The sequence below is a fragment of the Micromys minutus genome (genome assembly GCF_963924665.1).
Source record: "Micromys minutus genome assembly, chromosome: 13".
Taxonomy (NCBI): domain Eukaryota; kingdom Metazoa; phylum Chordata; class Mammalia; order Rodentia; family Muridae; genus Micromys; species Micromys minutus.
The window spans coordinates 46,469,507-46,541,595 of record NC_137982.1 but is presented as its reverse complement, the minus strand read 5'-3'; the positions used below and the strand labels follow the sequence as shown (position 1 = coordinate 46,541,595).

Genomic DNA, 72,089 nt, shown 5'->3' with positions numbered 1-72,089 from the left:
CAAGCTACGCGGAATGAGCCAATCCTTGAGATTTGAGGCCATAGTCCTCTAGACTGCCAACCCCAACCCAAACGTCGGAATCTACATTCACGTCAGGGTCCCCCCCCCCAAATCAGGCTTTGCTTTATAATTCACTGGAAGAATGAACAGAAATCATGCTGGAAGAAGTAGTTATGGTTGATTGTGGGGCCAAGAGACAAATTATAACCATTTGTACAAAGAACGTGCACAGAGCCAAGTCTGGGGGAGTTCTAAATGAAGCTTTCATTATGTTCTTAGGGTTTTTTTTTTTTTTTTTTTAGGTTCTTATCTTTTGCCTGTCAGCGTGGGACAATTTCCGATAAGTGTGGAAATCTGCAAAGCTCCCTGGAGCTTTGGTGTCTAGACGTTCAACTATCATTCTTTTGAGGGCTTTATTTGTGTGTGTGTGTGTGTGTGTGAGAGAGAGAGAGAGAGAGAGAGATTATGCACATATATGTGCCTGAGTTTGAGGTCTAAAATATGCATATGCATGTATGTATGGCTCGTGTTTGGAGTTCAGTTTTCTCTTTCCATGGTGATAGCTAAGAATCAAACCCGGGTTGTTAGGTTTATGCTGTGTCTTAGTTGGGGGTTTCTATTTCTGTGATAAACACCATGACCAGTAGGAATCCGGGGAGAAAAGGGTATATTCCAGCTTACACTCGGGAGAGTTAGGGCAGGAACTGATAATGAGGCTATAGAGAAATGCTGCTTCCTGGCTTGCTCCTCATCATCTGCTCAGTCTGCTCTTTTATACATCCCAGGTCACCGGCCCAGGCTTGGCACCACCCACATCAGTCACTAATTAAGACAATGCCCCACAAGTTTGCTTACAGACCAGTCTTTTCTCAACTGGGTAGCCTCTCCTCAGACAACTCTAACTTGGGTCAAGTCATAAACCCTTTTACTTTTACTCTTAAAAATAGAGGACTTTTGCAGTTCTTGGGTTATAACTTAGCTTTTTCTACTTTCGTATTCTCTTCTCTCCAGTAGGTAAGCATGAACAAGTAAAACCTAAAACTTCCAGACACAGAGATATGAAGAGAAACAAGGGCCAGAAACAAGGCCTAAAAGCAGCTGTCAAAATGCAGTGTGGCTTGCACATTTAATCCCAGCACTTTGGAGTCAGAGGGCAGATCTTTGAGTTCAAGGCCAGCCTGACCTACACTGTGAGTTCCAGGACAGCCAGGGCTGCACAGAGAAACCCTGTCTTGAAAAACAAAACAAAAAACTATGTCCATTTCGGTAGTGGTCATCTCTGGTTATTTTCTGATAATCCTTTTTTTAAAAATTTATGTGTATGGGTGTTTTGCCTGCATATATGTGTCCGTGCATTAAACGTGTGCCAGGTTCCTTTTGAAGCCAGGATGGGCCATAGGATCACCTGGACCTGGAGTTACAGTGATAAGCTGTCAGTTGAGTGCTGAAAACTTAACTTTGGCTCTCTCCAGGAACAATTGTTCCTAACCTCTGACCTTTGAGCTTCCTCTCCTTTTTTTCTCCTTCCTCTTCCTCTTTTTCTTTTTCTTTTTTTCCTTTCTTTTTTCTTTTCTTTCTTTCTTTTTTTTTTTTTTAAGACAGGATCTTCATAGCTCAGGCTGACTCAGAGCACTCTGCAGCCTACATTTATTGGTCTTGAATTTGTGGAAGTTTGCCGTCTCAGCCTTTCTAGTGCTGAGATTTATAGGTGTGAACTGCCACATCTAGCTTCAGCACCAGTACCATCACTGTCACCACCACTGTCATTAGCAGCAGCAACAATAGCGTTGTTTTGCAGCATTCAGTATCAAATTCAAGACTTCTGCATGGTAAGTACTCTATCGTTTCTAGATCCATCTCCAGCTAAAGCACACGCACACACACACACACACACACACACTCATACATACACACACACAGAGACACAGAGAGATACAGAGACAGTGTATATATGCACATTATTATATAGTATATATGTTTGTTAGTAAGCAAAGTAATGTGTTTTATTGTAGTATTTACACACACACACACACACACACACACACACACACATATATTTCTTCAAGACAAGGCTTCTCCGTGTATTCCTGGCCATTCTGGCTGGCCTCAAACTCAGAGATCGCTTTCCTCTGCCTTCTGATTGTTGAGATTAATGGTATTCACCACCACTGCCCAGTGAATTAACTTGTTCTTATTTATCTTTCCCACTGCCTTCCCAGTTCTGTGCCATCTTTCTACAAGTAGGCCCTCCTTTGCTTTGCATTACAAGTATTTGATTACCTTCTCTTGCTTGGTGTCCAGGGAGGACAGAGGGTATCTGATCCCTTGGAACTGGAGTTACAGGTGCTTGTTTGCTGCTATGTAGGTGCTGAGAATTGAACCTGCTTCTCTGGAAGAGCAGCCGATGCTCTTAACCACTGAGCCATCTCTCCAGCCTCTTGTACATTAGATTCTGAATGCTTCTTGTGGTTGCATGCATGTGCATTTATTTCTCTAGACTTGGACATTTTTCTGCTATAATTTCATAACTAAATTGCTCATGCTTTTAATGTTTACCTCAGTTCCTTTTCCCATCTTGCAGATTCCTTAGGTGTGGTCTCTGGATGTATCCATGTTCTCCGAAGGTTTGATCATGCTTAATCATTCTGGTTTTTATGTATGTGGTATTGCCTCAGTCCGGTCCTCCATCTCCAACAGCCATTCTTGAAGTGGAAATTTCTGGTTTCTTTGGAGACTCGGTTGTGCCATTTCATGTTTTTCTGAAGCAGACATGTAGGAGGATGCTTTGCTAAGGGCAGACACACGGTGTTTTTTCTGGAGACAGCCTGGAAAGAGGACATGTGATGTCTTGCTAGAGCAGATGGTTAGGAGAGCATGTGATAATTGGGAAGGATGTAAATAGTACCCGACAGACAGTGGACCGTGCTGGATGGCTTTGGTTAACCTTGCGTTGTGTACGAGCCGTTCACCTCTGCGCTTTGCCGACACTGGTCTTCACTGCCGACGATGGCAGATGGTATTGGTGTGCTTTACCATTCCTTGTTGGTCATCATTTGTTGTGACGTCATAGAGAGGAAAGCACCAAAAACCTTCTGGCGGTCTGGCGGCTTCTTGCAGCTTCCACAGACTTGGGCCAAGTGGCAGAGCTTTGCAGTTTCTTCTGGCTCTACCTGGACCTGCTGTTGCTGGTTTATGAATGATGTTTGAGAGTGGGTTGAGCTATGGCTGCTGATTCGTGTGAACTGAACTGCTGATATCCTGACAAGGCAGATTGGATTCGCTCCAAAGAACTATTTCTAAACTGGTCCATGTCCTCCTTTGCTCTCTTAATCTTTCCTTCCCATTGCCTCTGGTTGGGAGTGAACTGGAAGGGATGTTGAAGCATCCAAGAACCCTTATTGAATGTAGGCTTTGAAAATCTAAACCCACACATCCTTTTTCGCCACCTCGTCTATTGTGACACTATTAACTGTGCAATTATTTTATTGGCTCTTGCATTTACATCACGTCTGTCTGGTTCTTTTACAGAGTCTGTTTCCTTACTGACAATTTCCTCCGTGATTTTGAACTTCACCTCCAATTTATTCATTCAACCTGCTTAAGTTTTCTGGCTAGGCCGAGTTCTCTATGTGGTCACCGATCCTTTTAAAAAGTAGGACTTGAAAACTTTTTCTGCTATGGAACTTCAGTCGTTGGCTCTAGTGTCCAGTGCTGAAGAGCTGCACTGTAGAGGTGTGGCAGCAGCTTGTTTTCCGATGTGTTTCTCTGCTGTCTTTTGCCACTGTGCTGGGATGAAGGCATCCTCCAGGTTTCACTTTCCCTTCTGCTCACTCATTGGTTTTGCAGTATGGAATTCTTCCTGGTGAGTTGTCAACGGAATTTATGACCCTTGCTGCTTTAGGGAGGAAGCTTAGCACAGTACCGCATACAATGATTTGGTCAAAAGGAGGCATTTACTTCACTCCAGAGAAGTTTCAGAGACAGCAGCCCTGAACCGAATAAGTGAAATTTAGTTCAGTGTTTTGAAAACTATGGGAATTGATAGTCAAGAAGTAAAAATGGGCAGGAGGGTGGGAAGTGAGGGAGCAAGGAATGAATGACACAAACTGGGTGGTTAGAGGTAAGAGAACTAACTATGCAGGAAAATGGTTTAGGCACAAAGAAAGGGCCATAAAACAGTACAGAAAGTGAGTCGGAAGCAAGAGAGCTACAGGGGGAAATACTGTATAAACAGGGAAGGGGGTCGTGAAAAGCCTTTTTGGATGAGCTACAAACTAAAACAAAGCAAAGTCATATGTTAGCGTGTATATTTAGGTATGGGATCAGTGAGGGTAGTGGGCCGGAAACTAGAAAGTGGGATGGAAAATGAGGCTTTTAAGCTCATAAGTGTGTGCGCCTGGGGGATAACAAAACACATGTGATATTGAAGTGGAAGAGGGATCCTGGAGGGAGGTTATAGCAGAGATGGTGGTGGGATGGGCGGGAAGGTGTGTATGGAAGTGTGTGTATGTGGGAGAGGAGAATCAGATAAAAACATGTAAGAAAATCCCATGTTGTAAAGAAACCTGTTACTAGATAGAATAAAGGTGAATTTAGAAAATGAAGTTGAGAGGAGATTTCAGTGCCAGTGATTTTTGTAGCTAGGGTGAATGTGGCTTCTCCTATCTCTTTTGTAGAAGGCTCTCCCAGAAGGAAGAGGGCCATTAACCTCAGTTGCTCAAGTCAGCATGCTTTTCCTGCCCACAAAGAACTCCACAGACTCTTGCCTGCCACTTACAATGTTGTCTCTGGTATGACGCTGGGAACCATACTCTGAACCCTGGCTTTCTGTGGCTCAGGCCATGAGGGTGTGGCAGCCTTGTCCACACTTGTTTATCTTGGTGACTGGGTGTTCACTGCACGCTGGACCTTGGCTTCTCCCTACACAAGTCCAGCACACTGATGTTCCTGTTCTGTTGCTTCCTCTGGCAGGACTGGGAGCGGTGGCTTCTCTGGGCTGCGTGGGGAACCTCAGCTTCAGGTTCCTGACACACTTCTGCTGCAGTCTCTGTCTCTCTGCCTGTAGTGTATCCTGTCCCAAACACATCTCCACAGTCCACGTTGACATTTATAGATTACACTCAGCGTTAGTGAACAGGCTTTTTCCCAAAGGTGCATGGAACACTCATTGAGACTCACTGTATTTACTTAGTGGAGTGTGATAGATACATCCACACTGGCAACGAGCAAACAAAGTATACACAGTGTTACCTTGCAGATGCCATTCTATGTAAAAACCTATCCATGAACTACCAAAGATACTTTTTAAAGTTTTGTTTATTTTATGTGAGTACACTGTAGCTGTTTTCAGACACACCAGAAAACAGAGTCTGATCCCATTACAGATGGTTGTGAGCTACCATATGGTTGCTGGGAGTTGAACTCAGGACCTTTGCAAGAGTAGTCAGTGTTCTTAACTGATGAGCCAACTCTCCAGTCTTAATATTTTTGCTTTAAAAAAGATTTTTTTCTGTAATTAACACTTCACCAGGCTAAAGTTATAAAAAACGTTATAAAAATATAGTGTGTGTATGTGTGTGTGTGTGTGTGTGTGTGTGTGTGCATATGCACTTCTATGTCATTTCTGTGTCACGGCACATGTGTGGTTGGTTCTCTCCCTCCAGGTATCTAGGCTTGGTATCAGCTGACTTTACTTACTGAGCCATCTAGCTAGCCCCAACCATAAGTAACTAGAAGTAACATCTATTATTATGACATTGTCCTTTAGGTCAGAAACCCAGACAGATTGTGCTTAGCTGGGTCTCTGTTTTAGGTTATTGGTATTTAACTATTGGCAGGGTGTACTCTTTTCTGTTGACTGACAAGAATGTGTTTCCAGGTTTACTCAGGGAGTTTGTTGAGTTTGAGTCCACACGCGGGGCTGTGTTTCCATTTGCCAGCTTTTGTTAGCCAGGTGATCTTCTAAAGGCTAACTGCATTCCTTGCCTTTCCCCTCTGGTTCCAAAGTCTAGGAGAATTTTCCCCTTTAAAAGGTCTATAGTTTCAGTTTCTTCTGCAGATTTCCTTGATAGCAGTGCTTGATTGTTTTATTAAACAACCAGAGGTGAGAATCTTACAAGAATGCTGGGAAACACACACACACCATTTTTTCTCATCAAGGTATTATTAGGAGAGTAAAGAGATGAGCCACTAAAATGGAAAAACCACTGATAACGTATAAGCCTCAGTGTGAAATGCACTAATACAAATCATTAAGAAAAATACCAACAACACACTATACAAATACTGAATAATGAGGTAACCTTCGTATGTCGTTGATGGCCTTTTCAGCAAGGCAGAACACTTGCTGCAATATGCTATTAGATGGGTGAAGATAGAAATATCTGAAGCTATCAGTGTTGCTGAGGGCAGGCCACTGTGCTATGAGTTGTAATTTTAATCAACACCTAGCATTTTCTGGTCTTTGGGAAGCAAACTTATTTTGATTCCATTTGCATGAAATAAAAAACCAGAGAGTACGTCATATTTTAACTACACAAAGCAATGGTTTATAATATGCCCATACCATCATTGCTCAGCTTGTAGCACATTGGTGTTGCCTTTACACTGCATCATGTTATAATGCTAGCTTTTCAAAGTTAGTGCTTAAATTGCTGGCTTAAGCCTCATAAAAACCACTGTATAAATTTTGTCTTGGAACTAGGACAACATTTCAAACGATATTGGGAAGAGCCTAAAAATACTTTTGTCACTTTGTACTAAGTATTTATTATAGAGCTGATTATAATTATAAAACTTCTAATAAACTCTGAAAAATGTTGAGGATATCCTACATCACATAGTATAAAAATCCTTAGCCAAGATTAAGAAAAATTAACACAACATATTTATCTCATTTAGTCTGTAAATTTTATCTTTTAGTAATTGCTTAGCACGTATTTTTAAATGAAATTTGTTCATAGATTACTATCAGTGATTTGAATACCTATTCTACATAGCTATATATTCAATGTTGCATTAAAGTACAGAGAGACCACAAGTGGAAAAAGTTTAAGAGGCTCCATTTTAGGGTATGCTATGTGTATGAACACAAAAAAATCCTTTACAACATAATGACTGATAATAGCCTAAGTCTAGAAATAGCTTCTATGTTCACTAACAGTGTATGCTATGGGACATTTACACATTATGGTAATCAGCAATGGAAGTTAACAGCCATTTCAGCTCAGGTTCAGCAAGCCTTCCAAGACATGCCAAACAAACTTACTTTGCTTACATTCACATAAAACTAAACACCAGAGATTAAGCTATATCATTTAAGGCCCAGTTAAACTACATCAAGGCAGTGAAACTACAAAGAAAATAATGTCTAGGTGGGCTGGAGAGACGGCTCAATGGTTTAGAACACTGGCTGCTCTTCTAGAGGACTCAGGTTTAGTTCCCAGCACCACACAATGTGGCTCACAACTGAAACAAGGACATTTCTGGTTTCTTTAATGGCTCGGTTGTGTCAAGTGGTGTTTCTCTGGGAGCTGCCTTGTGAGAGGGCATGTGATGCTGTTTTTCTAAAAACAGACACTTGAGAGGGCTTTGCTGGTCTTTACTGGTCTTCCTTGGTATCGCTTATTGAGAGAAATTTGCCAAAGAGCTCCTCGTGATAATCCAGCTGATTCTGGTCGTTTTGCTGACTTGTTCTGATTTGGCAAAGCCCTGCTGTTCCTGCTGAATCCTGCCGCTGCTACTGATTCATGTTTGGTGTTTGCTATTGAACTGGACTGCTGGTATTCGGACAACAAAGAGTGGACTCACCCCAAGAAACTACTTTTCCTATTAACCTTCTTCTCTCTCTACCTCTGGATAGTGGGTTAGAAGGGAGATTGAAGCATTTAAGAACCATAAAGTAGGTTTTGAAAAAAAAAATCTAAGTGTACACACAGCTGTGGGTAATTCCAGTCCTAGGGGCTCTGACTCCTTCACACAGATATGCATGTAGAGAAAACGCCATCTTCCTGTCTCATTTCCCCCCCCCTTGCTTTTCTAACTCCTAGTGGTTCTTGCCTGTAGGGTCCAAGAATCTGTATTTTAATTAATTAATTCTAATTATAAATTATATATATATGTTATTCCACGGCACAAACACTACCCATGAGGTAAACATTATACCAATTATTTATAGTATGTAATATATAATATATAAGCAGAGATGTTTGGTATTTCTATGATGTCAAGAATACTTAGCAGTCTAGTGCTCAGGCCAGAAGAAGGCATTATTATTACAAAGGAGAGGTAAAGATCAACATTCTTTATGAATTTAAATTTGTAAATTCCAAACAGATTATTACCAAATCGTATCAACTATGTATGTATAAAAAAGCACATAGCTAAGCCAGTGAGATTTATTCTCACAGTGCAAGTCTGTTTCATGTCTAAAAAAAAAATCTAAGTAATCCATTACATGAATAGTAATGAGGAAATCATGTAATCAGGTAAAAACACATAGAAAATATGGACAACCAACGTATAATAAGGACACATGCTCCACTATATTCATAGAAGCCTTATTTATAATAGCCAAAAGCTGGAAAGAACCCAGATGTCCTTCAGTAGATGAATGGATACAGAAATTGTGGTATATTTACACAGTGGAGTACTACTCAGCTATCAGAAACAATGACTTTATGAAATTCCTAGGCAAATGGTTGGATCTAGAGAATATCATCCTGAGTGAGGTAACCCAGTCATTAAAGAACAGACATAATATGCAGTCACTGATAATCGGATACTAGCCCCAGAAAATACCCCAGAAACAAATCACAGACCTTATGAAGCTCAAAAAAAAAAAAAAAAAAAAAAAAAAAAAAAAAAAAGAAAGACCAAAAAGTGGAAGCCTCTCAGAGTAGAGCACACCTAGACCTTAAACCATCAATAATTCAAAAGCTAAGAATATAGCCTTGTGGCAATTCTTGGTATTTAAAAATCATTATGTTTAATCTTTACACACCAAAAAAACTTTGACTATTTCCATGCTACTTTTAGTTTTACATGTACTTTATGCTCATTGTAATTAGTAAGATTTCAATGCATACTATCGACCTTTAAAAAAATCAAGTACTGACAATATTACATTTATATAGTTTTATGCAAAAATGCCTTTAAAAATCTGTACATGTATCTGTTTTTTTTTTAAATAAAGTTGAAAAAAAAGAAAATATGGACAAAACAGAACAGCCATTAAAAAACAATAACAAAAACAGAAAAAAGGTTCTTTAATTTTATGGAATTAGTAATATAACTCAGAGATAGATTGCATATTATCATGTTTGAGGCTTAGGACCTTCAACAATGCAGAACAAACTAAGAAACAAACAAAAACAAAAGAACTCAAAAAAAAAAAATAGAGAGAAATGACCGTAATTTCTTAATTATATTTTATCTGTCTATTTATTTACCTATTTTAACATACAAAGAATGTACCCTAGATCCTAGAACACACTAGGCAAGTGATTGCTTGACCAATGAACTACATTCTCAGTATCTCAATGACTATTTCTCTTTAATTGAAAAAGAAAATTTCTATACCTTTTATATATTAATTACGATTTCCCCTTCCTCCCAGAATCTTCCTACTTCTTGTCCCATCTGGATCCACCTCACTCCCTTTGTCTCTCAATGTCTCCACAAATGGTGGGGCCTGAAGAAATGGCTCAGTGATTAAAAGCATTGGCTACTCCTCCTGGGGACTCAGGTTCAATTCCCAGCATCTACTTGGCAGCTTACAACTTTCTGTAACTAAAGTTCCAAGGGATCTGACTCAACAAAACACACATTAAATAAAAAACAAATCATTGAAAACAAGCATCTATGGGGTAATAAAATAATATATAAGATAAAACAAAAACAAATACATTGGAGTAGGACAAAAACAAAATAAAACAAAAAACAGAAACCAGCAGGAAAAAGACCCCAAGAAAAGGCCCAAGAAGCAGATATAGACACAGAGACCTGCTCATTGGCATAATCAGGAATCTCATCAAAACACTTACCAAGAACCCATAATCCAAGTTTCAGGCTTCGTATCAGACAAACATCTCAAAGGGAAGACTGAAAATTTGGATTTTTAGCAAGGGCCCATGGTGGTTCTCAGGGAAATCTGGACACTGCTACAGTGCCTTCCACCTTTAAGTTTCTGTTCTAAATGTAAAGACAAAGTATCTCACTTAGAGTAAGAGTGGCTTCATTTGAAAGTGCTTCCCTGTAGAAAAGGGCAGATTATAGAGTAACACATTTTTGTTTAGCTTGGACTTTTCAGTGCTTCTGACCCATAAATCCAAGTGTTTATACTTCTTTTTAAAGTCATAAAAACATCCCAAACTCTTTCTTCAAGTCAGAATCATTTCCTTTTAGCCCTGGCTTTTTTCCAGTGTTCCTTATCTCTCAATGACTGCATTAGTATCGGGCCCACCAGAAATCTCTAGTTTTTTAAAACCTTTCTTTCCTTAAACCTTAGATCTGAATCTGTCACCAAGGCCTCTCATTTTACTTCCTAATTTGTCCCATTTGCCCTACTTACTTTCATCCCTTGCTCTCATTTCAATTAAACCAAGTCTTACGTCACACACTTGTCCGTCCTGATTGGTCCAGTGTTGGCCAAGCCTGTGCTCCCACACTGTAGCTGGACCCAGTTTTTCTCTCATCAAACCCAAGGAAAGGATTAAGTTTTTGGTTTTTTACAAAACAAGGCCCAAACTGACCTTTTAGCGTGGTGCTCAGTTTCATGTTGGATCGCTGTCTCTCTGTCCTGTCACAATGGCCTCCTTTTAGTTTCTTAGGCTTGCAATACCTGCTTCTAACAAAAGGCCTTTACACGGGGCATTCCCTGTGCTTTCCCCCAGTTGTGTTTCTTATCTTTTGGATATGATTTGAGTGTGACTTCCTTAAGAAAGCTTACTCTAACACCTCTGGCCAGATTGACCAATTCCCCTCCTGTAAGTTTTCATAACACCTAAGAAAATTGAACCCTCCCTCCCTAAATTAGACCACTTAAGATTCCATCAGCTTGAATGGTTTGTTTCCTCTCTCAAAGCATTGTTCTCTAGAAGCAGTCCTGTTACAGGCCTAGTAGGGAAGTAGGGATCTGTTCTTGAGATCTGGTGTTGTTAGAACAGCTGCTTCACTGGCTTTCCCATCATTCCTGGCTGCTGTGATGCTTTCGAACACTGTGAACATGTAACACTTATCTAACTTGTAGTTTTTCTCCCACTCCTGTTGGATGCTTTATCATAATTACTGTGTTTCCTTAGTACTTAACAAAGGACCCTGTCCATAAATGTTCAATGTCACCTTAAGTCTGTATTTAGCAATATATCCCATGTTTACTTGTTTGACTTTCCTGCATTGCCCCTTGACCAACTCCTCCTTTTCACTTTCTTCTCCATTTCTTTCTTGGTACTGAGGACTGAACCCTGGGCCTGGTATACACTAGATAAACATCCTATCACTGAGCCATATCCTTGGTGCAGGCTTTATCTTTCTACTTTACCTTTCCTCATTTGAAAAATGATAATTTGAAAGATTTGGGAGATGATTTAGACTTTATGTTTCCCTTTGAAACCTGGCTAGACTAATTTTTTTTTTCTAATGTAATTTCCCTAGAAAATTTCCTCAGGATTAGATTTTTGAGAATCTCTTGCCTCCAGATAGTTCTTTACCATCTTGCTGTCCTGCTTTATTTTTAAATTCCCTTTCTGACAGACCTTGATAGCTCAATGAAAAGCCCTAGGGCAAAGTGTTAACAAGAGTGAAAAATGATCTTTCCTCTTCCCTTTAGGAAAGAGCGGAGACAAGAGGCAGATACAGAGCAGCACAAATTTTATGTTCTTAGAAACTACCAAGGCTGGGAAAGAAAGTGGTTATTTTTCCAAATAAAAACGGGTGGGATGTCTGTTTTATTTTCTCCCACATTGGTGAGGCGATACGCAGCACACTAAAGTTTGGCTCTCTCCTATCTTACACACTAGATTCTATGTCTGTGTCTATGTCTTCTCTGCCAATGTCGTCAGTGTAAACATAGCACATTATACCTATTGCGCTTTGAAAATGAGAAACATTTTCTTCAGTAACTAAAGTAGAAAAACCCATAAAAATGACTGAACATAGAACATAAACGCCTTTGTTGAAGTTTCCCTTTTTGTTATGCCAATGGAGCTTTAATTTCACTCCCCCCCAACCCCCATTCAAGTGTTGTTACTGATGCTTGCAGTTGACTAGAAAGCAACATTCTTTAGGTCGGTTTCAAATCTTAGGGAAACACAGCACTATGGTTTTGCGCAGGCCCAGTTATTTAGAGCTTTTGGAGATCGTTCTTGAGGTTGAGTGTAAAGGTGGGAAGCTCAGCTTTCCGCTAACCATAACTTGGAAAGACCCTTTGTAACGTTTAAGTTCTTCTTACGCTGGTGAGGTAAGCGCTCAGTCATGAAAGGACCCTTTTTGACGTCCAAGAGCAACAGAAAAAAGCCTAAAGCCCTCATGGGGCACGGCCAGGTGATGTATGTATGGTCTCCACTGGCTTGGCTGGGATTGGCCTCTCCCGAGCTATGCAATGTAAACCTTTTGGCTGCCTGCTGGATGACAGCTGATCTGGGATCTCAGGTACCTGCTCTTTTCCAGACACACGGGTTTCGACCTTCAACACCCCTCCCCTTTGTCCCTCCCTCCCCCCTTCTCTCTCTCAGAAGGTCTGGGACAATCAGGATCAGTTTCTTTTCTTGGCGAGATGGGGCGTGGGAGTTGTTCATGAGATGAGGAGGCAGAGGAAGAATAACAATCAACTACTAGTAAGAGGCGGTCGGAACGGCCCTACCCTGTTGGGGATGGACAGCCTACACTAGCGGCAGAGGGTACACAGCCTAAATCCTCGGGCCACACCCGCCGCTCTGAGCCACCAACGGCTGGCCCGGCCGGGTCACGTGACGGGGGAGCGGCGCGCGCCGGCTGCTGCGCCCATTGGCTGGCGGCCGGAGCGCGGGGTTTGATGGGAAGGCATTGGCCGGGCCCAGTGCTCTATCAGTAGGTGCTGCTGCCTGCTCCAGAGGCTCTACACTGTGGCGACCCAGGCTTCCCCGAGTGGACGCCCGGGCCAAGCGGCTTCCGCTTTCCTCAGGTAGGACGGTGAAGGGAGGGCCGCGTAGACGGAGGCGCTCCGGACTGCTGGAACCAGTCGCCGGGTTCCTCCGCGCGCCGGCCCGGGTGCCCCCGCCCGTGCCAAGTGGCCTAGAGCTTGGTGGCGGCTGGGGACACGCCGCGGGGCTGCCCTCCGTACGCTGTGGCCGCCTTCTCTCGTGGATCGCCCTGCACAGCGGCCCGAGCGGCTCCGGGGTGCACGAGACCCGGCTCTGCCTCTCCCCTCCAAGGCCGGTGTTCTCCCTCGGTGTGTTCTCGGGGGATTCCGCGCAGTGGTTGTTTAGAGCCGCAGCCCTCGGGCCCACCTGTGCTGAGAAGTGTCAGAAGGTCCCGGAAAGCACACCCTTGGCTGAAATACCCGCCCTGAGTGCTCCGATCACCTCCGCGTCCACCTGAGCTGGCACGACGGGCAGGTCTGAAAACTGTCAGTGTCATGCTGCTCAGTCCGCGTGTGGGCGTGGATTGTGAGCGACTTGGAGGAGCAGCTCCATAACCATTGTCCTTACTTATTGGAGGGGCAGCGGCCGGTCTCTGGGGTGGAGGGCTAGGACGAAGGTGCTGGGTGTCAGGAGCGAACCGGGACAAGCAACTCCAGGGGACATCAGTAGGTTAATTCTTTGATGATGTGTTTGCGGACGGAGAGTTCGGATTGGTGAATTTATTTTTGCGTGCAGTTTTAAGCAACACCTGTGAGTCACTGAGTTTTCCGTGTTCTGTTCTTCCCTTTTGGCTTTTGGTTTGTGGTGCCTGGAGCCCATTGTTTTCTGTCTCTGTGGCCTCGGTCTTAGAGTTGACAACATTGTCTAGAAGTGTGATGGGTGTGAGTAGATTTAGTTTCTTTTAGGCATATGTTCAAACTGTCAGGCAGGACTAATACCTACCCCCCAAAGGTCTCCATAGTGCCTTCTTAGGGGAACAAAGTTGATTTCGAATACATTTTCTTAAATAAAAGTGGTTCATTTAAAAGTAGAGTTTTAAAAAGTTCCTTGACATCTATTGGGGTCACCATAGTAATGAAGTTAATAAATGTTTATGGTGTTTATATATTGGAAGAATGCAAGGACAGGTGACTCTCCAGATAGAAATTACCTGTCAGTCTTTTTTATATTTTTATATTTATTTATTTTGTAGTGGTCATCTCATTAAAAGTGCTTTAGAAGTGTGCTTATCATGGGGAGGGGGGAGTAATAAACCTGGTGTAAGATGTTTCAGAGTTGCCTATTTTGACATTTGAAAGCGATTTCAAACAAAACGCATTTAAACCCAAATTCTATGGTATAATGTGTTAAAAATGTCTACTTTATATTTAGGTTTGGAAATCTAAGGTAAAAAACACAAAACTATTTGTTTTTTAGGAAGGCTTACAAGTTTATTATAATGGGAAGTGCTTGAAAAATAGTCTGCTTTATTTCCATGCTAGGGTAAAGAAGAAAAATATTTTCAGTAAAAACACAAACTTATTTTTAAACATTTTAAATCATGAAATAATTAAAATATGTTCTCATTTAATGAAGAGTTAGGCTCATGTTTCATTTAGATATACATATTTTTTGGTAATAGCAATAGTAATAGTTAAAATTAACTACTGTGTGCTAAACACTGTGCCAAGTGATAAATAATCTCACTTAATTTATACAATTCCAAGGAATGTAAATATTTTAACTGCTTTATTAGCCAAGGCTTAGAGAGTTTAAGAACTCTCTAAGTTTAAGATTATATAGTTAGTAGATAAGTTTAAGATTATATAGTTAGTAGATGACTGAGCCATATTTTGAATCCTTATCACATTGTTTTAATGTGATTTGAAATGAGTTGAGAATTCAAGAAAAACACCTAAATCTGAGTGTGAATAACAATAGAAACCGTCCTGCCAGAGGGCTGGAGAGTTTGAGAGCACTCAGATGACCCACATGGTAGATCACAACCATCTGTAACTGTAGTTCCCTGGTACCTAACACCCACTTCTGACTTCCCTGGGCACAAGGCTTCACACGGTGCACATAGACATGCAAGCAGAATACTCATAACTACACATAAAAATAAATAAGTTTTAAAAAAAGAAATACATAGGTGTACTCAGCCCTAAGGTCATACATGCTAAGTCATTGTGATATCAGAGTTGGAAAGAGACTGTACATGCTGGGGACAAACTGCTGGAGGTCCGTTTAAAGGGAAGTGAGTGATTTATGCTTCAGGAAGAAGCTAGAGTTACTGGGCAAGAAAATAGAGTTGGATTAGAAAATGGCAGTAACTACAGCAAGAAAAACAATTTATTATGAGCAATGACTATGTTATCAGGCACAAGGGTTGTCGTTTAACATAGTTAAGCCTTTCAACATCCAAGAGGATTCTAACTATCCGCCTTTTGCAAATGAGGAAGTTGAGAAATAGGGATGTTTAATCTTTTTTTGCTTATTGTTTTACAGTAAGAGATGGCTGTCCGAACTGGAGTTAGGATGGAATAGGCAGAGCAGTGGCTGTGGGAGAGAATGAGCTTAAACTGTAGACAATATCTAATCTTTCCGTGTTCACATGCAAAAAACTGTGCATTATAGTAAATCAGCTTTAATAATACTAGAATTTGATAGAAAAATTTCTGAAGCCATAATTGATTGTTGCTGTGCTTATGAATATGAAAACATGGATTTAATGACTATTACTGATATCTCAGAGGGTAAATTTAAAAGCATAACTTTTTGCTTCAGGGAGCCTGGAGGCTAAATCATAGTTTTGTTTGTTTGTTTGTTTGTTTGTTTTAACAGCAAAACATTCTCCAAACAAATTACATAAAATAGGTATTTATTATGAATTATGAGTATTTCCTATACTCATTTAAAAATAATATGTAGTAAAGACTGTTTTAGACTAGTTGATATAAAAGTTCTAACCTGAACCCTAGGGATTTAGCAAGCCATTTAGCTTCTCTCTAATGCAAATTTAAGCACTCAGATTTAATCAGATAAAAAAGGATTGGGCTACCTGATACATTGCCATAAACCCCATCTCTTGTTTATAATTCATTTTCCATTTTAGTAGCTTCGCTTCCCAACTATTTGAGAAGGTTCAAGGCACTTTCATATATTTTATTTAACTTTGTTTTTCTTTTTCTGTTTTATGGTGCTGAGGATTGAGCTCAGGGATCCACATGTACTAGGCAAGTGCTCTACTTCTGACCAGTATCCCCAGCAATGTTTATCTTAGACATAGACATTTTAGCCTATGGAGAGATATTCCAGCCTGTGCTATATAAGTATCCTCCATTTCTGACTTTATGCAGTTGGGAATGATTGGTTGCATTAGGAAAAAAAAAAATCAAAACTAAAATGATCTGTTTGGCTTTGCTACTTAGTATCTTTGGGGCTTAGCATATTACTTCTCTAGCTTCAGGGTCTTGTGAAGTGGAGGGAGACAGTATCTAAATGATAAAATTTTGGGGAATCATTTGTTTTAGGGCCTCTCAGAGATCTCCTGCCAAGTGTGTAACTGATGTGTTTTTATTAATTTCAAACAGTAAAAAGTTAGTCTAGGGCTGATGTTTGTAATGCTAGTCAGTACTCAAGAGGCTGAGGCAGGAAGGTAGTGAAGCGTAGGCTAGACTATAAGAAAACCCTGTCTCAAAAAAGTCCAACCAAAACAGAGAGTTTGACCTCAAGGTGTGATGGCTACAAGGGCATATGTAATCTAGTTGTACCGGAGACACTCAGATATCACAAGCCATTTTCAAAATAGAGAGATGATTACGGATAAAAATTAAGTGACAATCTGAATTTCTTAACTTCTGTAACTCTTGGTGATTATTTTTAGAGTCTTAAGATTTTAAGATTTGTTTAATTTTGACTCAGAATTTATACTTTTGCTCATTAGAGTTCCAGAATCCCTCATAATCACATTTTAGACTTTCAAATACTGAGCAGGAGTACATATATTATATATTAGCGGATTAATATTTAGTTTGCAACTTAATTGTAGCTTATAAAATTGAGTTAGTATGCTTCAGAATGTTTTAGAACAGATAATATTTTGTCCATAAGAATCTCTTTGTAAATGCAAGTACTTTATAATTAGGCATTCATTACTTTTCTAAAAAAAGAAACTCTTAAAATAGGTATGCCTTGAGATAATTCTGACATATAAATAGTATTGCAGTTCTTACTGGGTGCTAATAATTATTTTGTGATTATATTTATGGTTAAGACATGGGAGATATACCTATGAAAATAAATGTGTGTGCATATGTATATAAGTGTAGCGTCACACACTGATAATCATATACTTATACCCGGTAATGTGTCAATCGGAGGGTATAATTTTACCATTTCAACCTAAAACAATAAGAAATTATAAAATGGTTATCTGTTAAATTGATTTATGACATTACTATTTCTGAATCTTTATATAACATTTATATAAACATTTGTTTATCACAGATAAACAAAGAGAATACACAGCTAGTTGGACTTAAACTCGCCTAACTTGAGGGTCTTAGAAGTTTAGTAACCCATGCTTAATTGGGTGCTGAACAGCAGTATTTAGAAACAGAAGTCTGAAGATAGAGGGACTTTAGGACTTACTTTTTATGTGCTATGGGGCAAATCACTAGCTGTCTTGTTCTTTCTTTATTTTTTATCTCCAAGGTGTTTACACTAAAAGGCTGTCCTGTGACAGACTGTTGACATTATTCTCTTTAATTTGCAAAATAATTAAGGCTAAGATTATTGAAGGACTTTTTTTTTAACAAAAACAACATAGAGAAACTATTTAAAAACTACTTAGAAATTATTTAAAAAACAGGAAATTTGTAGGTATGTGTATACTTTCTAAAGTCATTTGTCATTAAAAATTATTCCCACCTCTGTTTTTACTTTTGAATATGTCTTCACTTTAAATATACTAATGGCTATTTGAATTCAAGTTTTATATAAGTGAAGGTCAATAAATAATTTATGGAATTTTAATGTAGTATTGCAACATAAAATATTTTAGAGAGAATGTATTGTTTATTTAACTTAAAAATTTTTAATATTTTACTTTGTTTTTAGCTGTGACTTCTTTTGGACAACTAATGATATTTGTTATTGTGCCAAGTTTCTACAAATAAAAGATGGGTGGAGTATTTTCTCGATGGAGGGTAAGAAAACATTTTCTGTATTGCTAGTTTTTTTAAATCTAACATAAAAGTATTATAAAGATTTCACAAAGTTATCCTTTGGAGTATGCTTTTTAGTGAGTTTGATATTATATATTTAATTTCATTTAACTCCATTAGAATTACTTCTTTGGACGTTAGTTTGGTAGTTATTTATTTTATGGGTATCTAACATGTCTAGTAATTTATTTTTATTTATGTGTTTTATGTAAGTCGTTTTCTTCTCATACTGTCCAAGTTCTAGGTTTATTCTAAAAGTAGTTGAAATTAAACATTTTATACCATATTTATGTTCTTTGTGTACTATACCATCTATCTAATCTGTCTGTCTGTCTATTTTGGAGACAGGGTTTCACTGTGCAACCTTGAGCTCACAGAAATTTGTCCTGCCTCTGCTGGTATTAAAGGAATTTTTGTTTTGTTTTGCTTTTTTTAATTAACATGTCACATAGATTTATTGATACCACACTAAATATACCTTCAAGAGTTAAAGGTTGGACAAAATTAAAAATGCAGATTATATTAGACAAGCCTTTAGAGAAGTATCTCAAATTTAGATATAAAATATAAAATATATTGATAAATACTCTTGTAGTGTAAGAAGAGATAATGTAGTCTAAGACAAACTAATTTCCTTATTCCTTAACATAATAGAGTCTAGTAATACTTGGTATATGATTTAGCTTTTGACTTGTTAGATTAAATCCATGTTTTAGATTTGTATTATATTGACTTTCTCTTTTTTAAAAAAGTCCACAGGTAAAATAACATATTTATTATATGCAACATGGTGTTTTAAAGTGTATATATTACATTGTTTAGCTATACCTAATTAACATTCATTAGCTCACATAATTATATTTTTTGTGTTGAGAAACCTTAACATTCCCTCTGTTAGTATTTTTCAAGAATATAGTATATCAGGGCTAGAGAGCTGTGGGTTAAGAGCACCTGAACTGTTGTTCTTGCAAAGGCTTGGAGTTCAGTTCCCAGTGCCTATATCAGGGTATTCACAACTGCCTGGAACTTCAGATTCATGGATCTAGCACCTCTAGCTTCCCATGATACCTGAACTCATGTGACTACACACAGGAACACATGTATATGCATACTTTGAAATGAATAAACTCATAAAAGATAGTTATTAAAGCTGTAGTCACAGTGTTGTACCGTCTGTAGAACTTACTCTGTGTTTTCTATCCATCGCTCCGAAAGCTTCCAGCTCAGCTCTCTACCTCCAGGTTCCGTAGATTTTTTACTTTCTACTTCTCTGGGATCGCTCTTCATTCCACAGATGAATGGAACGACTCCTCTTTAAAGATCTTTGACAGAGCTAGGTGTGGGGACTCACGCCTTTAGTTCCAGCACTTGAGAAACAGAGGCAGGCGAATCTCTTGAGTTTGAGGTCAGCCTGGTCTACAGAGTGAGTTCCAGAGCAGTCAGGGCTGTTACACAGAGAAACCCTGTCTCAAAGAACAAAATAAAACAAAAACAACAACAAAATTATGACAGACTGAGAATTATATATCATTTTAGGACAGACTGAGAATCAAATTATTATTTTTGTGTTTTTTTTTAATTTGGTCGAATTATATGAAGTTGCTAATCTGCTTTGACATACAAAAGACGGCAATTTTGCATGATTCAATCTTTTCAACTCTTCTAGTGATATAATACTGGTATTTGTTACTGTCTTGGTAACTATTTTCTCAATTGCCATTTAAACCAGTCTGGCTTATATAGAAATACCTTTGGCAAATAATCTCAGCTATTATAAAATTGCTGTATACTCATTAAAAACTTTATTTTTCAAAAGCTGTGTACTTAAGGCTGGAGAGATCACTCAGAGGACAGAGCACGATTGTTCTTCCTTGCTCCATTTCCAGCACCTAGTTGGTGGCTCACAACTGTCTATAACTCCAATTTCAGGAGATCAGTGCCTTCTTCTGGCCTCGTTGACACCAGGGATGCACATGGTATACAGATATATGCAGGCACACATCTATAATCATTTAAAACAACCAATCAAGCAAGCAGACAAAATCCCTTTAGAAACTTTAGAAATCACAGTGAAGGCAGTCTTTTTTTTTTTTTTTTGTATTTTGTTTTTTTTAAAACCTCCAGGCCCTGTGTAGGGCTTCAGTGCTGGGATCAGTTGGTGTGCTTCTAGTACAGAGTGTGAGCTTTATTGGATTAGACTGTCTTTAGTCTGTGAATCTTTTAGTATGTGAATCCCTTTGGGTAAAAATATGTTTCTCTCTATAAAAATCTATTCTGTTGAGGTTAAGAATAGTAAAGATAGAGCTATCAAAGTTAAAGTATCAGAAAAAGTTATTTTAAGAATCTTATATAGTTTGGTAATTATAGTTTTTTAATTATAGTTATGAGCGGGTAGGCATATAACTTAGGAACATTGAGAAACCTAGTTGTGAATTAAAATGTTCTTTAATGACTATATAAATCTGTGTTTTTAACAAAATGTTTGTAGTGACAACTTTCAATGCCATGTCTTCTTTCTGTTTCTAAAACAGGCAAAACCGTCAACAGTAGAAGTTCTAGAAAATATAGATAAGGTATGTTCTTTGGCTCTAAAGTATTTTAACTTATTTTTGATGTTAATTAAATATTACTTTAGTAATTTTATATTGGAGAAGAGACATGGGAACTTAAAGATGATATAGAGCAGAGGTTCTCAGCCTTCCTAATGCTGTGACCCTTTAATACAGTTCCTCACGTTGTACTGACCCCAAGCATAACAGTTTTGGGATAACCCACACATACTGTATCAACTGGCTGTGCCTTCGGTGCCCGGCTAGCAGAATAAGTAGATGTTTGTTGCTCTCTTACCTGCCCAAAAAGAAATGCAAGTCCTCAGTGCCAAAAGGCAACACAGAGTGATGGATTGGGTGACGTCCTGCTGCTGATTGGCTCAGACTGGATGAGTAAAGAGTGTGTTTTTGCATTATAAAGAACTGGAGGCTGGAGTTGGAGCTGGACAGACCAGGAGGAGAGAACAGGCAGAAGCTGAACAGGGGGGAGAGCCCCGTGGAAAGAAGCCAGGTTAAGTCTGGTGGACCAGCTGAGGGACGTCCCCAGCAAATAGCCTTATACTTGCAGATGTCTCTGAGTCTTTATTGTTAAAACTCAAGTGGGACCCCAAGAGCCAGGCAATATCATTTTGTTGCTACTTCATAACTGCAACTTTGCTACTGTTACGAATTATAGTATATATAACATATATCTGATATGTAGCATGTCTGATACATGACCAAGGGCTTGTGACCCACGGGTTGAGAACCACAGCTACAGAGAAGTCCTGAGAACTTTAGTGTCTCTTAGTGACTTAATCACTATATTCTGTCTTCTGGCCAGAACTGTTTGTTTATACCAGGCTGGCCTGAAACTTGGAGAAACCTGCCTGCTTCTGCTTCCATGTGCCAGGGTTAGAGGTGTATGTCACCGTGCTCTGCCCTACTATTTTTATTCTCTCTTTTTGCCAGATTTTTTAAAGGCCACTTGTGGGGAATGATTATTTTCCTGACTCTATAAGTATTTGCTGATGCCTATTTAATTTCTCCAGTCTTTGCCAATTTGATAGATTAAAAATAGTATTTAGTATTTCAGTTTAAAAAGTAATTGTTGGGACAGACTTATTTAGTTTTAAACTTCATTTTATGTTTACTATTCCATGTTTGTTTTAAGATATTAGAGCATTGTATTTCATTGAATTTTAGGAATCTTATACAATCTTTCTGTCATATTAATTCTATTTTAATTTTTAAATAATTTATGAGATTTTGTAATATGGGACACTTTTGTCTTAACAGGAAATTCAAGCATTGGAAGAATTTAGAGAAAAAAATCAGAGATTGCAAAAATTATGGGTTGGAAGATTAATTATCTATTCTTCAATTCTTTATCTGTTTACATGTTTAATTGTGTACTTGTGGTATCTTCCTGATGAATTTACAGCAAGACTTGTCATGACACTTCCATTTTTTGCTTTTCCTTTAATGTAAGTATTCGTTTTATTGATCTTTTTCTTTTGACCAGATAATTTTAATTTTTTATTATAAAATATTAATGTTTCAGGTTGAATAAATTTGAATTATTTTTTGCAGTTGGATAATTATTATTTTTTTAAATTGTAGGATAATTTCTACTTTATAACCCAATGGTATATCTGAAGGAAATCATCGCTGTTATTAGTAATGTATAGTTTTCTGATAGATAACCATGATTTCTGTAGGGATCAGGCCTGGAGTAGGGGAAAGGTTTATAAAACTGAAATAGTAAGTGTCCAAATGACTCTAAATATATATCTTTTACATCTCTTTTTTTCTCTTTTTTTATTAAATACTCTATATTTACATTTGAGATGTTATCCCTTTACCCTGCCCCACTCCCATCCCTTTATATCTCTTTTTAATTATTGCTATAAGCAGTAATTTATTAAGTATTTCATAACCTAGTACTCTATGGGAGGTATATCTCAACTGAAAATTTTGGGAAATGGTTTTTCATTTAATTAGCAAACATTTATGTGGATGACAGTCATGTAGACATTGGGTTATAATTGTATATGGTAAAGAAATTGAAAAATCATTGGCTATAGATTTTAGGCTACATATAAAGTAATAAATATTATTAATGTTATGACAGAAATGCAAAATGCTGTGAGAACAGGGGCCCCAACTCAGGCTTAGTGTGGGGGTCTAGAAAGACCTTGATTGTAAGTTTCAATTGGTCTTAAGTTAAGCAGCTTAAAGCAACACCCATTCATTATCTTAGAGCTCTAATGTTCAAAATCCAGGCAGCTTAACTGGGTCTTTGCTTAGAACCTTATAGGCCGGAGATGAGACATTGGTCTGCTTAGAATCTGCGGAGGGAGGAACTGTAGACCTAGGTTGTTGGTCAATTTAGGATTCTTTGATTTCCCTTGGTAATCCATGATAATCTCCCACCTTAAAACCAGTAACTTTTATAGCTGCACAGTCCTTCACAGCAGTTGTTTAGTCTACTGTGTGATTGATTATATAACCAAAGGCTGCATTGAGAAGGATATCAATGGGATTGCTTACTACAGACTTCTGAAGAATTGATGTCTGAATGTGAGACTTGCAGAATGGGTTATGTGTACAGTGGAATGACATGGCAGCCAGAGCAGTGGTAGCTGTGGCTGTAGGAGCGTGGTCACATTGCATTGCAGTTGGACACAGAGTAAAGTGCGTGCTATTGCTGCACGTGTGTTTGTCTTTTAATGAAGTCTGGGACCCAGCGCAGAGTACGGGTCTGTCTACATTTAGTTAAGCCTCTTTACATGTCTAGATGTCTGTCTCCTAAGAGATTCTAAACCTAGCCAAATTGACAAGATCAACCATCATGTTATTATAACCACTGAGAGTGTAGCTTTTAATAAATTAGAAGGAAGTAAGAGTGGATCTGGAGTAGGAAGCTAGAAGGATATTATAGTTGATAAGGGAAATGATGAATGATTTGTATTTGGTGGGTGGGAGAAGAGCAGATGGATTGAATGAAATTGATGGATTGGAGATTTAGGAAGTAAAATTGAAAGACTTGGTAATTGGATATGGGGTGAAGAGGATGAATGACTTCAAGGGTAAAATTTAGGTTTACAGTTTGGGATATTTGGTTGAAGGTATTATCATTCATCAAAATAGTGAGGAACATGAGTAGGAGGAGACTTGGGGAACCACTGTATTTTGCTATTGGAGCTGTCAATGGATGGCTAAGTATGAGTATGAAACTTAGAGAAAATTCAATAGAAGATAGAAATTTAGGATTTTGTAGTTTATAAAAGTTAACTAAAGTCAGGCCTATAATCCCAGCTACTTGGAAAACTGAGGCAGAAGGATCACAAGATTAAGGCATTCCTGGACTATCGGGGAGTTGATTCAGACTATGCAACCTACTGAGATCCTGCCTCAAAAACAAACACAAAAGGTATAGGGGTTATAGCTTATTAATAGAACATTTGCTAGTATATGTGAGGCTCTGGTTTTGACTCCTAGTACCACACACACACACACAGGTTACCAAAACCATCATCTCTTTATTTACTAAGTATTAGGCATCTGCAATGTGTTAAGCAGTGGTCCAGACTGATAGTGATATGAAAAGTAGTGGTGAGATTCTGTTCCATGTGACTTGAATTCCTCTGTGATTGGGCAGATAAAAGATAGAGATAAGTGAACAAAGACGTACTGTTAATCTGGAGAGAAATATGTGCAATGAAGGAAGTCAAGTGGTGTTTCTTTCCAAGGGTCCTGGAAGGCCTCTCTAGGAAGTGGTGTTTGAAGTGAGCATTAAGTGTGAAGAACAACTGTGGGGAAAGCTGAAAACTTTATTATGTGTTTAAGTGTACTTAAGTATCAACTTTGACATAGCCTAGAATCATCTGAGAAGTTTCACTTGAAGGGTTGTCTAGATCAGTTGGCCTGTGGACATGTCTCTGGGTGATTATCTTGATTGCTAATTGATTAAAAGGGCCCAGCCCACTGTTGGGGTGTCTTCTTTAGGCAGGTTGTTCTGTGCTGTATAAGAAGGCTGTTGTTAGGCTAACTGTTAAGCCAGTAAACAGTTCTCCCATGGTTTCCACCTTGTTTGAGTTCTTGTTTGAGTTTCTGCCCTGACTTCCCTCAATGATGGATTCTGATATGTTAAGTATAAATTAAATAAAGCAGTCCTGTCTTCACTTGCTTTGGGTTAAAGCCGTACAAAGGAAGCTAGAGCAGTCACATTTGTGTGTGTGTGTGTGCACACATGTTTTAGGTCAGATGACTTATTATGGGTGGTTGTCCTTTTCTTCTGCTGTGTGGGTCCTGGGGATCGAATCTGTGCTATCCTGATCTATGGTAAGAGCCTTGGCCCAGTGAGTCTTCTTCCCTGCCTGTGAAGCATGAGAGTGTGTGGTGTTAGCCTAGTGCTCCGTGGGTGCTCCACAAGCACTCTTCTACTCAGTCACACCTCCAGCCTGTGGTATCATTTAGAAGCGGTCTTATGTATTTATTTCTTTGTCTCTTTCTCACCTACCCCCTTCTTGCCTTTTTCCATCTTCCACTTATTTTTGTCCTTTCCTTCTTTTCCTTTCCTTCCTTCCCTTCCTCTCTTCCCTCCTCCTCTTCCTTCTTCTTCAGATTTTTGAGACAAGGTTTCTCTGTGTAACCCAGTGAATTCTAGAATTCACTGAGGTAAGGGTGGCCAGGACTCACAGATATCCTTCTGCCTCTGTCTTTCGAGCATTGAGATCAAAGGTTTATGTCACCACCACCTGGCAAGTGTTTCCTTTCTTAATAAAGCTTCATAGATATTATCTTTAATTTCAGACATTAATTACTATAAGAAGTTGATCTTTGAGGAGTTAACCATGGGCTTCCTCCATGGTGGTTTTTGTTTTAATTAAATAAAACTTTTTTTGTTGTTTTCTCTTATAATGCGTCCTGGACTGTGTGTCAGTGTAGTTAGTGCTTTGTGACTGGATATGTTGCAGAATCACCTCTCCCTTTGTCTCATTCTCGTTTGTCACCCATTCTCTATTGCTGCAGCTCCTGTTTCAGTGAGCTCTTCACTGGGAGGCACAGTCCAAGTTACTTAACAGAGAATAGATGTGTTTTTACTTAGTGACTGTCAACATGAAACAAAAATACAGGTGTGAAAGTGATACTGTGGCAAGTGAGATGCCATCACCCATGGCATTTTATTTGGAGTGAGCTGTTGCTTAAGCTTAGTTGTGCTTCTTTTCTTGGGAATATTTCTGAGGTCTAGACTAGGATTTACTTCCAAGTATTGAAAGCAAAAGAAACAATACGTTATTACTTTATTCTTCACATTTTTATATTTATTAGACCACTTAGAAATTTTTTTGATATGTTCAAAATGTCCAAATTGTGACAACTATCTTTATTTACATTATTGGAGATGCCTGTACTAAAGAGGTTAAAGATCAAGGCAGCGGACTCATAATCTAGTCTTAGCTATTTTAAAATTACCCTTTGTGATAGAATATCATTGCCTTATGTAAGAGGCCTTGAGAATTTAGTTCATATGCACATTGTGATACAGTATGGATGAACTTTGGATCCCATTATTGTTTTCTAGAACATAGAGGTTCAGTAGATAGTCATTCTTCTCAATTCTTTTTGAATTTTAGAACTGCTTTTTTAGTACTGAGGATGAATGCCAAGCCTTACACATACTAAACAAATGCTCTACTGCTGGGGTATATCCTAGCAGAAGGCTGATTTTTATCCCAACCCCTAGTACTAAAATTCAACCCCTAGGGCTTCACATGTGCTAGGCAAGTACTCTATAATCCTCTAGCTCCTCTAAATTATAATAAATAAAGAAAAGTTTCAAAGTTGGTTTATACTAAGGATTGGATTTTATCTTATGATCCAATATAGCAATCTCCTTTTGAATTTCTAATTTTAAGTTTAGTGAATTTTCCTGATAAGAGTTAGTTTTAGTTTTGAAATATAATATACTTTAAAAATGTTTTATAATAAGAAAGACTTACATCTTTTTTTTGTACCAGTTATTTGTGGGAAATTTATTTGGAATTAATGGAATGTCGTCATCTGTGTTCTAAACTGACTGGAATTTTCCTCATTATCTAGATTTTTGTATGAAATTTTATCGTTTCCTGGCCAGTGAAATTAGGCAACTGCATTTTCTCATGGGGCAGAATCTCTCTTCTCCTTCCTGGTCTTTATAAATAAATCATTTCTGAATAATTTTTTAATCTCTTTTCTTTAGTTATGTTTCTTATCATTTTTGCTGACATGATTTATAGACTTTACACTTGGAAAGGGTTATCTTGCTGGCCTCTTTCCGACTATTCTGAAGTTTGGGTTTTATAGCTACAACCTAATTTTTACTAGAAAAGGAGATTACATTTTTATTTTTATCTTGTTTGAATGATTTCTAAGGCTGGAATTGGGTGAATGAAGAATGTGTTATTGTTCACAACCCAGAAGGGTGTGTGTGTGTGTGTGTGTGTGTGTGTGTGTGTGTGTGTGTGTCTGTGTGTGTCTGTGTGTGTCTGTGTGTGTTTCATAAATTTCATAAATAATTCCACTTAATTATTAGGAGAGGAAAGCCTTAGCTGGGCTAAGTGGAGCACAGATCCTGGAATTACTGCAATTATGTTTCTAAATTCTATCAAAAATACAAAATGACTCCATTTACTTTAGCCCTAAAGGGTAAGAATTTGTGTGTGAATAAAGAATGGCAACAAAACAATTTTAAGAGCAAGGCCTTTTTAAACCTTGGAAAGTTGACACAGGAAGTATTGTTTGCTAGCTGATTTTTCTCAGTAGTTCTGATAAAAACTGAAAGGATTTACTGTCCAGAAATGGGGCAGTTTTGATTTGAGGAGAATATATCTCAATTTTTATATACTCATTTAAGAAAAATAGCTGGTTTCCCATACTGACCATCTCTGCAGTGCCTTTCCTGTTTCATTTCCTCTCTGTACTTTTTTTTCTTCTAAATCTTTATCAGAGCACAATTGCTACTCTTATCTGTGATTTTGCTTTCTGTGGTTTCAGTTGTCTGTGGTCAACTATGATCTGAAAATTACTGACTGAAGTATTCTAGAAGTAAAAGAGCCACAACTTAAATCTGCTGGTCTGAGTGATGTGATGGCACTTACACCACACTGCCCTCCCTGTCCAGAACATCAGTCATCCCTTTGTTTAGTGTAACTGTGCTACAATATGTGACCTGCCGGTCACTTAGTGGGACTCTTGGTTATCAGATTGATTGTCCAAGCTGCCATAGTCTTTTCGTTAACTCTACTTTTACTCTAATAATGAGCCCAAAATACAAGAGTAGTAAAGCAAAGAAAGCACCAGGGCTTAACACTCGGAAGGCCCACCTAACTCTGGTCGGTGTAAGCAATGCTATATAGCCTATAAGAAAAACCTTATGCACAGCAGTTGTTCTCAGTCTGTGGGTCACAGTCCCTTTGCTTGTTGCATATCAGATATTTACATTATAATTTATAATAGTAGCAAAATTATGTTTTTGAAGTAGGAACAAAGTGGTTTTGTGATTGGAGGTCGCCACCCTGTATTAAAGTGTCACAACATTAGGAAGATAAGGATGTAAAGGACACAGTCCATCTGTGTCTCAGTATTCCCTGAGGGGGGGGAGGGGTTGAATTTTGGGAGGCATATTCCTTGTAAATAGGGGACAATTTTGTGGGGATTTGCTACTAGTATGTTATGTTTAACTTTTCTCCTTATCTTCTTTCCCTTGATAAAGACAATGCTCAATAGCTTTTTACTGCTTAGGTAACTGCTGTAAGAACCATGTAGGTAGGAATCTAGTGGTAGTTATTTGGTGTTTTCCTATCATCAGACTGGGTATGAATTATCTATAGCTATATAGCAAACTGTCCCAGAATTTAGTAGTTTAATAAGTCCCTTACAGTTCCTGAAGGACAAGAAGTGTTGGGAGCAGCTTAGTTGTTTCAGATCCTCGTTCTTATATAATACAGTTAAGCTGTTGGCTTGGGCCAGTCATCTAAAGGCCTAACTCAGTCTATAGCCACAGCAGACACAGTCACTGCAGAGCTTACACCTGCTGCTTTCCAGCTTCTGCCTTACTTCATTTATTTTTGCCTTTGCCTGACTTGATTCTGTTTTTTTATTTGTTTGCTTGTATCCTGGAGATCTTTGTCTTTTTATTAGGCCATGTCTTGTAAATCTATGCTTATGTGTAGATTTATTCTCCTTGCTGCAGTCATAAATCATGCCAGACTAGTTGTTTTGCCACTTTCAAAGTAGATTCTGACCCTAAATGCAGCAAGGTCTATACTCCTGGTATAGTTTTAGGCATTGTTGGGTGATTCTTTCAAATCTGCTTTGAAGCTTGCACATAGTTTAGCAAGTTCCAGCCCTTTGTTAGTTGTTTACCATAGGCTCATTGACTTTCAGAGTCAGTAATCCAGGAGAGAAGACAAAGCTGAGCTCTGTCTGTCTATCTTTACTGTCACCTCTGTCACATTCAGTCAGTTGTGGTTGTGAAGGTCTGAGTGTGAGGAGGCAAGACTGCTCATAGCTACCTTGCAGATTAAGTTTCTAAATTGCAGTACTGTATTTTGGAGTAAAGAACTAAGTTTCTTTCTTACGTTGTAAATTTATATTCAGACACAATGTATTTTTTGTGTTTTAATTTTTGGGAGTATATATTTGTTGTATAGGGTGCTGTTAGTTTATGTTTATAAAATTACTGAAATAGGGTGTTTGTCTTTTTGAGACCAACACCCTTGATTCCCTTGATTTGATTATCTCCAGTTACATTCTTTTTCCTGAACGCTCCATATACTTTGTTCTTTATGACTGAAAACCTTCATTATGTACATATGCCACACTTTATTAATTTCTCTGTTGATGGGCACTTAGGTATTGATTCTACAACTTAGTTGTTATGAATAGTTTTACAATAAATACAGATAGGCAAGTGTCTCTGTGATGTGTTGGGCCTGGATTAATAGACCTGGGCCTTAAGATACATCTATTTTCAGGGTTTTTTTTTGTTTTTTTGTTTTTTTTGTTTTAGTAACTTGTGCTGATTTACATGCCTGGATTAGCTCACATTTTCACCACCAGCATGTGTCAGAGCTCCCTTTTATTCGTATTCTTGTCAGAGAATTTGTTGTTGCTTTTTTAATGACTACCAGTTTGACCAGGATGAGAAATGGAATCATGTAGTTTTAATTTGCATTTTTCAGATAGCTAGTAAGGTTGAACATTTTGTATATGTTTATTGACCTGACCATTTTATACTTCACCTTTTGAGAATTGTGTATTCATTTTATTCTAGCCCATTTGTCGATTTGATGGTTTGATTTTTTTTTTATTGTTTTAATTTTTGAGTTCTTTTTATATTGTAAATGCTAATCTTCTGTCAGATATAGCTAGCAAAGATTTTCCTCCTGTTTTTTAAGTTCTCTTTTCATTTAGTTGTTTTTCTTTGCTGTATGGAAACTTTAGTTTCCTGAGATTCCATTAGTCAATTGTTAGCATTATTTCTTATACCGGAATCCTATTCAGAAAGTGTTTGCCCTATGCCCAATGTTGAAGTGTTTTCTTTCTTTCTTTCTTTTTTTTTCCTTAATAGTTGCAGAGCTTTAGGTCTTATAAAGGTCTTTGGCCCACTTGGAATTGATTTTTACAAAGAATTGTGTATGTGTACGCATGTGCATGCGTGCATGCATATTTGAGTGTGCACGTGCCTACAGACACCAGAGAGAGTTTGGATTCCTGGGACCTGGAGTTACAGGTGCTTGTGAGCTGCTGAGTCCGTGCTGGGACTGGCACTCCTTTCCTCCTGACAGAGCAGCCAGTGCTGTTAGCTACCAACCGCCTCTCCAGCTTGTGTTGTTGTTTTCTTTTTCTTTTCTTTTCTTTCTTTTTTTAAAAAACAATATGAGAAATACTAATGTAGTTTTCATTCTACTTGAGGATGTTCAGTTTTTCCAGTGTCATTTGCTGGAAAGGCTGTCTTTTCTCCAATGTCATTTTGTCTGTAGTTTTCACTGTATGGGTTTACATCTGGGTCTTCTCTATTATTATGTTGATTTCTGTGCTTTTGTTGTGCCTGTTTAATGGCATTTTTATTACTTTGCTTCTGTAGTATAACTTGGAATTAGGTACAATGATATCTCTAGTGCCTTGTGCATGCACGATTGTACAGAGAATGCACAAGTTACGTACATAGGCTTGCAAACACACACATACATTTTTTGTGAAGAATGATGTTGGAATTTTGGTAGGGATTGCATTGAATGAGTCTTGTGAATTGCTTCTGGGGGATAGTATCATGTTTTTTAGTGTCTTAAATTTCCTCATTTTTACAGTGTTTTTATTGTAGAGGTCTTTACATTTCTGTGCCTAAGCTTATTCCAAGTATTTAAGTTTTTTTCTTGAAACAATTGTAAATAGGATTGTTTTCCCAATTTTTTATCAGCTTGGTTCCTATTTGTACCTGGGAAGGCTGATATTTAAATGTTAATTTTGTATCTGCTTCTTTGAAAATGTTTAACAGTTTATTGGGGGAGTTTTTAGTGTCTCTTTTGTATAGAGTTCTAGCAAATACAAATAAGGATACTTTGGCCTTTTCCCTTCCTCTTTGTACCCTTCCTTTCCTTAGGTGTCTTCACGCAGTATCTGACTTTAAGCAGCACTTGGTTATATCAGAGTAGAGGTAGTAGACAACTTATTTTGCTCTTGATTTTAGTTTTGAGTTTTTCCTACTTAGAATAGTGTTGGCTATAGGTTTGTTTTATATAGCTTTATTATGTCTTTTATTACTACTTTCCTCAGAGCTTTTAAAAATCTTTCCATAAAAGGGTATTAGATTTTGTTAAAAGCTTTTCTTGTGTTTATAGAAATAATTACATGATTTCTGTCTTGGCATCCATTAATGTGGTGCGTTGTATGTATTTATTGATTGAATATGTTCTTGCACCATCCCTATATTTGTGGAAAAAAAATCAGCTGGCATGGCAGGTCTGATGCTTTCTTGAATTGTATTTTAAGTATTTCATTAAATTTTTATATTTCTGTGGTCATTAGGGAGACTGGCCTATAATTTTCTCATTTTCTGCTTTTTTGTATCAAGGTAATACTGCTTTCATAAAAAGTTTGGTAGTTTTATTTCTCATTCTATTTTATGGAGTAGTTTAAAAAGCATTGGTGTTTGTTCTTTAAAAGTTAAGTAGAATTTAGTAGTAAATCATCTGGGACTCTCTGATTTGGGGGATATTATTATTATTATTATTATTATTATTATTATTGTTATCATCATCATCATCATCATTATTATTGACTCAATTTCATTGCTTATTATGATCCATTACATTTTTTCATCTTTTTGTGTGTGTGTGTGTGTGTGTGTGTGTGTGTCTGTGCATGTGTTAGCAGACGTGCCATGACATACTTATGGAGGACGGAGGGCAGAATTGTGGGGTTGATTTTGTGGTTCTGCTGGGTGGTCTCAGGTTGTCAGGTTTCACAGCATGTAGATCACAAAGCTGTCTGGATGGATGACTTAGGGTCTCCTGCATTTATATGAGAGATGACTGACAACCTTGGGATAGAAATATTTTTTGAGTTTCTCGTGTTTTTTTAATATTCTTGGATATATTAGTAGTGCAAAGCCTAAAGAGTCACTACCATAAAAATCATAAAAATTTTAAAAGGAGTTAAAAGGCAAATTTTATTATTAAGTATTTATTTGAAAATTAGTTTTTTTTCCCCACTGAATTTCTTTCACCATATAGCCTATTCTATTGAATAAAGAAGATTTCATCAGTGTTAAATGGTAGAGATCATGTAATAATACTCTTGTTTGAAAAGTAAAATGTATTTCCCTGCTAACACGAGGGAATAGATAGGAAATGTTTTTGGAATGGATATTTACTTAGAAAACATTCTTGAGGTTGGAGAGATGGCTGCTCAGTGGTTAAGAGCTTGTGCTGCTCTTTCAGAGAGCTGGAGTTCAGTTCCTAGCGTCTGTTATCTGTGTTAGTAAGTTGACAGCTCTAACTTCCGATGCAGGTGACCGAGTGCACACCTTTTCGCCTCTTTGGCCATCTTCACGCATATGTACATACACACACACACACACACACACACACACACACACACACAGATACATATATAAAAATAGAATAGAATTAATAAAAGAAAGCATTCTACAATACTGTTCTTTATGCGTTAGGGGATTTATAGACACTTTAGAAATTGACAAAGCAATGGCTTCTCTAGAGAAATGCATTCATACATAGAAAGGAGGGTTTTTTAAAAATAATTCCAGGAGGAACTCTAAGAAGGCCCTTGGAATTTAGGTTGAGAACTCATCTATTGAAATATCAAGTGAGCCTCTGGTATTTCTTAACAAAACATAGTGATATTTGATTTTCATTATGTAGAAATTAATGTCTAACTCTAATTGGAACTGTTTATTTTTGCCTGTAGATTCTGATTCACCTCTTGTAATGATGGATTTTTTTTAAAATTTTGCTTTCTTTCTAGCATCTGGACATTAAGAACCGTGCTTATTTTCTTCTTTTCCAAGAGAACAGAGAGAAATAGTAAGTTTAAATACTTTTTATAGACTTATATTAAATAAACAAACTCATCTTATTGTGTGCTATTTTATAAGCTAGTTATGAAGTGGTTTGAGATGGTAGTGTGGTGAGTGTGTCAGATTGTTTGCTGTTTGCTGTCCTACATAACAAAGGACATGAGTATAAGAAGGTTCTGCCTTTAATATGTTTCAATTCTTATTTTAGGATTTTTTCATGCAAAGCATTTTAAAAATAAAAGCAAATTGTATTTGTTAAATTAATTAATTTTGTGGGCAACATTGGTAAAATATAGTACATACATACTTTTTTAAAATTCATTTTGTTTTATGGACATGTGGGTTCTACTTGCTTGTGTGTTCCTGGTACTTGTGGAGTCTAGGCGAGGTCATGGATCCCGTAGGACCAGACTTACAAATGGCCATGAGTGGCCTTGTGGGTGCTGGGAATTAAATAAAACTTGGTCCTCTGGAAGAGTAGGGAGTGCTTTTAACCCCTGAGTCTTCTCTCCAGTTTTTCCTTTAAGCTGTATTACTCTCAATGTCACAGCCCTTCAGCTTTGTTTTAAATGAAATATATAAATAAAAAAAATCTGCTTCTATATGTTTTATATATGTGCAAGTTTTAAAGATTTTTCAAGTCTTAAAAAGTATCTTGCTGGGCAGTGGCACATTTAGTCCCAGCACTTGGGAGGCAGAGGCAGGTGGATCTCTATGAGTTTGAGGCCAGTTTGGTATACAGAGTGAATTCCAGGACAGCCAGGGCTATGCAGAGAAACCTTGTTTTTGTTTTTGTTTTTTTTTAAAGTATAGATTCTTATTTATTAAAGATTATTTCAGAAATATAGTCTGACCACGTTTTCCCTCCCAGATCCTTTCTACCCAGCTCCATACTTTCTTTCTCTCTCTTTAGAAAAAAAAAAAAAAACACAAAGAAAAATCACAAGAAAACTCACACACACCAATATACATAGAAAACAAAACCTAATACCCTCACAAATCATAATGTACAAGAAAAAGACCAGTAAGACAAAAGAGAAAAAGTTCAACCATAGCAAACGGGAGACAAGAAGTCTGTAAGAATACTCTAAGTTCATTTCTCATTGGCTATCTCCTACAGGGTGTGGGTCCTGCTCTTAAGAGTGGTTAGTATGCCTAGTGACTCTCTACTGGAGAAAACTATTTTTGCTTTTCCTTTGCAAGAAGATGTCATTTGGAGATAGTTTTTTGGTTAGGGGCAGGGACCAGGTGTTCACATCTGCCTTTCAGCATGGGGGTCATGTCCAGCTTGGATCTGTGTAATTCTGGTCCGTTTTCCACAAGCCTCGGAGCTGATATGCGAACTGCCCTATTCTGTTTGGAAGCCATTGTTTCCTTCGTGTCTCCTGTTCACTCTAGTTCTTATAGTCTCCCCACGGTCTCTACTGCGTTTCTCCCTGAGTACTGAGGGAAGAGGTCTGAGGAAGATGTCCGAGTAGGACATGTTCTACATTGTCCAGTTGTGCACCTGTTAGTTCCCATCTATTATAAGAGAAAGTTTCTCTGAGGACGGTTGAGTGCGGTATTGATCTAAGGGTCTAGCAGAATGTCATTAGGAATCATTTTATTGCACTGTTTCTTTGCTCAGTGGTTCCCAATCTTCCTTATTATATGTGACTCCTTAATACAGTTTCTCATGTTGTGCTGACCCCCAACCAAAAAATGGTTTTGTTGCTACTTCATAACTGTCATTTTGCTACTATAAAAATTGGCTAGTAATACAAATACTTGTTATCTAGATGGTCTTGAGCAACACCTTGAAAGCGTTGTCTGACCCCTCAGAGGGGTCATGACAGGTTGCATACTGTTGCTTTAGCAGATAGTAGTAGTTTTCTCCTAGGTCCATGACCTGTCTCTTTTCAGGTTTTTGGCTGCTTGGGCAGTGTCAGGCATGAGTTCCATCTTGTGGAATGGGCCTTAAATCCAATCACAGTGATTGGTTACTTCCACAACTTTTGTGGCATTATTGTACTAGCATGTCATGCTAAGAAGTCGTCATTGTAATCCATAGGGTTTGTAGCTGGGTTGGTGTTTGCCTTTCTCTGTAATGTGAAGAGTACCTTCCAGGACCATGAACACTAGCCTTCACTAGAGTTGAAGGCTCTATATAGCTGTGCACCAGCTCAACTTCTCTGTGTTTAATTATATATATATATATATATAATATTTATATAGTTTATCTTAAATGAACTTTCTATTTGGTATATTTCTTTTTCTTTTCTTTTTCCCACTATATAAAAGTGTAGTCTACTGAACTCTGTACCTATGATTGACTTAAATAATTATCAATTCATGTTTTTTTGAAATTTTGTTTTGCCTTTAACTGCTTCACTGCTTATTATTTTGAAGTATATTTTATAGAAATAAAAATGTAAACATAATACTTTATCATACTTAGATATATGAATAAAATATTAACATAAAATATCAAATTTCTAGTTTTATGAGCACTTACTTGGTTTAAAGATGTCTTGCTTCAATATATAAATAAGGTTGTATGAATAGATGGCCTTTAATGATGCTCCTTGCATATAACCTCAGTCTGTCTGGTTCAGGATGCCTGCTCCAGCCCACTTCACCACTTATTTTCCAACACCTTTAGTCCTTCCACGTTTTCTTTTCTCTACTTAGTTGGTGGAGCCTATCTTGTTTAACTGTAATTACATGTTTAATTTCTAACAAAAACTACTTGAATACACTGTTTGTTTTCACTTAAAGCAGCTTTATTTAGTATACATGTATTTAGTATACATGTATGTGTGTGTCTGCATGTGTTTATACATCACATGTATGTGTAGGTGCCTTGGAGGCCTGAAGAGGGCACTGGATCACTGGAACATGAGTTCCAGGTAGTTGGGATGTGCCCCGTGTAGGTGCTAGGAACCGAACTCTGGGTCTGTGCACATGTGGAGGCGAGATAACAACTTGCAGTAGTTACTTCTTAGTTTTGCTAATTAAGTATTTCTACAGAAAAAATAGAAATGCTATATTTGCAAAGGGATCTTTTTTTTTTGTTAAGGAATTATTTAATGTTTTGCCATCATGTATGTATTATGTACCATGAGTATCTGGTGCCTGTGGAGTTCAGAAGAGGGTATCAGATCCCCTGGAACTGGGGTAAAGGATGATGATGAGCCCTCATGTGGGTGCTGGGATTGAAGCTGAGTATTGTGCAAGAGCAAAAAGTGCCCTTAATCTCTGAGCCATCTCTCTAACTCTGTCTCCAAAATTATTTTTATTTAAAAAATATTTTTGGGGACAGGTTTTTGGTTTGCAGCCCCGACATCTAGTGAACATTATAGACCAGACTGGACATGAAATCACAGCAATCTCTCTGCCTGTAGCTCTCCCGGGATTAAATGTGCAGCACCACACCCAGTTTAAGGGATCTTCTGAAGTGATTGCTCATGCTCCATTATGCTAACGTAAATAAGACTGTACATTTTAGAAATCGTTAATCTTGAAAAGCTACTGATACTACTTTGGAAGTACTCCTCAGGCATAATAAAGATTTTCAAAAGTCTATCGAAATAAGCAATTTGCTTCTTATAAACAAGAATTTTTATTATCAGTATATAAAAGGAGATTTATTATTTGTAAATTAGTGAGAATGAAATGTTCAAAGAGAAGTGAAAGTATCATTTCTGAAAAAAATTAAGAATTTTTGTCTATATGAAGTCCATTTAAAATTTTCTGAATCTTGAAATATATAATACAGGAAGAATATGAAACATATGGGTAAACATTAAGATAATTTTTATCTCTACATATGGGATAAATTTAGAGAAACCATGAACTTTTTTTTGGTGTTTGCCTCACATATAGTATTTATGATGATTCTCATATCTAAGCATTTTGATATTTGATTCAAATTTTGTTTTCTAGATGAAGCATTGGATGACTTAAAATCTCAGAAGAAAAAGATAGTAAGTTAAATTTTATTTAAAGTTAATTTATATAAATAAGGTTAAGAATTGGGTAATTAATGCTTATATATTATACCTTAGTGATTCTCCAAGGAACACTTTTTGACAGTATTTTGATTTTTTTTAAAGTTAATATATAGCAAAAAGTAGTCTAGGTATGTGGATTTTTGAGATTCTGAGAATTTATGTTAATTGGAAACCAAGAAGTAAGCAAATCATTCACATGGGAGAACTCACGTAGGCATAGAGGGTGTAGAGGTTAGAACCTAGACTGTGTTAGAGCCCTGAACAGCAGAACCATGGACTCGTGTTAATTCTTAGGTTTCCAAGTACCATGATGCAGAGAGGGAGAGAGAGGGAGGGAGGGAGAGAGTGTAAGGTTCGCATCTAAAGTCGGTAATAAGTGTGTTGATCTTGGTGTTTGTCTTAGTGGTTTTACGTTTTTTAGTATTAAGTTTGGAAATAGTAGTAGTTGCTGACAGTATGATATTAAGTAGAAACTCATAAAATAAAATTTAATTATATATGGTCAGTTTCATGTACTTTTTTGTCTAGAGTGGAGTAAATTATATATTGTTTTCTGTTGATGTGACAAATAGCAGAGGTAATCAACTTAAACAGATGACAATTTCCTTTGGCTTCTGGCTTTTGAGATTTTAGCCCTTGGTCATTAGGCTGCAGTGGCACTCTATCTCATGACGGGTGCATATTGTATGAAAATAATTTTAGATAAAATTGAAAAACATATGGGAGAACGAAACTGGATTTATTAGTGTTGAAAATTTAATCATACTGATCTATTAGAAATAGAGTTGTTGATATAGCAATTTGAATTTGAGTTCTCTGTTCAAGATTTATTGTATCTAATCTTTTTAAAATTTTAAGCTCTTTATCTTTTAAAAAACCTTCCCCTACATATATTCATTGCATTTATTATGCTACATAGGATCACTTCATACAAGTCTGTACTGTGCATTGAACACATGCCATCTCACTCCCTATGTTCTTGCTTCCATTTCTTCCCTTCCTTCCTGTAGACAGTTCTACTTCCTCTTTGTCATGTATGTATGTATGTGTGCCTGTATATGTATATGTGTATGTATGTATGTATGTTTGTATGTATGTATACATACATGGTTTTGTGTGGGTGTCAAATTTAGGAATCACATATAGGAGAAAGTATACCATGTTTTTCAGAGACTGACTTAATTTTTTTATGCTAATCATAAACCTAGCAATAGATTTTATCTTTTGACCGAATGAGTAGCTACTTGCCACATTTGACTATTTACATTTTCATTATTTATAGTGAAATAAAACTGTAAACCTAATTTCTAGGTCACATAGCATTTTAAGTGTTTATTTACCACATTCATCTTAGTAACTGTATTGTGCCAATGCATAAGCCTTTCTGTCATTTCTGAGAGTTCTATTGGGTAGTGCAGGTCTAAACATCTAATGAGAAAGTCAATCCTTTAATATTTCATGATGATGTTGATTTGGGAATATATTTCATGATATTCTTTTCTTTACCTCCATCCCTAATTTTCCACTAGTCTAAAATGAATTTTACATAAGAAAATTGAAATTGCTTATCTTGAGAATTTATTATAATTTTGAAATAACTAGTAAAATATTTGTTTTACTAAATTAAGAGTTTATAAATCATTCCTCTAAGGACTTAGAGTCTTAAATTTTAACATCTAATTAAAATTATTATTAAATTAACTATAATTTTGGAAGGCATTTCTTTTAAAACTATGCTTTAACTAAGTAAATGCGGTGTGGACTGCTTTTTAAGGTAAGTGTCTGTGGAATGAACAGAACATATAAGGAATATAAGTGGTTATTGGTCACCAAGAAGGAAAGGGTCATGTTCCAATTTTTCTAAAAGCATTTTATATTGCATACTAATTATTTGTAATAACTCCCTTCTACTAAAATTTAGCTTTTTCTGATATGGGCCATAACTGTTGAAATGATATTTACTAGTGATTACTTACTTTTAAAATTGGACCCCTGTATTAGGTTTATAAAGTGACTTGAGAGCATTGTAAATAAAGTGCTATAACAATGACACTTGTAATTACAGCTCCTAGTGTGAGCAGAGAACTCAGTAGAAACTTAAATTCTGTGATTGATTTCTTTCTTCTAAAGACGTTTGAATCTAACTAACAAAAGAGGATGGGAAGGTTTGCTTTAAGTCACTTGAGCAAATTCCATGGCTTTTCTCCCAGTTACTGAGCTTCACCACGTTTGCAGCAAGCTAATTGCTTCTGCTAATAAATAATCTAAAATCGATGCTGACAGCAGTTAATTGGCACAGAGATTTTATTTTGTAAAGCTCTTGGCTAACGACCTTCTTAAATTAATAGCATTAAGTGCTGTGAGGAAATAAATCTGAGGAATTGCCTGTCATTTGCTTGTCATGTCTAATAACTTCCAATAATGATGGCTGATAGATTTTTGCACATTCCATTATTGAAGTTGGTGCATGTAATTATTCTCCTCATTATATGTAAACAATTAGCGATATTTGGTATTTCCTTGCAGTAAAGCTGTAACATTAGAGGTTAGACACTAAAAGCTTGGATTTTTATTATTTGATTGTAGGAAAATCTTTTGATACATTGGCTAGATTTAAGTACAAAAGGGAGGGGGTGACTTTATCTTCCTTAATTCTAAGATTGATACTTTAATGCCTTTTGAATAAGACTTATAAAAATAAATAATATGTCTCAAAATATAACAATTAATGGAAATTTTTGTTTGTAGCTTGAAGAAGTCATGGAAAAAGAAACTTATAAGACAGCTAAGTTAATTCTTGAAAGGTTTGATCCAGACTCAAAGAAAGCAAAGGTAAAATTGATTACAGTATTTTTTCATCACAACTCAATACATTGTAATAGGGTAGTATATAATTTAAACATTATTGTAATTGACAGGAGTTTGAGCCGCCATCTGCTGGAGCAGCTGTAACTGCAAAGCCAGGACAAGGTAAATAACTTTGTAGAAACTGCTGCTGCTGTTGGAAAGATCCATATTTATCCAAGTGAGTTTACAAGTGTGTGTTGGTGGTGTGTAAAACGTTAAATACTTTTATGTTCATTTAGACTTGGTAATCTGACATAATATATAGGGTAGATAACACTAATTATATTTTGTTTTGTGGAAATGTGTTAATAAGTTAGAATATTGAGATTGAAGTATTTAATTGGTTTCAATCTGAAAATTTAACTATTTCACCTATATTTTACATTTTACCTTGTAAATAATAATCTTTGAAATATTAGTAATATCTTTCATTTTTATGATTTTCTTCTGGAGAGTGAAGATTTTTGCCAAGGCTGAAATTTGTTCTAAAAGAACACAATTACCTAATAAAAAAGTAAAATAATTTAAAAATAAGAAAAAAAGAGAATTGAATTTCATATAACAACAAGATATTGATGTTGTATTACCTACTATACAACTACCATTACATTACGTATTGTGTAGATTTTCAAGTCACTTTATTTAAATTTAATTTATTATTGTGCGTATCATGCACCAAGGCTTACATGTAGAGGTCAGAGGGCAACTCTGTGAAGGAGTTTACTTAGTCCTTCTGCTTTTATGTGGTTGCAGGGATTGAACTCAGGTTCTCAGACTTGTGAAGTAAGTGCCTCTTCCTACTGAGCTGCTTCATCAGCCTCCAGAAGTTATTTTAAGTGCTTACATTACAACGTCTCCTAAAGTAGAATGTGAAAGATATTTTGAGTTTGCATTAACTTTTAATTTTTGTATTTTTGTTTTTGCAAGAATCTGGTAAGTTTTTAAGGGGTTGTGGCCTTGAAGAATAACAAATAAATAGAAAACTGCAGTTTTCATCCTTGCAGAATTGAAGGCTGCTTTTAAAGTTACAATAGCATTTATAACTTTGAGAAGGTAGTCTTTTATAAATATCCACAAGGACCATGTAGATCAAATGAGTCAGATTTTAGGCTTTTTAATTGATATTGCTGAGTGGGAAGAATTTATTCTCTTGGACTTTATAACTAGGATTTTGGATTAGAGAACTATTACCTTGTTGTTTCTTTTCTTTTTTTGCCTGCTCTTTTGGTAAAAGTAAAAGTTCATATCGCCATTAAAGTAAACCACATATATGTGTTTTCAGTGAAATTCTCATTTCATAATTACTATAGTTTATTCATCTGTTAAGTAATCATGTGTTATATGTGAAGCATTTTTAAAAAGATTTATTTATTTTATGTATATGAGTGTTCTACCTTCATGTATACCTGCATGCCAGCAGAGGGCATCAGACCCCATTACAGATGGTTGTGAACTACCATGTGGTTGCTGGGAACCTCTGAAGAGCAGACAGTGCTCTTAACCCCTGATCCATATCTCCAGCCCCCAGCAATTCTGTGTAGGTAGTACTATTTCTTAAAGGTATTGAGTTCGAAGAAGCGGAGTGTAAAGTTATTTCCCAAGATACAGAGCTGACGAGAGCAATGGGGAAATATTGGTCAAAGAACACAGGATTTTAGTTATATAGGGGATATAATGCCTGGACAGCTAGTGTACAGTATAGTGACTATAGTTATGGTATATTGTTTACTTGAAACTTAGAAAGACTGGATTTTATGTGTTCTCTCCACATACGGAAAAACTTGTATGATGGATATGGCTAATTAGCTTGACTGTAGGACTAATTTAATAGTATGTAAGAAATCCTTTGAAAAAGTAATACTGCGGGCAAATATATTTTTTAATATGGTACTTTATAGGAAGCTGTGGTTGTTACTTTAAAAAACTTTCTTAGGTATTTTATCATTTAGTTAAAGTAACCTATTTTGAGAACTTAAGTGTTACTTAGAAACTTTCAAGAACCAAATAAAATTTTTCTTGTGACACCAAATCATAATTATAGAAAAGCTGCTGCTGTTTTCTTTGACTTTGGATATGTGTACTGCTTTGGATAGTCTTAAAGAGTTTCCATATTTAGCTATGTTATGATCAATCATTTAAGAACATACATAAAGGAGCAAGCAAGATGGGTCAGTGGGTAAAAGCACTTGCTGCCAAGCATGGTGATCTGAGTTCTATCCCTAGGACCTGCATGTTGGAAACAGAGCTGACTCCTGCAAGTTGTCCTCTCACTGCCACACATGCACCAGGACATACATGTACAAATTCCATAGCCTCAAATTAACGAAGACATTAGAAATTACTGAATATTTAATAGGCAGATACCTTAGCGAATAAAGAGATCAGTGTATCGTTTTTTAACCTTAAGGATTAATAACTGTGTATGTGTAGGGGATGTGTGTTGTGTATGCACATGCATGTGGAAGCCAGAAGACTCTCACGGTGTCACATTCTTCAGGTGCCGTTTACCATGGGTCCTGAGGCAGGGTCTCTCAGCTTCTCCTAGTGGGCTAGCTTGGTGGCTAACAAGCTCCAGAGATGCTGTGTCGCCTTCCTAGCACTTAAGCTCCCTGCTCATGTTTTCGGTTTGTGGGTCTGGGGATTGAACTCAGTTACTGCTATGTGAGCAGCACACATTGTACTACTGAACTATTTTCTCAGTCCCATCCCTTTCAAAGGATTTAGAACTTTAAATAAAAAATAGTATTTCTTTTGAATATATTTAGGATATCTTATTCTTAGCACATAATTAATGTTTTGGATTTTTTCGTACATTTAAAAAGTTCTAAGCTATGCTGTAATTTTACTCTACTTTTTTTTGAGAATTATACTTGTTATGCTGTTTAATCCTATTTAATATCTTTTAGTCTCCTATCTTTTTCTTTATTTGAGACAGGGTTTAGTTCTGTAGCCCAGACCAGTCTGGAACTAGTCAGTTCTCCTGCCTCACACTCACAGGCGTGTGTGTACCACCTTTCCTAGCTTCCTATGGTCACGTAGTTGTTGATTTTATGTTTATGTTAGATTTGTGTTTCTGTTTGTTTGAAGGCTTTAGTTTTTGCTGCACTGCATGCTAGCCTTTCCTTTCTCTCCCCTTCCTTTCTCTCTCTCTCTCTCTCTCTCTCTCTCTCTCTCTCTCTCTCTCTCTCTCTCTCTCTCTCTTTTAGTTTGATTTATGGTTAACAGAAAGTGAGAACAAGCACTGAATGCATATACAGCATTCACCTTTGGCCCTTGAAAAGATCTACTCTCCAAAAAGATCCTATGTTTAATTGTCTTTATTTCACAAGCTCTCTTGCAGTTGCTGAGCTGTAACTGATGTGTGCATAATAGATATCTTAATTTTGTATGACTGGGTTAATGATATTTACTGTGCTTAGACTGATTACAAATTTTCAGGATAGTATTGTTTGATTTGCCTTATGTTAAAAAATATTATACTTACTGGATTATTAACCCATCTTCTCTGAGATTCTCTTTCAATCTCAAGTATAGTCTTTTTTTTTTTTTTTTTAAAGAACAGTGTTGATTTATAGATGAATGGCAAAGACAGTGTAAAGTTCTTGTGCCAAGTTTCTCCTGTTACCATAACAAGAAAGTTTGCTTATAGCCATATGGTACATTGTTGAGAAGTAAATTTATACTTTACCCTTTCTGTTCTATGATACCACTTGAATTTTATGCTATGTTTAGTTGTCTTTTCTCCTTAGACTTCTTTTAATTGGAATGGTTTCTGGATATTTCTTTATTTTTTGTTACCTTAAAAGATTTTCTCCTAATATTTTTTGGCAAGGAATTTTTATTGAGTGCTTTATCTTAAAAAAAAAGGTTATTATTTGATATGAAGGAATAAGCATAAAAAGTAAAAATAGGGATCTGTATATGCACATTAAATAGAACTAATTATCTGCTGCTTAGATACTGTATTATCATGGACTAGAAGATGAAAATATTTTTGTCTCATTAAAAAGCAATAAAGATTGATAGGAAAAACGAAATCTGTTACCATTCAAATTCCTGAAAACTCTCTATATCATAAAAAAATATGTGTTTAAGAGTGATGAAAAATGAAATTTCTTTCAAGATCTTGATTATACAGAACTAAGTTTTTTTTTTTTTTTTTTTTTTTTTTTTTTTTCATTTTCAAGATCTTGAAATCCAGGACTGTAGTTAATTCTAATGTACTGTCTTAGTGGGGTTACTATGATAAAACACCACAACCAAAAGCAAGCTGAGAAGGAAAGTGATTGTTTTTATTTGGCTTACACTCCTATATCACTGTTCATCAAAGTCAGAATAGTAACTCAAACAGGGCCAGAGCCTGGAGGCAGAAACTGATGCAGCGGCCATGGAGGGTGCTGTTTTATTGTTTTGCCCATTATGGCTTGCTCACACTGCTTTCTTATAGAACTCAGGACCACCAGGGCTACCAGCCCAGGGGTACCACCTACAATGGGCTGGTACTCCTTCATCAGTAACCAATTAGGGAAAAGAAGTGCCCTAAAGGGTCACCCACAGCTCCATCTTATGGAGGCACTTTTCTCAGTTGAGGTTCCCTTTAAATTGACTTCTGTTTGAATCAAGTAGACATAAAACTGTCCAGCGTATGTGCTAATATCTGTTTCTCTTTTAATAAATCTGAATGTCTGTCTGCTGATGGGGTTACAATAGTAAACAAAAAGTTTTAAAGAGGTAGACAATAAATTAATAAAGGTTGATAAATAGGAAATGCCTACAGGGAGGGCAGATTGTTATTATTAGGTAGAATTGCTAGGGAAGATCTCATGGAGAGTTTATTAACACCAGGAAAGAAGTGAGGGTATGTGTTATGTAGACGCAGAGAAGAGAACATGCCTAGAATACTTGAGAAAGAGCAAGCCCAGTAGGTGTGGGTTAGACTGAGTGAGGTGGGAAATAGTAGGAGACAGCAAAAGAAATAACAAGGAACCATCTCAAATAGAGCCTTCTAGAATGTGGATTATTATGACACTTCAGTTTTCAATTTGTTTTTTATTTTAAATTTTGGTTGTTTTAAGGCAAAAGATTCATGTCACCTGACTTGTTCCAGTAAGACTGTTTAATACCTGAGAAGTTAAAAAAGAAACAAAGGTAGAAAGAGGGAAAGGAGTCAGAAAGCTTTTATAGTAACTCGGGGTAGTATTGAAGGTGGTTTGGATCTTGAGGAGTAGCATTAGAGATGTTTTTAAAAAATTAAAAATTTAATATAACCTTGTTGTACTTTCTGTGTGTTTTGAACATAGAACTTGAAAGATTTTGTGGTTGATTAGATACAGGGTCAGTGAAGAGGAAAGGATGACATTAAAAATATTGAGCTGAATAACTGGAAAGATGGATCTGTGTTTCAGTGAGATTGTGAAAACTGCAAGTGGGGCCAGATGAGAGGTGAAAACAAGGTTTGATTTTGGGTATGCTATTTTGTTAGTCATCTGACTAAAACTTTTAACAAAACAGTTGACTGAGGCATGGTGGTGCATAACACCAGCATTTGGGAGGTAGAGGTAGGAGGATCAGAGTTTTAAGGTCATTCATTCTTGGCTATATAGGAAGTTCAAGGCCATTTTGGGTTACATGAGACCCTGTTTGAGCTATCCAGAGATTGAGTGGGTGGTGGGTGATGGAGAAAACAATTTGATTTGAATCTGACAAATAGGAATTTTGGATGCTAGAGATACAAGATTTTGATGTAAGATTTAGATGGTATTAACTATGAGGGTGAAACTTGGTAAAGTACTTGTCTAGCATATTTTAGGTCTCAAGTGTGATATTTACCAACACACACACACACACACACACACACACACACACACACACACACACACATCTGGTAACACCACCAAAAAATAACCTCAAGACCCCATGAGCTTGCCATAGAAGTATAATGAAAAATATAAGAGGACTAGACTAAGGGCTACGAGCTTAAGGTACTCAAGACATAGGGTAGTGTTGAAGCACAAAACCCCACAGAATTTAGAGCCCCTTCCCCCAATTAGGATAGGTTATGCTTTTAAGGCAGTGATCATTTGTGAAAAATATCCTCACAAATAAGTTTAGTGATGAAAGCTGACTACTTATTTTAGAGGTTGTTGTTGAGGTTCTTGGTAACCTTGAAAAGAACATTTTGAGAGAGGGATAGGGCAAAAGGCCTCGTCATAAAGGGTGGGAGAAGAGAAATTACAGACAATGGAAAGAGATAAGTCCTTTGAGTAAAATCTATAGAAATGTATGGCTGAGAGATTAGTGGACGACCAGGCATACTGTATCAAATAAGCAGCAGCATGCTCAAGCACCAACAGAAATCCTGAGGAGATGCTGCAGTAGAGAAAGAAGGCAGTGGAGTACTGGGCATCAACAGGTGAGGGGGTGTGGTCTATCTTATAAGTGGAAAGGTTTGCGACAGTTTCTTTCTAGAAACAGAGTGATAGAGATGGGGAGTGGGAATTGTCTTTTGATTGTGTCTGATATTTACTTATTTTGAGGTAAGGTCTCACACTGTAGCCTAGGTTGGTTTTGAACTTAGGGTAATCCCCTGACTCATCCTTTGGAAATAGAGGCTTACACCACCATGGCCTAGCTTCTATGTATTATTTTTTACACCTAGGGGAGATGTGGTTGGCACTTGAAGAACAGATACGAAATAATTATTTAGGTGAGAGAGAATATAGATTTGAGAAGTGTAGGAATGCCAGGGTACTGTCAAGGATTTATAAAATTAAAATAATCATAAGTTTCAGACTGTCCAGTGTATGGATGAAAACATGAATACAGACAGTTGTTTTTAATCAGGGTCAAGGTTTTGACTAATGAATTAGGTGAGCTAGTAAAAGGCTAAGGAGGTGAATTTGTAAGGGAATGCTTTTTTATTTATTTTTATGTGTATGATTGTTTCATCTTGTATGTCTGTGAACCATGTGAGTTCTTGGTATTTGTGGAGGCCAGAAAAGGGCATTGGGTCCCTTAGGATTAGAATTAACAAATGATTGTGACCTGCCACATGGTTCTGGAAATTAAACTTGGTTCTCTGGAAGAGCAGCCAGTGGTCTTAACTGCTGAACCAGGCCCCAACTTTTTTTTTTTTTCTTTTTTTTGAGGGACGAGTATTTGGACTGAGAGTCATGAGAGAAAATAAGGACATAAGGTGACAGATAGTGAAAAGACAGTGAGCCTGGAAGCTCTGCTTGTAAAACAGCTTATATTTTTGTTGCTTTTGTGTTCTACAGTTCTTCTCCTTAGAATGGGTTTTACACTTTTAGACAATCTTAAACATCGCAAAAAAGAATATGCTATGGAGATCTTGCTTGATTGTCTGCAGAGTCTAAAATGCTTAGTACCATTTGGCTTTCAAATGGAGCTTGCTGGCCTTGAATGACTAATGAATTGTAGACTGCCTTGTGATTGGAGGAAGTAAGTGGGAAGGTAAATGTGGCTTACTTACCTTTATCTTACTGACATGATTTGAAGCTGGATTGTAACCGCAGGACTAAATGTATTAGGGAGAAGATCAAATTATCAGGAGGTGCCTTTTATATCACAGTTAGCAAAAAGTTTCCACTGTATCCTACCATGCTAGATACTAAGAAAAAAATTATTTTAGTGGATAGATTATAACTTCTTGAATAAGTAGGTTTTTAGAGCATTTGTGTTCTATGGCATTAGAATTCAAGTAGTCATAAATCACTGTTACTCTATAGCAAGTGGAAAGACAGTTCATATATTGCTGGGTGGAGGGGTGTGTGTTTAAGAAAAGAGTTTGGAAAAACTTCATGAAAAAAAAATTTTACATTTTAGTTGTTTTTCATTATTAATTTTGTATCATTATAACTATCAATAATAAAAAATGACATTTTAGCTCTTAATTGTTAATTTTATACTATTATAACTATCAATAATGAACAACTGGTTCTAAAACTTAGTTTTTAACATTTATGTATTTTACTGAGACTTTCAATTTGCCCTGGGTTTCATAGAGGTACTCAGGTTGGTCCCCATCCTGAGTTTTGGCTATTTTGTTGGGGCTGTATGGTCTACTTCCATGGTGGCAAATTGGTGCTGTCTGTTGGTTCTCCCCACATAGATAATATATGTCCTCAGGTAATGGCTAGGATCTCAAGCTAAGAGTCCCAGGGACAGGGAGTTCTTGGGATTTGCATACTTGTATTCTCTTGGGCAAACAGTCACACAATACAGATTCAAGAGAAAAGCACATAGATAGCCTCCACTCATTTTTAGGCAGATTTAGGGTCTTTTTTTTCCCTTAATTTTATCTATAAGGCTTTTTTTTTAAAACTGCCACATATATCTTAAAATAGATGGCAAAAACATTTCTATCTCCATGTGTTTTCAGTATTCATCTCAAACCCCCTCAGTACCAGGAATCCTGTCTGTATTGCATCGCTGAGTTTAACCCCAGTTGTCTTAGACTCTGTAGCGTACTGTTAGCTCTGTGTTTATGACATTATGTGTAGTTATTTATTGTGCTTTTGCTTCTCATTGTGTGCAATCCAGAATCTCCTTCATAGAGCTAGTCACAATATCTTAGTCTTAGAGATTACTTTTAGTATGTTGATTGACAAAAGTAAATGGCAACTTTTTTTTCTTTAGAATTTCCAAATTTTGTTTAAATTTTCCAAGATAATTATCAAGTGGGACATTGATCAATTACAAGGTATAAGTTGTTCAGAGTTGACTTAAAAAATAAATCAGAATAGAATTAAGATATCAACATGAGAAAAAAGTAATGTTATGATAAAGAAATACCATGCTAAACACATGCTTAATTTGAAGTGCCAGACAACAGCAAATGAGGCAAGACAGTCTCCTAAAGCTAGTCTGAGATCTTCAGTGTAGTGAGCAAACAAAAGCTGAGCTGATTTGTAAGTTTAGTTACAACTTTATGAGGTTTGGGAATGCTGTTATAGGTGTGGGGGGCATCGTTCTATTTATCGTGCCTGTGAGTCAAGTAATGGGGAGTTGGAAATTCTAAATGGAAATGTAGGAAGAAAATAGATCATTTTCACTGAGATTTATTAAGCTTATACTCTTTGCCAGTTAACCTTATCATATCTTGAGGAAATAAGGCTCTAGTTCCTCCTTAAGTGCTCTTTACTGAAAGGGGCATACTACACACATATAAATAGTTGGTGTACTTTAGGAGCACAGTAGACAGTAGAAACAAATCTCCATAATTTTCTCTGAGAACAAGTTTGAGAAAGTGCTCCTCAGGTCAAGGGGTCACCCCATGGACAGTGACAGAATGTAAACACTTGGTGCCTTGAAGGACTGCAGATTTGCTTCTCTCTGTGCGTGTGAATGTGATTTGAAGGCCTTGTTTGCTTGGTGTCCTCTATACGCTCTGCCTCTGCAACCTTCTCTTCTGTGGGGTTCCCTGATACCTAAGGGGAGGGATTTGATAGACAGAGCCTGGTTAAGGCTCAATGTTTCAAGTCTCGTCTCTGCATATTGTCTGGCTGTAGGTTTCTATATTTGTTCCCATTTGCTATAGGAGGAAGCTTCTCTGATGGCTGATCAAGGTACTGGTGTAGCAGAATGTCACTAGAAGTCATTTTATTGTTTTGTTCTTTTAGTAGAACAGTAGTATTTGGTTTCTTCTTAGGTCCTTGGGCTATCTAATCTTAGGTTCTTGGCTACCCAAGCAGTGTTGGTTATGGGTTTTATCTTGTGGAATGGGCTGTAAGTCAAATCAGATATAGGTTACTCTCTTAAGCTTTGCCCCACCATTGTACTGACATCTTGCAGGCAGGACACCATTATGAATCAAAGGGTTTGAAGCTGGGTTGGTGTTTACATTTTCCTTTGGTAGCATGTGTAGTACCTTCCTGTACCAAAGGTGATCTAATGTAGGGGTGAAGGCTCTATGTAGACACTAGCTGGGACTTTTCCATGTTCATTGAGTTATGAAGGAACTGTCTTCAGCAATAGGACTTTGCCATTAGTTTGTAGAGAATCACTTATAATGTTGACAACAGCCTGCATTGTTTGGGGGTTTCCATAGGACCCATTTGGCCAAGAAGCTTCCAGTACTGGACATATCATTTAGTGTCCAGTTGTGGCTTTGTTCCTTCATTACTTGGCAATTCATTAGATTGCCTTCATATATTTGTATATTTTAGGAGGCTACTATATTAAGTTTCCATACTATGCCTCAAATGGCCCTTAATTTTAGCTGTCTCTCCTCATAGTCCCTCCCTTGCCTATCCTTCTTTTTCCTTCCCTACCACACTTGATCCTCCTGTTCCAGTTCTTCCATTCATCTATAACTATTCTATTTCTTTATTCTAAGAGGAATCTATCTGCCCCTATGTTCCTTACGCTGTACCTAAGCTCTGTGATTCTGCAGATTATCATTGGTTATCATTGACTCAACAGCTTCCTGGGTCACCTCACTCAGGATATTTTTTTTTCTAGTCTTACCCATTTACCTGGGAATTTCATCATTTTATTTTTAAAACAGCTGAGTAACATTCCATATTGTAAATGCACCACACTTTCTTTATTCATCTGTTGAGGGGCATCTAGGTTGTTCCAACTTCTGGCTGTTATGAACAGAGGAGCAGTGAACATGGCTGACCGAGTCTCTGGAAGGATGAGTCTTTTGTGTATACCGCAGAGTGGCATACCTGGATCTTGAGGAAGATCGATTCCCATCTTCTTGAGGAACTTTGCCACACTGATTTTCATAGTGGCTGTACAAGTTTGCAGTCTCACCAGGAATGGACAAGTGTTCCTCCTACTTCATATCCTGGCTTGCGTGAGCTGTAATTTGTCTTACTGCTCTTAGCCATTGTGATGGGTATAAGATGAAATCTAAATCAAGAAAACTGTTTTAACCTTGGAGATTGGATAGAACAGAGAACAAAGCTGAGACATATAAACCAATTATGTCATCTCTTACAAATACAAGAGGAGGGCATGCACCAAACAGAGCAATGTAAGGATAAAGAAGAGACTAGAGTAGTGGTTCTCAACCTATGGGCTTCAACCCCTTTTTGGGGGTAAAATGACACTTTTACAGGAGTCATATATTAGATATCTTACATATCAGATACTTACATCACAGTTCATCGCAGTAGTAAGATTACAGTTATAGAGTAGCAAAATGAAATTAATTTTATGGTTGGGGTTTATCGCAACGTGAAGAAATGTGTTACAGAGTTACAGCATTAGGTAGTCAGAACCACTGGGGAGAGATGGGGGAGGGGGAGGAGGAGAGGCAGAGAGAGAGAGAGAGAGAGAGAGAGAGAGAGAGAGAGAGAGAGAGAGAGAGGAGAGGAGAGAATATTCAAGGGTAGATTGATGTAGTTTGATAATGATTAAATTTGGAAAGTAGAGGGCAGGAAGAGTCATCAGTAAATCACCCAGATTATCTACCAAGACTCTTGAGAGGCATTATAAAAATAATGCCTGGCAGTATAGTGCTTTAGATACGCTACCCTTTCCATGTGAGAGTCTGCAGGCAACGGTGTGCTTGCACAGTCTCATCTCCTGTTGTTAAGGAGATAGATAGTTCTGTGGGTAGTCTGTAGCTTCCATGAGCTGGGAGTTGATATTTAAATCACTATTGAAAATGCCTAGGTCAATTTTGAAAAATAAAATTAGGTTAGTTATTTTTATTATAGAATATCTCAAAAATTATTAACAGAAAGCTACAGATGCAGATCTTATTTTTTGCAGTTAGATTTTCACTAAAGAAACTCAGAAATAACTTGTAAAATATTTAATTTGTAAATTAATATTTGTATTTTATTTAATTTTGCCTGCATGTTTATCTGTGTACCACATGCATGCCTGGTGCTGGAAGAAGTTAGAAGAGAGCATCAGATTCCCTGGAACGGGAGTTACAGACCATTGTAAGTGAGCATGTCCTGTGGCAAAACCACTAAACTCTTCTGGGAGAACCATCCCTCCAATCACCTTAATATCTGTACTTAAAAAAAAAAAAAAAAAAAAAAAAAAAAGAAATGTTTAAGGTCTGAAGACATGGCTCAGTAGTAAGAAGCATTTGTTCTTACAGAGGACCTGGGCTCCATTCCAAGCACCTATATGGCGGCTCAAAACCATTTGTAACTCCAGTTCCAGGGGATCTGATGAGGATACTAAGCATGCAGAAAGTGGACCTATATTCGTGAAGGCAAAACACTTAAATGTAAAATAAGTCATTTAAAAATATTTTTATTCTGTGTATGTACACACACACACACACACACACACACACACACACCCCATTTGTGTAACATGACTTCTTGGTGCCTATGGAGTTGAGGCTACAAACAGTTGTAAGCTACCTTATGGGTGCTGGGAACTGAACTTAAGTACTCTGCAAGGCCTGCAGATGTGTTAATTGCTAAGCCATCTTTTCATTCCCTGGAAAAAAGTAATCACCGTGGAAGCTAGATTGCTTAAGACTGCTTGCATTATTTTTTTAGTTCATTTTTCTAGTGTTAGGGATTGAATTCAGGACTTTGCATGTTCTTGGTAGATGTTTCATTACTTAACTATAACCTCAGTCCTTTATTATTATTATTTTTATTATTTTTACCCTGGTCTCCCCATGTAGCCTAGGCTACATAATGAGGAAGTGAAATTAAGAGACCTCATTGATTTAGAAAAGGCAGCATGCATATGAACTAAACAGTAGAGCTAAAAGTTTGTCATAAAAGTCTTGTCATAAAATGTTTTATAATTACTTTTAAACTTTCCTTTCTTTTGTTTAATCTAACATAGTGGTTTGATTCTGTTGGTTTAAGTTTTGAATCTATAACCAGTGTAGATATGTATATACTCACACTTGGTGACTGAATTTTGTTGACTGGTTATTAATGAAAATATTAAGCCATACTTCTGTCAAGAATTTACCCTAAGGCTAAGGATGTAGCTCAGTTGGTTGAATGTTTGCCTAGTATACAGGAGGTCCTAGCCCTGATGCTGCCTCTAAGTCCAGTACCTAGGAGGAGGGCAGGAAGACCAGCTCAGGTCATTCTCAGTTACTTAGGGAGCTTGAGGCCAGCCTGTGACACATGCACCCTGGCTAAACAAACACAAATTTAAAAACCGTCAGGTAGAATCCACATCCAAAGTGTTTTATGCACCTTTACTGTTTAGGCCAATAAACATATGTAATTTCTTTAGTTTCAGCTCAGTCATTTAGGCCCGTGACAGTTTAATATGACATGCAGAATTCAAAAGTTACGAAGGATTTCTTTATATAATATCTAACACTAGGTGTAAAAGGGAATGTTAGAATTTCATTTATGTCATCTAGTAGGGAGCAGGAAATATTCCATGTAGCCAGTTAGTAATGGCTCTGAGAGCCATATGGGCCTCTTTGCAACTTTGCAACTTTTGAAAACTGATATAGACAATATGGGGGAGGGGGAGTGGCAGGCTGTTATCCAATACAACTACAAACCAGGAAACAACTTCAATGTAGCACACTTGACCAGTCTACCACAGAGAATGTTGTAATTTTTAAAACTGAAAGCTAAGGTTTGAGTATAAGAAAACACTATATATTCAGAGTGGAAGTTTCCTTCTCTGAGTGTGTGGTACAAATAGGTGTGGCAAAAGATAACGTGGTATGAAGAGCTAGGCAGTCAGACAGTGCAGGGAGCTTTTATGAGTGCTTGGGTTATTTTATTATTTTGGAATATATTACTATTAGATAATAATAGTAATATATATATAATAATAGTAATATATATTACTATTATTAATTACTATTTTTAGTCTTTAAAGCAAATCTGCTGTTTGAAGTTTCACTAATTCTGATGTTTCCTTTTTTGTATCATAGGAAGGCTTATAAAAAGATGTGACACATAACTGGGTAGCAATTTTATTTTTAAAATGTCAGTAGATAGACAAATCAAAATTTGTTGTATAAACATACAGTTGACTTAGGCGTTCATAAACGGAGTCCTCTACTTTTGGTGTTATGTAGAGTTCACATTATAAGTGGTCAAATGCAGTGTCTTTAGCCCAAATCATTTATGATAATGGCTAATGCGGTATACTGGACATTAAGTCTAAATGTGCTTATTGTTCTCAGAGATTCGTCAGCGAACTGCAGCTCAGAGAAACCTTTCCCCAGCACCAGCAAACTCTAATCAGGGTCCTCCACAAGTTCCAGTATCTCCTGGGCCATCAAAGGACGCTTCAGCTCCTGGGGGACCACCAGAAAGAACTGTTGCTCCAGCCTTATCCAGGCGCCTTGGATCCCCTGCTACTTCAGTTCCTGGAATGGGTAAACAGAGCACTTAATGTTATTTACAGTTTATATTGTTTTCTCTGGTTACCAATAAAATGGGCCATTTTCAGACAGTATGGAAATGACATTTCATTTGGAAGTAGCAGAGCAGTTATCTGATTAAGCAGGAGTTCCATATTCAATTAGCTATAACTCTTTACAGCTGGCACCTTGTGATACCAAAACCTATTTCTTGAGCTCATTTAACTGTTATGGCTTCTTTGTTTAAATGGCAATAAAACTTTGTAGCATTCTGTAGTCTACAGTGTAGCATTATCTTTTTATATTCAATTCTTAGATTGGCTCCAGATTTATATATGGTAGAGATAGAGGGGAATGCTTTAGAAAGTACTTATATTCCTTGCTAATTTCTCATATAGACAGTAAAACATGACAATTACCGTATTTCAGGAAAAATATTCAAGCATTGTGGTGCCTGATATTACTTTTGTAAATAGGAGCTAGTAGATTCTTTTCCTTCTAGGGTATGGAACTGTAGTATTCTCTGATAGGTTCCTTTTAAGTTCTGTTAGGAGTGTGATAGATCTGTTGATTTTATTCAGGAGTATAACACACTCTTTTTTATTATTATGTGTTATTAGGGGTCATGGAAATCCACTCACTGCTTTAGCAGATGACATTATTTTATGTATATTTCCATGTTAGATTATTAAATAAAAGTAAGCTATATTTATGGTATTTAATTCTAATTCAGGTATAACTTGAGTTTATAATGATTTGAGACTAGATACTACTTTAATCAGATAGGTAGTTAAAGGATTTATATATATAAAAAAAAAAAACCCAGTGTTACTTATGGTAGATTCTTGCTTGTGTTCCTTTAAAAACTCAACTGAGATTATAGAAGACTAGGAAACTATTGATTTACAAATTAAAAGAACTGACTATAAATAAAATACATAAACATTTTATAGCATTTAAGGTGATTTTAATAATGCCTCAAATTTTTATGTGCAATGATAAAAAATAGTCATATATTTTGTGAAATTGAAAAGTTAAATGGATTAAAAATAATTTGAGATACCCATAACTTGTAAACTCAAATTTTGATTGTGTAATGTAAGAGTCTTTAACTCACATGCAACTTAACCACTTACATAGTGGTAAGGACTACATATTATAGCACAGGGCTGTATACACACCTGTAGCTTAAATTTCATGTGTATATTAATAAAGTATGTTTTGCCCAAGTTTTTAATTAGCTTCTTTGGAAATACTATTTATGTTGTATATTGCCTCAAAATGTGAAGGAGTTAAATAACTTATCATAGAGAAGATTAATAATTCATTTTTCTATTTTAACATATTTACAAAGAGAATCAATTTAATTTATATTATTACAGTGATCCCATATGTTTGAAAATCAATAACCAGCAGGCACTTGATAGTTTGCCAAACTGTGAAAATGCCCAGTGTTCCTGCAGTAACTGCTGTAGGCACTTACTTGCTGTTGCCCGTGTAGCATGGGTGTTAAGATATGCTACTGTTAAAGTTACCCAGGTTACCTAACCAGCTTCTTACCAAGGTGCAGAAAAGTTAAGATATTTTAATAAAGTCTTTTATGTGCCCACATTGTTTTGTGGACTTGTTTACTTTAAATATGTAAAAAAGTACAATACTTCAGTAAGTTAAGTGATGTAAATGCCTTTAAAATCTAACTGGGAATATAGCTCAGTGGTAGAATGTTTGCTTAAGTGCTCTGTTAGCTGTACATGTTTTTTAATATATTTTATTTACTTTTTATTTAGCTAAGTATTTTCCAATTTCTGTTTTGATTTGCTTTGTATACGGAGTTATTTAGATATAACTTAGTCCAAAAGTTTGGTTGAGTTTTAAACCTTTTTTTGTTGCTGATTCTAATTCTTCTTTAGTCAGAAAATATGCCATGTACTGTTTGGAACTGATTACATGTATTGCTTTATGACCCATTATGTCAAATCTTTGTAACTGCTTTCTGTCTGCTTGAATAAACATGTATTTATTCCTGTCGGGCAGAGCTGGTCTAAAGTCCATTAGGTGAAGCTGCTAATAGTGAGTGTCCAAGTCTCTTATTTCCTAATTTGATGCAGATATAATTTAATTAAATTACTGATAGAAAAATGTTAAAGCTGTCAACTATAGTTTTATATCTGTCTTTTTAAAAAATTTTGTTAGTTTTGTTTTTTGTGTTTGAAGCTTTGTTATGATGCACTTAACTGTTTGGTATGTTGTTCTTTAATGAAAAACTGTCACATTTATTCATTGAGATGTGCCTATGCGTCGGTGGTACATGTGTATGGAGGTGCGAGGACAACTTGGGGTATTAGGTTCTCTCTACCATGTGGGCTCCAGAGATTGAATTTGGGTCATCAGGCTTGATGGTAAGCACCTCTATCTGCTGAGCCATCTTGCTGGACCCGTGTTCTTGATAAGCTGATGCCGTCGTCATTGTAAACTTTATGGTCATTCATGGTTTCTTATGCTTAGTGTTAGCACATTTATATATTTTCTAATTTTTTACTTTATTTCCCTATTTTTATTTAAAAAGTTATACAAAGCATATAATGTAAATCACAGTTGCTTTTGTTACTCAGTCAGACAGGCTGTTTCCTCATGGGATTGTGGGGAACACATGAATTGATGCAGTGATTATGTGAGGGTTTGAGTTTAAATGTTCCATATGAAGTAAACTCACTTGTCCTATGAGTGGGCTGCCCTGTCCCTCATTGTCTCTATCCCTTCAGGACTACATTTCACCTTTTTCTTTTTTAACTGTCATATTGTTGCTAAAACTTGTTTTTGGCATGCGATTTTAGTGGTTGTATTGAGGTTTAGTAAATATCTGTAGTCACAGTTGTTCAGTGATATGATGCCATCTCACATACAATTTTAAAGATCTGACAATAATATACTTACATTTTCCTTCTCTTGTCCTTTGTGTTATTTACTTAGTATTTTTAAAAAAGTTTATTGGACGTTCAGATATTATTGGGGATATTACTTTTATATTTTTCACCTTTCACACTCTGCTACTTTTTATTTCCCTTTTACTTTTATTTTTACATTTTATTTCTGTACATATTATAAATCTTCCTATTTTTTTAACCAGTATACAGTCTCACTATGTGAATTTGACTGAGTTAGAACTTGTTGTGTAAGCCAGCGTTAAACATGCTTCTGCCTTCCAAGTGCTGGGATCAAAGGTGCTCACCCCCAGCCTCTGCTGTATGTTTTTGTGAGCCTAGCTCCCATGGAGGACAGAAGGAAGGCATTAGATCTGAGGCCTGGAGTCACTGTGAGCATTTGTATGGGACCTTGTAAACAAAGCAGGGCCTCTGTAGGAACCACCAGTGCCAGCAGGGGAGCAGACACACCCACTCCACTGCAGCCCGGGTCAGGTTTTAATCTATTGCCACTTAATACAGTGTGGCCAGTGCTAGATCCTTGTGTCTGAGCATCAGGGGAAGACCTCATTTTGCATCGCCTTCATTTTTAAAGACATTTGTGCGAGATATGTGCTCTAGTCTGACAGCTTTCATTTTAAATGTTAAAGATGACCTGGTGACAGTCTGCTGTCACTCTGCCCTCCTTTCCTCTGCCATGTGCCTTTTAGCCTACTTTAAGCAGTTTGCTCAGTTTTGGAGGGTGGGGTGCAAAATTATATGTCTTGTGTTTGGGATGTGTTAAGACTCTTTGATGCATGGTTTTTAAAACTTTCAAATTTGGAAAAATATGTATTTCCTAATTATGTATATATTTTTCTTTGGAAAATTCTTTGACTATTTGATATTGTTCTACAACTTACTGGTGATCTCTGCCCCCTTAATTTTTGGTCTTTTTCTATTTTATTGTGTATGGTTTCTATTGCTATCTCTTTAATGTCTAAATGTTTGTTTATCCTATCTGTTGATTTTTTTTTTTTTTAAACTCTATATATTGTAGACTTCATGTTTGGAACTTAGTTTTGGTATTTTGGTTTTTCACTCTGTCTTTACTTACCATACCCAGTCTTTCTACTAGATAATCAAACACGTGAACATAGATAAGTGTTTTAGTACTTTTTCCTGCCAACTTAGTCATATCTGAAACAATTTTTATTTTTTCTTTATTATATATTGAATTTTTGTTTGCTTATGTGGCTAGTATTTTTCGAATGCCAAGACATTGCAAATTACAGCTCTGTTTCTTCCTCTTCTTTCTTCCTCTTCTTTCTTCCTCCTCTTTCTCTTCCTCCTCTTCAAGCTTTCTTCTAAATAGGCAGTCATTCTGGGAATACTGTATTCTTTAACTTTTTGAAGAAAAGTTTTCTATTCTCAGACGGTTTCCTCAGATGCACGGCTCATCTGGAATCTGCGGAGTGTTTAGATAGCTCTTCTGTACGTGCTTTTTCCACTTTCATGTCGACCCTCTTCTTTGGCACTGTCCTGTGAATTTGAACTGTATTGGTTTCCCCAGAATTCAGTCTTTTCAACTCTGGGAGACAGCTACAGTTCTTCTGAGTTTAGCCTCCTGTTTCTGCCTACAAATTGTCTATAAGAAAAGGCTGGGAGGCAGCGATTGGGATGTAAAATAAATAAATGTGAAATTAATGGGAAAAAATGAGCAAAACCAAACCAAAACGACAAAAGAAAAGACTGGGGCTTGTCTTGTGTTGGTTTTTAGTTTTAAGTGAAATTTAACCGCTATTGCTTGATACTCATGTTGTTAATTCTTCTTACACTTCAGATATTTCTCACAGTCTGTTACTCTGAGTCCGAAGTGGGAGACTTCAAATTAGTATCATAGACTTTTAGGAGTAGGTTATTTTTACATTTAGTTAGCACAGAACCCAACATAGTTTCATATCCTAATGAATTATATGTTGATGGTTTTGATATAGTTACATATGTAGTTGATTTTTATAGTATGGTAATTTTAATGAATATTTAATGCTCTACAGAGATTTATAAGAGTACTTTGTTGCTTAAAAATTTTTTAAGTCTTCTAATACACTTAGACTGCTTTGGAAGTTGAATCTTGTGTATCTTATACATACAAATGTCTTTTTTTTTTTTTTAATTTGCTAGGCCTTCATCCTCCAGGTCCACCTTTAGCAAGACCCATTCTCCCCCGAGAACGAGGTGCTCTGGATAGAATTGTTGAATATTTAGTTGGTGATGGTCCACAGAACAGGTAATGTCTGTTACGTTAGTAGTTAAAGAACACTGGCCAGTGTGTGTGTGTGTGTGTGTGTGTGTGTGTGTGTGTGTGTGTGTGTGTGTGTGTATGTGTGTGTATGTTTGGCTTGTATTTGTGTTTTTTTATGTCTGCTGTTATATTAGAGAAATTGAATTATTTTGTTCAAACTATTTAATGTGAATCGAACTTTTATATGAATCACTGTTGTTGCTAGTGATGGAAATTCTTCCAATAGTAATGAAAACAATTTGCATTATTAGCTCTTATTGTTTTTCAAATGTTTCTCAGATTATTATTAGTCCTTACCATAACTCTAGGACAGTAGTTATGAGGGTGAAGAGCATTTGTGAATATGTAGACTTTCAAAAATTCATGAAGACATGTTTCACAGCTTTACTAGCTGGTATCAGTTTCATAAAGGGACTATAGTTTAATGTTTAAATAAGTTGTATATTATTCAAAACAGAGTGAATGATTATTTAAGCCAAGAATCTCTTGAGTTCTGATTAGAGAACAGAAAATAAGAACAATATCTAGGTGTTACTGATAAATGAGAAACACATGAACCATATCTTATAAAAATTTACTATTGGCCCCAATTATATAGAATTAGATGTATTTTCTGCAAGATTTTTAGGGCCTTTTTTCATTTTTAATTTTTTATAACATTTATTATAAATTTCTAAGAAGGCCTCATTATTTCCAGTCTTATGTAATCACAAATTTGGAAGCCATTATCCCAAGAAATAAATCATTGAGAAAATTGTTGGTGAACTTAAAATTTTTATTTTAAAAATATTTATTATTGTGTGTATGTGAATGTAAGTGCACAGAGAAGCCAGAGGCATGAATCCACTGGGGCTGTAGTTACAGGTCGTTGTAAGATGCTTGGTGTGGGCGCTGATAATCAAACTCAGGTCCTCTGGAAGAGCAGCATGTGCTGTGACCTTAACTTCTGGGCCATTCCTCAAGCCCTTGACTACTAAACTTGTTTCTGTGAACTTAGAATATATTCAGCTGTCCGTTAGTTTATTTTTAATATCGTGTATAAATGGTATAGAGATGTCTAGATGTATATATGCATACATATACACATAATTTTGTGTGTGTGTGTGTGTATACTTTTAAATGCTTTATGCCCTGTTTTTATTTTATTTTTAAGTTTTTATTTATTAGGTGCTGAGAAAAGAACCAGGATCTTCCACATACTAAGCAAGCACCCCACCACTGCTAACTCTTAAACTACCCTTCATACTGGTGGTTAATGATTTGATAGCATTAATTTATTATGGCACAGCTGAGTGGCCTCTCCAGTAAGCTTTATCTGCATTTGTAACTGGTGTGTTGTTTTCCCTGTGGAATAGGTACGCCCTCATATGTCAGCAGTGTTTTTCTCACAATGGCATGGCTTTGAAGGAAGAATTTGAATATATTGGTAAGGACTTATGGATAGTTAAGGTGAAACATTTTGCTCTGAAGTATATAATTCTCGTCTACTCCTATGTAATGTCACTTTATTTAGTTACTGCCTATATATATTGACCAGGTACTCATAAAAGATAACTCGGGTTCTTTCTTATAATACACAGCCTCGAGCCAGCTGGTCTTAGATGTTCCGCTATCTACAGGGAGTCTGATTTAATTATTGGGGGTGGGATCTAAGCATTAGCATGTACAGTTAAGGTCATCAATTATTTTCACATGGAGCTGTTATTAAATGTTCACATGATAAATTATGCTTCAGAAATAACATACAACATCTTCTTGGACATGATTCTGGATTTCAAAATATATAATTATTTTATTGACTAGAAATTCAAGTTCAGACAATTACTTAAATAATTATTATTTATATAATTTTGCTATTATACTGCTCGTTAACTTTTTATACCTTTTCTACTTTAAAATTAATACTTATATTCTCATAGTAATTATGCAATGTGCTTTAAAATTAATGTTGATTTGAACACCTATTATATGATAAGGTAACAAATTTATGTTATAAATTTGTAACTTGAGTCTAGCTATTTATAAAAGTAATCTTGTGAATTGTCTGATAAATTTTTGAAATTTGGTTGATTGATTTTTTTTTTTTTTTTTTTGGTTCAGCTTTTCGATGCGCCTACTGTTTTTTCTTGAATCCTGCAAGAAAAACAAGACCTCAAGCTCCACGGCTCCCAGAGTTTAGTTTTGAGAAGAGACAGGCAGTGGAAGGCTCAAGTTCAACTGGTCCCATGTTACTAGAAAGTGTGCCCTCACCAGAAAGCGAGCTCATTGAAGGTATAAATATGTTAACTGAAGTGTTTGTGTTGGTAATGTGTGTAGCCTATTAATATAAGCACAATATTTATTAAAATGACAATGAATTAATTTACCAGACTCCTAAGCATGCACATGTCAGCTGTTGCTACGATGTGTTTCAGTCTCACATGCGCATCATGCTATGATCAGTAGTGTTTAGCACCAGTTGGTTAAGCATTGCCTTTAGAATGAACTCTTGTAATGTTTGAGAGACTTGACTAGTGATGCTTTTCTGAAATCATTTAGATGTATCTAACTCAAGCATTTTGAAAAGACTGTTGTATGAACAAAATATTTAAAATATGTGCGTGTCTACCACTCAAATTGGGAGAAATGACCAGAAATCAGGAAACTTAGGAGTTGGAAAGTCATCTTTGCATGTTTTGGACAACTTGGTTAATAATGCTGTGCTTCATTTGGAGAGTTTATTATTAGAGGCCCACGAGCTTAACATTGCCTGTAGTAAGATTTGTCAGAACTTTTATCGTAGAATTCATTTTGCAGCTCTATCTTAGGAATTCTTAAGGAAGTTTCATGAAAAATGGACAAAGTCAAGTAAGAAACTGCCAACTACGCCTTATTACAGTATTCACTCAATTGTTTATCACTTAGTTCTAAATTATGAAGATGGCTAAAATTATGAAATAGACCATGATATTTTGGTGCTATGCCTAGTGTATAAAAACATTGGAAATTCACAAATTTAGTAGCATTATCATTTACATATGTTTGATTTATTTTTATAAAAGCATTTAAATTGCTTTAGCTGGATTATGTGAAACAATGAATATTTTAGATTTCACAAGGTTAATATGAGATTCAAGAGTTTTTTTTTTTTAACATTGAAGAATGAACCTGAAATATGTGTGGAATTGGGCTTGGCTTTTGGCTTACTAACAAGTACCAATGAGAACGTGAACACAGACAGCTGTGACTGAGCCTGTGCACTTCCGACCTGAGCGAATGCACCTTCATCTGGAAGTCTGCAACATCAACTCCAGACAGTCAACCTTTTTCTGTTGCTTAAGTCATGCTCTGAGCTGCATGCTGACATATGCAAATCATCTGCCTTGGCATTGAGGCCTTTGGAACTGAGCATAAAGGATTTTATACTGAAGATGCCTAGAGGAAAAAGCTAAAGTTAATGCTTGAAAACCAATAGTATTTTTGGTTTTATTTTTATTTTTCCAAAGAGGAAAAAAAAAGCCAACAAAATATAAATCTTGATAATGGGTCCTATTTTTTATTTCTTCTACTAAGGTCAAGATGGATAGTTAGCAAACTACACACAGCTATACCTTTCCTTCTCATCTAATCTAGGAAGAACAATACCTCAGATGTCTCATTTTCTATCTGAAATCTCCGGAATGAAGTCTAACTGGCTCAAAGTGAACCCCAGTAAGGTAATGTTAATAGGTGAAGACCAAACTTGAAGCAGGTCTGATGACTCCACAGTACTAAACACTGAAACAGTAATTCTGTTTCATTAAGGATGTTTTTAAAGTAGTAATTTTTCACACTTCTCTTTGGATTCATCAGTGGTTGGCCATCTTTTTTCTGTTTGGTTCTTCAGAAGACAGAAACTTTCTCCAAGACTCCTTTTGTTACACTGCGATACAGTATCAGTCTAAAGCTGGATTCTGTAGTAAACAATGCCAAGTATTTCAGGGGAACAGAGGGAGCTGCATTTATTTTAATACTGCTCGTGCAGTAGTGTACAGTTAAATTGAGCTATTAAATAAGACAGTGTGGTTTCAGTCATCTATTTTGTGCTAATGGTCAATGTAGCCGGGAGATTAGATTCTGATTTCTAAATTCACCAGTGCTGTAGAAAATTGAGAACTGGGCAAACAATTTTGTTTTCGTTTTGTATCTTTAAACATATTGAAATAGCTTCTTGATAGCAGAAACTACATCTTGTTACTGGATTTACAAATACTCTGAAAAGGTAAACTTCCTTCTGAAGGTTTCTTTCAACAGATATCGGTATGCATTTATGTAACCATCTAAAACTAAGACTTTCTCCTCCCAGTCTATGCCATGTGTCTTTGCAGTTAAGTTTAGTCTGAATTCTGATAATAGAAGAATTTGCATTTAGGATAAGGCTTTTAAAATTTCTGAATCACGTTTTAGAACAGTATATAGAATCTTGGTAAGTTTTCACCAGAAACTTAGAAGAGATTACTGTTAATTTTGATTTTTTTTTTTAATTCTAGAATTGTACATCTAGATACTTTGATAACAGATTAAAAAAACACAAAAAACTAGGGAAATTGCTTTATTTCTAAAACTGTACTAGGTATGGTGTACAAAAAGGATTTGCTTTTAAATATTTTATTTTCTTTTATGATTAAATGGTAAGTATAATGCGTAATATACAGACACATAAAAATTAGCTCTGCTGACATTAAAGTGGTTGATGGTTTTTCCCTCCCACTCAAAACTGGGGCCAGCAAGATGACTCAGTGAGTAAAAGTACTTGCCATGAAAGTTTGATAACCTGAGTTGGAATCCCTTGAGTCCACAGGAAGGCGGAGAAAACCTGCTCCACAATGTTGGCCTCTGGCTTTTACAGGCCTGTGATGGCACATGTACCACCCCAACACTATAAATGATGATAAATAAAATGTTTTCCAAAACACTATGCTATTCTCTTCATAGATGTAATCAGAGCAACAAGGTCTACATTCTTGAATACGTTTAATGATTCTTTTTTGCTACTATGTTTGAGAAAAATATTGTTTCCATTTTTCATTTACTTGTGTTTGTTTAGAGCTCATGTAATTACTTTAGTTAAAAATAGCTTGTATTTACATGATAATACGAAAATGTACAGCTTCTATTCAATATTGGCAAAAACTGTTATGTAAACTTTATATAATATAAAATTTATCTGGTAATCTGATATCTATTTTTTTTAAGCAAAGTACTGTTACTATTAGGTTATATTGGCTGAATAAGAATTCTGTTTTCAGTATTTCTCTTATGCTCTAGGAAATTGTACTATTTGATAATGAAATTTCATTGGCTCCTGTGTGTGTGTGTGTGTGTGTGTGTGTGTGTGTGTGTGTGTAATCTGACTCCTCACCAAGGCTTAATTCAATCTTTTAGTATTTTGTTGTAGTGAAGTTTTACTTTTCTGTATATTTTCTAAAATATAATTTTGGCTGGAAACTCATATTTTCTAATAATTGATATACACAGTATTTTTTAAATTCATATAATATAGGTGTTTGAAATTTCTAGTAGTATGGTTCTATTTTTTTTTTTTTTTGTATTAGCTTTTTTATACAAGGTAGAATTCTAAAATTGTTTTTGACTTGGTAAAGTTTGAAGATGGTAAAGTTTAATTTAATAAACTTTGAACCTTGACCCCTTTGCTATTATGTCATTCTCTTGCAACTTGGCCAGTGGTTGTTTGTGAGTTGTGTCCTATGTTATTAGTTTTTTTTTTTTTGTTTGTTTGTTTTTTTAATGACTTAATAGGTTGGTTTCAGAAGGCTGAGCAAATTGCAAAGTTCTTGCCAAGTAAGTATTGCTTTATGGCCAGAAGAGTTATGGAAAACCATGACTTAAAATTCTTTGAATAAGTTCTGTGAGGCTTACAAATGGTTGGCAGTTGCTAAGTTTCCTGCAGAAGAACTTGCTGACTTTTATAGCAGAAATGGTTTGTATATATTCACATATATCAGAAATTGTTTCATCTGTCCTTTCTCTTCTCCTCTCGGCCCTGCTTATTTAACAAAACTTGAGTGACTTTCTATTTTTCTTCTCTGGGTTCCATTAGGATTTCAAGTAGTGCAGTGATGCCATTTAAGTTTTGTTACAAGAAGGTGGGGTCCCTGTGCTCATGTCACAGTGTGATTCATGAGCACTCCACACTGCCCTTTGTGATGAGCTGTTTGGATTGTCATACAAAGACATCATTATGTGGCTGCCCCTAACTAATATCTGAGGCTTTTATTCTGTAAAAGAAGAAAGTAGTTATAACTGATCCTGTAGACCAGGAGTCTAGAATATCTCTTTAAGGAGATAATACTTCTCATACTTATAATACAAGTTCTGACAAAAGCAATGCTTGTGTTTATTAAACCACTATGCTAAAACCATGGATTTCTAATACTTCTATACACTGTGTGCAGAACTTTGCTTTGTGAAATTTTGACTGTGTTACAAGGCATTTATCTAGAATCTTCTTAAGCAGGCTAGCTTCCCCCAGGATTCATTTTGTTTTGTTTGTATCAGTAATACTTATAGTTTATCCATAAAGAACATTTATGAGGAAAATTTGCTGTTGCTAAACTCACGTGCTTTAACTATTTTTCTGCTAGCAAGAATATTAGATTTACTGTGAAGAAGAACTTCGAAGCTAAAGTTTTATTTTGATTTGAAAACAGGAGACTTGGAGCGTCTTTGCTTTGCTCACTCCCTTCTTCTGTCTCAGTTTTTAAAATTTAAATAATTAAAAAAGTTTGATTAGTAAATTTGTTAATAAATTATTAAGTGATTTAAATTAAAATTCAAAAGTAGAACTTAAAGGGAGTAGATTTCCAGGTAGGAACTAAGAACACAATTCTGTGTTCATAAAGAACCCCTTTTCTTGTCTTAGTCCACTAAAAACTGCAGCATGTTCTGATCCCTAAGTTTAAATAGTGAGCACTTAGATAGGGATAAGGGGAGATAAGACTTACAGATGGAAAATGAGAGCCCTGCCTACATACACATGCATACTACATATACGCATACATACGTATTCATGTATATACACAAAAGTATAATTTATACATTGCTTACAGTTTGCTTAGGTGTAAGAAAAATGATTTTCTGTTCAATAACCTGGGTGATTGTTATATTTGTTTTGTTTTCTAGACCCTTACCTTGTTGTCCTAGTTAGGTTTCTCTATTGCTGTGATAGACACCCAAGCCATGGGAGAAAGGGTTTAGTTCATCGTACAGCTCTCACTCCCTGGTCACAGTCCATCACTGAGGGGAGTTGGGTCAGGAACTCAAGGCAAGAGGTTGGAGGCAGTAACTGAAGTAGAGGCCACAGAGGAGTGCTGCTCACTGGCTTGCTCTCATGACTTCCTCAACTTGCTTTTTTATACAACTCAAGTTCACTTGACCAGGGGTGGTACTGTCCACAGTGAGTTGGGACCTCACACATCAATCATTAATCAAGAAATGCCCCAGCACACAGGCCAGTCTCATGGAGGCAGTTCTTCAGTGGGGTTCTCTCTTCCTGGTGTCTCAAGTTTGTATCAAGTTCTCACAAATCATTACACTTCAGAGCATCACATTCTGTTGAGGCCTTGAGTTTTTGGACATTGTGCTTGTAGGTGTATCTTTAGAAGTGTATTATGTGTGAAATTATAAAAGTATGGGTTTATTTCCTCCAGTTTTTCAGTTATACTAATTCCTAAGTGGTATAGAGTGGAGTACTTATCATAGAAGATCTAAAAGGTAGCACTAAACCATTCTCCCTTTTTTAAGTATGCTTGTATGTTAATCTTTGGCCTGCCTTATTTAGCGTTTTGACATTTGGATATCCCTGAAGTCTTATGTCTTTTTCTCTTTTCAGACTCTTTAGAAGCACAAGATGTTCTTGATAATAGTGCTGAGCAGAGAGATGACAAAATACCAGTTATAGAACAGACAAGCCAAGTGATTGAAAAAACATCTGATCTAGAGGAGCCAGAAGAGAACGGAGAAGAGTCTGAGGACGAGGAAACATCAACAAATGAAGCCAAGTCACCTATTCTCAGAGCTGATTCTGTTTCTAATCTTGAACCAAGTGAAGACTCTTTGGTGACAAAGTAGTAAATACTTCCATGTGCCTTCAACTGGGTTTTCATAGTCTTGTTGATGTCAGTTACTGCTTATTTTGTGGTACTCAAGAAAAATTTGCCTTCTATACACACTTAATATTATTCATGTTCAGATTGCCCAGCAAGTTCAGTGTCTCCACATCCTACCACTAGGTATTGAAAATAAAGCACATGGTATCAGTTAATATGCAGAGACATAGCTATTAGATACTTTGTGCATTCTAAAGTTTTTTTAAAAAATTGTTTTCTATACGTATAACTTGTAAATAATACCCATTTTGACATAGGAACAAATTTGGCTAGGAATAATTTCTTCCATAGTGTTTAGGGATTGAAACATAATTAAGAGTTTGAATACTTCATCATTAAATTTTAATGTTGGAGATATTTGCCAGTGGGAAGGAGATATCTATGTAGGTGTTTACATTAAGTGAGCTGTAACTTTGTTACATATGCATTGGTACGAATTCTCAGTAAGAGTGCAACTGAACAGTCAAGTGCAGTATTTCTTTTGATGTCTTTTGTTTTACAACTGGGCCAAAGGCACATGATGTATATAGTTAGTTTATGTTTACATATTAATAGGAAATATATCTGCACTTGACTGTACTTGAATTCTTGGTATTATTTATATTTGTAATATAATGATGATATATAAATTGCTTTTGTGTGTGTGTGTGTGTTTTGTTAAGGATAATAAAGATGAGCTGGCTGCCTTTTTTTTTTTTTTTCTTTTTCTTTTTTCTTTGTTAAATATCTAGACTTCTTCACGAGTGTCTTGATGGGTGACTTGGCTATCTGGAAATAATCTTGGTAGGGAGAACTCACTGTGTGATAAATATATTGCAAATTAAGATGTTTTTCTTATTATTTAGACTTTCAAAATCAGTGACAAAAGGTTCATTGCTTCTAATCAGAAGTTAAATTTTTCTGATTTTGGGACATATTATGCTATAGGTAGTTTTTAACTTTGAGAGACAAATAAATACATTTTTGAAGACAAGGCAGTTAAATTTAGTGAAACTCACTAGATTGAGTATGTATACCAAGCATCAGGTGGGAATATTTTTGGTATAGATTAGTTATTCTTAAACATAGTAGGATAATCTGTTCTAGTTTCCTTTTATGTGTCTTAGGCTGAAACAACTGAAGTGAGTTTGCACCATAGGGAGACATGTTACTGTAGTGTGTCTGCTAATCTTTGCTATCGAATGATCATTTAAACTAGACATACTTACAATCATTAGAAGTTTATATGTATATGATTTAATACCTCGTCTGACATATATAAAAGGACTCAGTTTGTTAATATTCTGAGGCAGTTTAGTGCCTGTAAATTCAAACATGTGGAACTGGACTTGAATGTCAGCATTTCAGTGTTGGGCATTTCACCTAACCTCTCTGCGTTTATTTAATTTGTAAAATGAAATGAATAATATGTTTTCTATAGGTACTGGGAAGTTAAAAATAATTTCTATGATGTGCCTAGCTTTCTTGCTGGATAATTAATAGATATTAGGTTATATGGTAGAATTTCTTACTGTTATTATTGAAACCCTTGTGAAATATGGAAGGACCATAGAGCCTTTCTTTGGTAGATAATGAAATTTAAGAAAACTATGAGCATTCAGTTCATTTGCTCTGAACAGAAATTTTCTGCATTAATGTCATCTACACATGTCAATGATAGATTAAAGAAATGGAGAACTGAAACTATAAATGTAATCTTCTTTAAAAAGATGTGTTTATTTTTATTTAATGAATATAAGTGTTTCACTTGCATAAATGTCTGTCTCCAGCATGTCTGACAGGTGTCTGTAGAGGCCAGATTCCTGGGTCATTTGAAATGATAGAGATGTCTATAAGCTGCCACATCGGTGCTAGAGAGCAAACTTGTCTGGAAGAGCAGGAAGTACTCTTAGCCACTAAGCCATTTCTCCAGCTTCATATAAATTTTTACGTTTGTAAATATTACTAGGTTTGTGTGTGTGTGTATGTGTGTATGTGTGAGTATATGTGTATATGTGAGTGTGTGTGTGAGTATATGTGTATATGTGAGTGTGTGTGTGAGTATATGTGTATATGTGTGTGTGTGCATGTGTGAGTGTATGTGTGTGTGTGTGTGTGTGTGTGTGTGTGTGTGTTAGCCGCACCTTGTTAAGAGTTAAAAATGTATGATGTGCATTGCTCAAAAATGAGTACCTCAGAGAAATGGAGTTTAATGATGAAACCAAGAAGATACAAAAACATCCCCAAAAAGAAATATAAAGGGGGAGCTAGAGAGGTGGCTCAGTGTTAAGAATGAGAACTGTTCTTACAGAATGCCAGAGTTTGCTTTTTAGCTCCCAGCTTAGGTGGTTCACTCCCTCCTGTAGTTCCAGGCCCCAGCAGATCTGAAGTCTTCTACCTGGCTTCCTAGGACACCAACCTAATGTGCACTGTTTTCCCCACAGATACACATAATTAAAAATAAAAATCTAAATCTTAAAAGGAGCTTAGTAAAATTAACACAACATGTAGGTAATTGTTGGTGTATTCTAAAACAAAATCTGACTCTGATGTTATAGTAGTGAATGGCTGAAGCGAGTGAGACTCCACATTTCTGATTATTAAGATTAGTGTAAGGGAGGGAAAACTTCCCTGTTCACAAATGCTCAGCATGTTGTTTAGCATCCGTCTCCCTCGGTCGTCAGTGTGGCCTGCAGACAGGCTTAGCTTTTCTGTCTTTCCTACGTACACCCTCCTACTGTAGCTACAGGACTGACTCATTGCCCTTTCCGCCTCGAGTGCCAGCTTGTTTTTTTTTTTTTTTTTTTTTTTTTTTTTTGACAGAGGTACACTCTTTTCCCTGTACGAAGCTAACCCTCTGCCTTTTAGTCTTACTTCCGATCACTTTGTCTTTGCTCTGAATTCTTACTGCAAGGGTATTTTGTTTTCCCATCAGCTGTTTTCACCATTGCTTTTCTTCTGTCTGTATGTGGAGAGCCTAGCAATGCCCTGCTCATTTATCATGTGAATAACGTGCCAAATCCAGGGACTACTTGGTACCTAAGTCATGCTCTTGCTTGACAGATTGACTTGGCTAAGTGTTCTTTTCCTTTGAGACACCTTTTTTAAAGTCCTGGATGTGCACTGCCATTATCTTCTCTGGCTTCTTGTTTTCAGTGTTCTTTGAAGACTTCTACCATCTTTAAATGCTGGTGTCCTCTGGCTTCCACCTGTTGTTGGTTCTTATTCTAGACATTCTCTGGGAGCTCTCATCAATGCTCATCAACGCTTATCAATGTCTGGGGACTCAATTCCTGTCTGTCTGTGAGTATCAGATAGCTAGCTTGCTGTTTCTTTCTCCTCATAGCTCTGTGGCGTGTTCTGTTTCTTTCTTTTCATAACTCTGTGGCTTGGTCTGTTTCTTTGCCTTCACTGCTATGTATTTACTCACCTACTGCCATGAGATTGTGACGTCAGTATTTTTTTTTTTTTAAAGAACGCTTGTTTAAACTTGTGTGGCATTTCACCAAATAAATAGCATCAGTATTCAAGCCGAACTTAAAATATATTTCTTCTTTCCCTCTGTCTTCAAAGGGTTCATTCCTAGTTTCTTCCCCCACATCCCCAGTAGAATATTGCAACACAACCCAGTTTGGTTTTGACTTTGTGACTTAAGGCTTTGGATTCCTGGCTGCTGGGATTATTCCCATGAACTGCTGTGCCTCACTCTCCTCTAGACAGTTTACATATGTGTTACTTTTCCATTTCATTTGGATTATATTCATAATAAATCTGCATTGTTCCAGTAAACAACATTCTGCCTGCTGTATGTATGTTATGTTTACACACAATTTTGTTTTTGGGGGGGACCAGTCCTGTGGAGGTTTTGTATCTTAGGTATGGGAAAGAAACAAGATGTATGGTGAACAAGCAGCTTTCTTATAGGTTGATACTGGCAAGTGGAAAGTCAGGCGCAACTGCAAGCAGATCATGCCTTGTTCACGCTGAGCACTGCTCTGCTGCTGTTTCTTCAGTTCCCAAAGCCTCACTGTTAATTAAACTGTTAATATAAACTGCTGTATTGCCTTCCAGTCCCTGCCTCTGTCACCCCAGAGTGTGCTTCAAAGCTCCCCTAAAGAGCAGTTCGCCTGGCTTCAGTCAAGATGCTTTCCTGCCCATCCTGTTCTGTGGGACCTCAG

At 36.5% G+C, this 72,089-nt stretch overlaps 1 protein-coding gene across 2 annotated transcripts; it reads left to right on the top strand.

Annotated features, from left to right (window-relative positions):
- The first annotated feature begins 13,036 nt into the window (after positions 1-13,036).
- Positions 13,037-68,656, top strand: LNPK (lunapark, ER junction formation factor). Of its 2 annotated transcripts, XM_080928002.1 has the most exons (14): positions 13,037-13,159; positions 18,219-18,307; positions 20,857-20,898; positions 22,153-22,340; positions 33,391-33,449; positions 37,367-37,407; positions 40,183-40,266; positions 40,353-40,404; positions 54,401-54,595; positions 59,665-59,770; positions 61,141-61,211; positions 61,886-62,056; positions 63,398-63,480; positions 67,656-67,791. In XM_080928002.1, the coding sequence occupies exons 2-14, from the start codon at positions 18,281-18,283 to the stop codon at positions 67,662-67,664; spliced, it is 1,128 nt and encodes a 375-aa protein (XP_080784128.1). In that variant the 5' UTR covers positions 13,037-13,159; positions 18,219-18,280; the 3' UTR covers positions 67,665-67,791. The 2 variants fall into 2 exon arrangements, with proteins under 2 accessions (XP_080784128.1, XP_080784127.1); XM_080928001.1 differs by lacking the exon at positions 63,398-63,480 and having other exon boundaries at positions 67,656-68,656.
- The last annotated feature ends 3,433 nt before the right edge of the window (positions 68,657-72,089 follow it).

Coding starts and splice junctions, on each gene's coding strand:
- LNPK (XM_080928001.1), top strand. CDS start 18,281: ATGGGTGGAGTATTTTCTCGATGGAGG. Junction 22,341..33,390: donor TTTTTTGCTTTTCCTTTAAT/GTAAGTATTCGT, acceptor CTTTCTTTCTAG/CATCTGGACATTAAGAACCG. Junction 59,771..61,140: donor GGTGATGGTCCACAGAACAG/GTAATGTCTGTT, acceptor CCTGTGGAATAG/GTACGCCCTCATATGTCAGC.